This window comes from Panthera leo, chromosome F2, assembly GCF_018350215.1.
Source record: "Panthera leo isolate Ple1 chromosome F2, P.leo_Ple1_pat1.1, whole genome shotgun sequence".
NCBI lineage: Eukaryota > Metazoa > Chordata > Mammalia > Carnivora > Felidae > Panthera > Panthera leo.
Window position 1 is genome coordinate 10,167,261 of NC_056695.1, and position 72,089 is coordinate 10,239,349.

Sequence of the window (72,089 nt, forward strand, 5' to 3'; positions counted from 1 at the left end):
TCTCTGGCTCTTGAAAATAAATAAACATTAAAAAACATTTTTTAAGTTAGATTTAAGAGCAAAGAACCAAAGAACAGGTAAGAAAATGTTGAAGAATAATAGCTGACACAGTAGGGTAGAATGGGGACTGTCCTGGCAGATGGAAAGAGTTCTCACACAGCTGTAGTAACTAAGAGATTGTAATATTGGCAGTAGGATAAAGAACACCAAAGAAGCAGAATAGAAAGTCCCCCCAAAGTGACACAAGAACCAAAGCTAAATGTTACTTAAATCGACAAAAATGGAGCCCACAGCAAAGACAGGGTAACTTGGAGTCCCTATTTACTAGCTAGCATAGTTTTAACATTAATAAAACAGAAAGAAGGCATGAAAAACAGGCAAAAACACATTATTAGTGGGAATTATTCAATTCCATTAATTTTATTTTTATCAGATGTGTAAATCAAAGACACGTAAAACTTAACATAATCATAAATATATTAAATGAAAGAATTCTCTTTTCAGTATATACTACATACTGATAAGAAATATATTTTTATGTATTGAAAAGAGAATTCCCATTTATTTTAAGTACACACAACAATACAATAAAACCAAAGTCAATTACAAAACCAGAAAACTAAACTCTACAACTTGGAAAACATAACTTGCTGGGAAAAGATAATTTACTAAAACTGATCTCAGAATATAGCAAAAATATAAAGTCACTAGTTTTCATAGAAGAATAAAGGAAATTGTCAAAGGATTCTTCCATCAATAAACATCAAGTCCAGATGTGTTCACAGGGGAATTCTACAAACCATATAGATAATTCTAATGTGAGTTTAAACTGTCCCTGTGTATAATGTAAAGGAGATTTTCCCAATTATTTTAAGGAAAGTATTTTTCCTAAATCTTGATACCCAAACCCATGTGTGACAACACTGGAAAAGAAATTTAAAGGCACACCTGGGTGATTCAGTCAGTTGAGCGTCCAAATCTTGATTTCAGCTCAAGTTATGATCCCAGGGTGGTGAGGCTGAGTCCTGTGTTGGGCCCCACACTGAGCGTGGAGCCTGCTTGAAATTCTCTCTCTCTCCCTCTGCCCCTCTTCCCCACTTGTGTGCACTCTCTCTCTCTCTCTCTCTCTCTCTCTATATATATATATATAATAAAATTTTAAAAATAAAAAAAAGAAATTTAGAGATCCTCACTTAAAATGTTTATGAAAAATACTAATAAAATATATTTAACCAACAGAAGCCATGAATACAATAAAAGAACATTGCATCTGATTAAGGGGTTTATGCTAGTAATACAAGGTTGGTTTAACATTAGGAATCACCTCAATAGGTGCTGGCCGTGAAGACGTATTGCAAAAATTAACACCTATTTTTAATATTTCTTCAACTTTAAGGTAAGTATAAGTGTATATTTACTTAAAATGAATAAATGTTATACACTCCCAGAATGCTTAGTGATTCGAAGATACATTTCTGTTACATCAGCAGCCAGATTGGAATGTCTATTCCTACTACTATTACTTAGCAATGCTAGTAGATACCAGCTAATGCAATAAAAAAGAAAACAAAAAAGATCTATAAAAGCTGGAAAAGAATAAACAAAATTATCATTACTTGCAGATAATTTGGATGGAACACTTTTAAGAATAACTTTAAAATAATTAGAAAAAGTAAACCTTAGTAAGATGTCAGGGTACAAAATTAGTACATGGAAATCAACATTTATCATATGTTAAAACAACAACAAGGGGAGCCTGGGTGGCTCAGTCGGTTAAGCGTCCGACTTCAGCTCAGGTCATGATCTCACGGTCTGTGAGTTCAAGCCCTGCATAGGGCTCTGTGCTGGCAGCTCAGAGCCTGGAGCCTGCTTCAGATTCTGTGTCTCCCTCTCTCTCTGACCCTCCCCCGTTCATGCTCTGTCTCTCTCTGTTTCAAAAATAAACAAACATTAAAAAAAATTAAAAAAAAAACAAAACACAACAACGATTAGAAGACCTAATTGAAGGAGGAACCCAGTTAACAATAGCATTATTAGCAACAGCAACAACAAACTCAAGGGACACACGTAGCAAGGGTCTACATAAAAATCTTTTAAAGCACAACAAAAGGACAAAGGAGAAGGCTTGAGCAAATGAAAAGGCCGTGATTTTGACAGGAGAGGGCCAACTAATGACATAAATTCTCCCTAAGGTAATGTGGAATTTTAATGTCATACCAACAAATTACTAATGGATTTCTTTTAACCGTATAAAATCATTCAAGCATTCCCATGGAAATACAAATGGGCAAAAATATCAACAGCCAAAAAAATTATAAAAAAGAAAGGCACTAAGGGGAAACTAGCCTACTAAATACTAAAACATATGACACATAAACAGATGAAGATCATAGAAAAGAGCAAGTTCAGTAATACAACAAAATTCATGTGGGAACTCAGCATATGATAAAGGTTGTATTTCACATTGATGGTAAAAAGATAAATTAGTCAATAAAAAAATAAAATAATGAGATAGACACCTGAAAACTATTATTTGAATTTATACCTCACACTTTATACCCTCTCCATCCAGGTTTTTAAAAATTTAATTGTTAAGACTTTAAAAATACACTAAAATACTAGAAAAATATCATGAAAAGAGATTTTTCGCTTTGTCTGCTTGTTTGTGTGTCTGTTTTGTTCTTAATAACTTTAGAGTTGGGAAAGCCTGTCTAGATGATACAAAAGCCGGAAACCACAAAATCCAAAATGAATAAAGTCTTCAAGGAAATAAAAAAATAAAGAACATGTCTTCAAGGAAAAATACACAAAGTCAAAAGACAACAAACTGACGAAAATATATCTAATGTAACAATTCAATTTTAGGGGCACCTGGGGGATCAGTTGATTGAAGCATCCAAATCTTGATTTCGGCTCAGGTCATGATCTCAGGGTTGAGGAATTGAGCCCCATGTAAGACTCTGCATTGAGCATGGAGCCTGCTTAAGATTCTCTTTCTTCTTCCTCTGCCCCTCCCTGACTCACTCTTTCTCTTTCTCTTTCTCTAAAATTAAAAAAAAATTTTTTTAAACAAAACCAATTCAATTTTATACCAAGAAGCAAGAGCCTAAAAATCCAAAAGAAAAATAAGCTTATAGTGACATTTTTCTCTTAGCAGACCGGCAATAATCAAAATGTTTGCCCACCTAACATGTGGGTAATGGTGGGAGGACCCACATCCTTATGCTCTGATAGTGGGAGTAGAAATTGGTACAACCTCTGTACATAGTACTTTGGTAATAGCTACTAAAATTGAAAATGTCGATGACCTTGGACCCAGAAATTTTCCCTCTGGGGCACCTGGATGGCTCAGTTGGTTATAGCGTCAGACTTCGGGGCAGGTCATGATCCCGCAGTCTGGGGGTTTGAGCCCCACAACAGGCTCTGTGCTGACAGCTCAAAGCCTGGAGCCTGCTTCAGATTCTGTGTCTCCCTCTCTCTCTGCCCCTCCCACATTCATGCTCTGTTTCTCTCTCTCAAAAATAAACATTCATAAAAGAAAGAAGAGAAAGAAAAGGAAAGAAAGTTTACCTCTGGAAATTTGTCCCTCTAGTCCACAAGATATGTATAAGGTTGTTCATTGACAATTTATTTATGATAGCAAGAGCTTGAAAATAACTTAAACATTCAATAATATGCGTTGTTGAAGTAACCTTTGCGTGGCTATAATACATACAACTTTAACTGTTCAAAGGGACAAAATAGCTTTATTTATATATTTTTGGAATGGAACAATCCCCAAGATATATTGTTAAGCGAAAAGGCAAATGCAAACCATTTGTGGAAGGTGAAAAGAATACATTTGTAGATGCTAGTTATAAGCATTGATTACCTCTGAATGACATGAAAGAAGCTGATAACCATGAATGTCTCTAGAGAGGGATCCTGGTGGCTGGGAGTATGAGACTTTCTTTCTATGCTGTGAATTTTTTCATGTTTGTGCTATGAACGTGTTGATACATGTGTTGGTGGAATAAAGGCCCACTTATCTCAGTGGTAATAACCACAGTTGTTATGGCAACTACTCTTGGTTCATCCAATGAGAAAACAGCTTAAAAAAAAAATTCACTTAAGCTGTGGGTGAAAAAATTAAACTTCCCACGGGACTAACCTTATGCAAATTTATACTAATTTTTTGTTTTATGAATGTATTTTTTGAGCTCTCTTACCAAGCATACAAAAGAAAAATATGTTAAGGAAATACAAATCTTAGTATCTAAAATAATTGTTGATGTGATAATGTTACAACTTAATAAAAAAAAGGTTTTTTACAGTAACAATTCAATATTCAATAAAATTAAGTACTGCTAGTAGGTACTAACCTACAGCCTAAGGGCCTTTATTTGCCAATTATACAGAAAAGTAGCACATCTCTCTCAAGTAAGAAACATAATCATGAAGGGGCACGGGGGTAGCTCAGTCGGTTAAGCATCCAACTTCAGCTCAGGTCATGATCTCGCAGCTCATGAGTTCGGGCCCCGCATTGGGCTCTGTGCTGATGGCTCAGAGCCTGGAACCTGCTTCAGATTCTGTGTCTCCCTCTTTCTCTGGCCCTCCCCCGATCACGCTCTGTCTCTCTCCGTCTCTCCTTCTCTCCCTCCCTCTCTCTCTCTCTCTCTCTCTCTCTCAAAAATAAACACTAAAAAAAAAAAGAAAAGAAACATAATCATGAAGAGACCACACCAATGAAGACCTTCAGCTTTAATATATTCAAGTAAATATTCAGTTTGAAATGGATAATCTATCTGTTTCTACGTTCAGATAAACCCAATGAGATGATTGCAATACAGCAGATTTTTACTAAGATGTCACATACTACCATCTTATGCCTAATTTATGAAACTTGCAGGGCCATGTGCTGGGTAAACTAATCCCCCAAACTTGGAGCCTCAGAGTTAGAAAAGTGAGACAGGAAAAAAAAGTGTTAATTTTTTTTGTTTGTTTTATGAACAAAAGGTGGATCACAAATAATAACGTTCAGTTATGAAACTCAAACCTGCACAAACCACTTCTTTCCTCTGAGTCTTTCCTCATTGGTGGTCTAATAGTATATCACTCACAGCTATACCTTGGTGTTTTTCATTTGAACATAAACAACTTCAGAGAACATTGCCATCAGACAAGGTCATTCTGTGACCATAATAAACGATTCAAAAAACAGAACACTTCATAATTTTATCTAAGGACAGACAAAAACAAGGTCACTGTGTGAACCTCAAAACCACCACTCTGTCCTAATATAAGTGACTGCTACTTCTTTCCTAATATAGTTTTGACCTCACTCTATCTTTCTGCTCTGGTGATATTTTATTAAGATAGCCAATCGTAGAAATATCTCATTTCCAGAAAGCTTCCAATCCAGAGCAAAGATCCGGTTACTTAAACCTTTCCCCAAATTACCAAACATCTTGCTGAAATGTCCACTCTTCTCCACAGTGTGTGGTCTCCCTCATTGTAATATAATGAGCGACAAACCCACTTTGCTCAACTACAATATATTCTTGGTGGTTTCTGGCTAGAGAGGCAAAAGAGTTGCCTATACTCAGTGACATGTTCTTCTTCAATTCTCTCTTAAACGCACACCAATCAGGCTTTCAACCATACCAGGCCACTGAAACTCCTAGTCAGTGTCACCAGTAACTTCTAGGTGACTGAATCCAATGGTCAATTCCCAGTGCTCATGTGACATTTACTGCAGATTATTTCCTGCTGTTGATAATAGTTCACTTGGTACCCATGACACTTGGTTTGCCTCCTCCCTGGCCTGCCATTATTCATTAGTCTCCTTTTCCAGATTCTGCCTCATCTCCCTAACTTCTAAACATGGTATCCCCGGGGCGCCTGGGTGGCTCAGTCGGTTAAGCAGCCGACTTCGGCTCAGGTCATGATCACGCGGTCCGTGGGTTCGAGCCCCGCGTCGGGCTCTGTGCTGACAGCTCAGAGCCTGGAGCCTGTTTCAGATTCTGTGTCTCCCTCTCTCTGACCCTCCCCCATTCATGCTCTGTCCCTCTCTGTCTCTAAAATAAATAAATGTTAAAAAAAATTAAAAAAAAAAGAATCTTTAAACATGGTATCCCCAAGGTTGTCAGTCTCTCACTTCTATCGACATTTATTCCCTTTGTGATCTCTAGTCCCCTACTTGTAAATATCATTTATGCTGACGACTTGTGGGTGTGTATTCATTTGTTCCATCCTGAAATATGTCTATCCTGAAATACAGAAGTCTGACTAAACTGGAATAAGTAGGTATTCACTGTATATTCATTCCATTCAACTCCATTCATTCTGATCTCAACATAATGGCAGTCTGTACTCAGCATGTAAAAACATAAGTCAGATAGCTCAGACCCTTGCAAGCTCAGTGGCTTGAATCTCACTCATTGTAAAAGCAAAGTCTATATAAGGATCTACATGATCCACTCCCCTCACACACACACACAAACTTACCTCCAAAACGCTGTTCAAGTTCTTCAAGGCTCATACTTTGAAACAGAATTCAATTAATCAAAAGCATCCAGAATATTAGAACTCAAACACAAAGTTTTAGGACAAAAAAGAATTAATTCAAATTAATTATTATGATGTAGTACTTTTTATTCAGATGTTCTTATAAGAGGTTACGATTAGGGGCACCTGGGTGGCTCACTTGACTAAGCGTCTGACTCTTGATTTCAGCTCAGGTCATGATCTCATGGTTCTTGAGCTCGAGCCCCACATGAGGCTCCATGCTGACAGTGCAGAGAATGCTTGAAAGAAAATTCTCTCTCTCCCCCTCTTTCTCTGCTGTTCCTATACTCATGCTCGCTCTCTCTCTCTCTCTCTCTCTCTCTCTCTCAAAAGAAATACATACATACATAGAGGCTAAGATTAATGAGTGACTGACTGATGTACTGGTAACCCTAAAATGAGTAAGGGTTTGGGGGATTGTGGGTCCTTCCCACCCCAGATGTTTGATGATTCATCTTCTTCCAGGACCCTAAGAGCATCCCACAACCCACCCAGTCTTGTCTTCTTCTGCTGAGCTTCTCGGGGGTTATCCCATACACCTCTGTCACACCTTCCCAGAAACAGCTCGTCAAACCCTCATCAGGTTAGACATACAGGATTAATGTCTAACAGCTGCTTTGCACCAAGGCTTAATCTAGCAATCTTGAAATAAAATTTGCCAAGCAAAGCACTTTCTTTATTCAACAAAAAATGTGTGAGTTAAAGCAACGAGAATAATAAAGAATCACAAAATGTTAGATCTACATGAGCTCTTAAATACGTTCTAGTCCGGGGATTTTATCTGTAAAGGGCCTGATAATGAATATTTTACGCTTTATGGGTCTTGGAGTCTGTGTTGTACTGACTCAGTACTGCCAGTGTAAAGCAAAAGCAGTCACAGAAAACGTGTAAACAAATGGCTGTGACTGTGTTCCAATAAAACTTTATTTACAAAACTATGCATCAGGCTGAATTTGGCCTGTGGGATATAGTTTGCAAACTTCTGATTTAATCCAACTCGGTCATTTCATAAATGTAGACAAAGCAATTTAACACAAAGAATAAGGGTGACCCATGCTCACGTTGACCAAGATAGTCTCTGTATGTGCCTGTTGTCTCGATATAACTATTAACATGCCCCTTATCACTCTCAAAAGCATCCTGGTTTGGATAATAAATTATATGGTCGCCTTTTATAATGCTATGTCCTTCAACTCCTGTAAATCCCCATATTTTTGGTGTATTAACAGCACCCCCAAAATAGTTTAAAACTGAATAAACATATAGCACAGATAGCACTAATGTTTAAAAACTACTAAAGTCAGTTGAAGAGGTCTATAATATTGTTCAAGTTTTTAATAGCCCAACAGTAATCTATTTTCTAAAAATCAATAAGTAATACTGCATAACAGAACAAAAGATTCAATATTTATTATATGTTATTTAAAGAAAATGTGATTATAACTATTCAAGAAAAATATTAAACAGCTATCTTGTGAATGCACAAACCATCTTTCAAAACACTAATAGCATTAAATATTTAGAAAGCTGTAGGGCCAGTGGTGCCTGGGCGACTGAGCCTGTTGAGTGACTGACTCTTGATTTCAGCTCAGGTCATGATTTCATAGTCATGAGATCCGGCCCCGCGTCCGGCTCCATGCTGGGCGTGCAGTCGGCTTAAAATTCTCTCTCTCCCTCTCCCTCTGCCCCTCCCCCCAGTCTCTCTCTTTCCCTCTCAAAAAAAAAAAAAAAAAAAAATAGAAAGCTGTAGGCCCAGTATTTGCCAAGTTATCTTAAGTTATAACTTCAAATTCTATCCTTTGACATATTCCCTGAGTTTACTTCTTCTTCCTGTTGGACGCTCTTCCTTGATGTTCTTAACATGGCCTCAGAGTCAGGCACAGCCACAGATGGAGGCATTTTCTAGCTTTGAATGTTAGAGAGAAACAATCAGCTCTAAGAATTAAACAGAAGCAGGGGTTTCATGGGATTGCATTTCTTTCCTGTGCCCCTGACTCTTTCACCAGCCTGATTTAGGCTTTTAGATTGAGTCCCGAGTCTCAAAGACTCAACACAAGATGTGGTTAAACCACAATTATGGACTGAATATTTGTATGCCCACGCCCCAAATTCGTATGTTGAGTCCCTAGCCCCAAATATGATGGTGTGTAAAGAAAGGGCCATCGGGTAGTAATTAAGTCTAGAGGAGGTCATGGACGTAGGTCCTCATGATGGCATTAGTGCCTTTATTAGCAGGGAACTCTTTCTCTCCCTTGCTCCCTCTCTGTCTCGCCCTACCATGTGTAGATACAGCAAGAAGGAAACCGTCTGTAAGCCAGGAAGAGGGCCCTCACCACTGACTCTTCTGGCACCTTGATCTTGGACTTCTTAGCCTCCCAGACTACAAGAAATAAACATCTATCATTTAAGCCCCCAAGCTCTGGTATTCTGGTATAACAGCCTGAGCTAAGATATCCAGCTTCCCACCAACAGCATCTGCGAATGAACTTACCACAACCCATTCTCTGGCAGAAATAGGATAGATTTGGTCCTTACTGATGAAGTATAAGGTTTCAGTTGGGACATTCAGTGATAACACGCCTGTGGGCACTTTTTCATGTCTGAGAGGAATCACAGTTTTAAATAGCTTTGAAAAGTATGTGAGTATTAGATTTATGTTTTTAGATGAAATTGCATTTTAGAAAGTAATTTTACTCCTAGATAAAATATTGTATTTTCATAACAGAGATATATGGAATAAGCTTGGGGTATCATTCCAAATAAAATGATAAAGGTTTATTTCACAGTTTAAAATATTGTCACTTTTAGCCCATCCTACTAAACTTGGGCCTGAGGCTTACGCATCATTCACTTGTCATCCGCCCAAAATAAAATCTTATCTTTTGAGACATCTGTATAAGTGGCAAAAATGCTGAACGACATGCAGTTAGTCATTACTACTGTCCCAAGTTTGAATAGGAAAATAGAAGCAAAATATCCCCCTTTAAGATCACCAGGTAGGGGCAGATTATGTCCTGTATAATTTATCAAATGGGCTTTTTTTGTGCATTTTCCACAGACCACTTATTTTAGTTTCAATTCTAAGCTACTTGAGAACAAGGATCATACCTTGGTTTAAAAGTTTCTCAGTAACTCCCTACTTATGCCAAGAATCCTGGTTGGCCATGACGGCCCAGCACAACTCTTGGAAAACTCCTAACTACCAAAGGTTTTATCTCAGTTATCTGCCTATCAGAGCATCTGTTGGAGTGCATCAGGAAGTCAACGCACACGTCTCAGGTCCTCCAGGAATTTCCATACCTCACAAATATCCCCCAGCCTAATTGTGAGGAGGCCAACTCAAGACACTGGACATTTCTGGACCACATCTGTGTGGGTTAAGGGTGAGAAAAACATGAAAGGACTAGCAGACCTATGAAATACAACCTCTGTCTTCTAACTCTAGAAGGTGAAAGGAGGCCACAATATAGCAACAGCATCCTCTGGTTTACCTCATCCCCAGCCTGGGAGCAGTATGGAAACTACCTAAGATTCAGAGGGAGAAAAAGCAACTCTTTGTTTCTTCTCCCTACATTTCCACCCTGGTATTTACTAAAGGGAAACAAAGAAGAGTTCATTAGTGTTTAGGAAGAAGGATGGTCTGCAAGTTAGAGTTATGGAGTCAGCTGAGTGTCCACCAAAAATCTGTCTTGTTTTGAGCACAATGCCAGGCTATACTATACAGTTTTCCTCTCTGTTATGTGTGACCATATGACTAGGTTCTCAACGGCTCAACTTGAAAAAGTGAGGTATGCTATTTCTATAGAGTCTGGGCCTTAAGACAATACCCTTGCTTCCTTCACTATTTATTTTTCCTTTGTGGAAACTGGAACCTACCAGAAGGATTAGTGTGAACAGAACACGTAATTAACCCCCATCCTAGCCCATAGACTTAGGACTCCTGTTTCTTCATGGGGTATTATAAAAGAAACATCCATTCTTTCTCTACTTCTCACAAATTTTTCAAATGGAAGGAGAGTGATTTATTTGACTGGTGAAATTGAGCACAAGAGTCAGTCTCCGTGCCTTGACCAGTCTGGTGACTCTTATTCTGAGTATCGTCCCATCCTCAAAGGGTTCATTTTCGGGGCGCCTGGGTGGCTCAGTCGGTTAAGCGGCCGACTTCAGCTCAGGTCACGATCTCGCGTTCCGTGAGTTCGAGCCCCGCGTCCAGCTCTGTGCTGACAGCTGTTTCAGATTCTGTGTCTCCCTCTCTCTCTGCCCCTCCCCTGTTCATGCTCTGTCTCTCTCTCTGTCTCAAAAATAAATAAACGTTAAAAAAAAAAAAATTTTTTTTAAATAAAAGGGTTCATTTTCTTTTTAGTTCCTTCTGTTTGTAGCTAATAAATATATCTGGGTAAGGGGTCAGAATCAACCTCCATGGGAAGACCTGGAAGCCCATCTTTTTTGGCTTCAGCTTTCTTAGACTTGATGAGTACAACATAGGCTACCATTTTCAAGGCAGCCATCTGGGTAAGCGCCCTTATAAACTGCACTCTTCAGACACAACCCTTTCCAGTAGCAATCCTCTAGCCCAGATTGGGAAAGGGGAGAGAGATCATTGAAAACTGCTTTTTTTTTTTTTTTTTTTTACTTCAGACCCAAGTATAGTCTCCGTTCAACCCATGGGACCTACCATATTATGTTCGCCAACTAATTTCTAGGTGTATTTCTCAATTTGCTTCAGAACCTTCAGAGAAAGAAGGATGTAATTGTTTGGCACCTTTATACCCCAAATGAGAGTGCAACACCTCAAAGAAATGTTACAAAGCCCCATCATTATTTATTTCATTACTTTGCCTCTGCTTTGAGAAGTATGAATTTTGACTCATTAGGTACATGGATACAATCATTCTGGAAGACTTTCTAGCATGATCTATCAACAGTTTTAAAAAAGGTGCTATGGCTGATGGGGCACCTGGGTGGCTCGGTCGGTTAAGCACCCGACTCTTGGCTTCAGCTCAGGTAATGATCTCACGATTCATGGGTTCAAGGCCTACATTGGAGCCCACATTGACAGTGCAGAGCCTACTTGGGATTCTCTCTGTCTCCCTCTCCCTGCCCCTCTCCCAGCTCACGCTCACACACTCTCTTTCTCTCAAAACAAATAAATAAATTTTTAAAAATGTACCATTGCAGAGATGGCTACAGGTCCACCACCGATTCATGTGTCACCAATTCATCACCCTCACCTTGGGTGGAATGACTAAGCTATGCGGGGTCATTTCCCATCCCCCTAACACCTAAGTGAGGTCATGTGACTCTCTCTCACCAGTGGAACATAAGCAGATGTGAGGAGCGTCATTTCTGTGCCACATGCCACAAGTCTGGCTGAAGCGGACTTGTGTGATAACCCTGGAGGCCTCATCCAGAAGATGGCGGAACTCAGTGCCACCAGAGGAGAGAGAATCAGCAACAACCACTTTGAAATCTGAGTAAGGGAGAAACTGTTTGTATTTGAGCCATTACCCTTTGTTTTCAGTCTACTCGCTATAGCACATGGCCCCTAATAACAGCACTGAAGCCACAATTCTACCTATAGACAATGGCCCAAGGAAATAATCACAGATACACAGAAAAAGGCATATCCAACGATGTTGTCACAGCATTTTATGATAGCGTAGCCATTTGGAAGCAACCGAAAGGTCAAACAAAAGTCAGTTAGGTGAGTAAATTAATTTATGATAAGGTAGTTTTGAGCATTTAATATAAATTTTAATTTCAAATTAAAGGATATAGTAATAATTTTTAAAAAGCTAATTAATACCTACGAAGTAGTTGCCACATTTCACGCACTGTTGTAACTACTTTAATCTTTATACCAACCCTGTTGTGTGCTTTTTGTGGATAAGAACACTGAGGCCCAGCAGTTAAATATCTTACCTCAGGTCACACGGCCAAAAAATGGGGGAGATAAGAAATGCACATAAAATTACATGGGGAAATATCTATTAGAGATAAATATTAAGAAGCAGAGAACAAAATTCACATACATTCTTATCTCTACTATTTTGTATGAGTGGGTCAGGTCGGCTGGGGATCATTCATGCATTCATTCATTTATTCATTGGTCCATCCATTCAAAAATATTTCCTGAGTGCTTACTACACGTCAGGCATTACTCTGCAACAACACATAACACCAGCTTCATAAACCTTCCATCAGGTTTATGAAGTTTCTCCTACTCAGGTAGGAGAAACATAAGAAACAAACAAGCATGTGATAAAATGTTGACTTGAGAATTGCTGTGAAGTGAAGCCAGGTAAGGAGATAGATGAGCGAGCGGGACACTCACTTGAGGAAGGATCATCAGAAAAGGCCTGAGAGAAAGGAGGACGCAGGTCACATGGGGTCCTGGGGGACAATTCTGTTCTGGGCAGAGGGACATGCAAAAACCATAAGGAAGGAACAAACCTGCAGCGTTGGTGGAAAACCAAGGTGGCCGTAATGGAATGCGTGGAGAGGACAGAGGGAGGAGAGGAGGTGGAACTCAGACAGGTCCAGTCTGCACATGGCTTTGTTGGGAAGGAGTTTGGATCCATTGTGAGTGAAATGGGAAGTGTGGCATGTTGAGCTCCCTGAGACAGAGTTCGAGGTCCCGCAGGGGCAGGATGTTTCTGGGAAGGGATCTCAGGTATCTGTGTCTACAGAAGAGTGAAAGAAGCAGGATTGGCAGAGGGAGAAGTCAAACTATGATGTAGCCTCTTCCCCTGGCAGTTCAGAAGCTAGAACAGCTAATACAATGCAGGCTCAGTATGCCTGCCTCAGCCATCCGTGGATGTGGGCGGCGTGAAGGGGACCTTGGCTGAGGTAACACTCTTCCCCAGATTTCCTAAAGAGACTCGGCTGAGGCCTGTCAGCTGCCTACCATCCCAGCATCTGAGGAAATTAGTGCTTTAGTCCTGGGGAGGGATGTCTAGGCAGAGCACCAGACCATCCACTACAGGAGGCCATTGGAGGGTTTTGAACAAGGGAGTGACAGGACTGGAACCATGTTCCTCAGGGTCACTCAGGCTGCTGTGAGAAATTATGGGGAGAGCAAGAGCAGAAGCAGGGAGACCAGTTAAAAGGTGAGTGGCCGCTTTGGGCTTCTGGTCTTCACATTTTCAAAAATAAATTAGGAAGCTGTATGAAGCCTACTAGGCATCCAAAGCAATTTCTTGATTAGTCGTATCAGAGAATCAGAGCATCCATTGGAGAATTCCACTTAGACTTTTAACATGAGCAACAAAGTGAAGAAAGTTATGTGGATCTCAGGAGGCACCGTCAGTCTGACTTCAGAGACAGGCGATGCCACAATCACTTTCTACAGTTGTGATAATAAATTGGTTCAGAAAAACTGGTGATCTTAAAAAGAACTGTAAGGGTGACTTTGCTATATCTCATTAAGAAAGATGGGAAATGGTGTGGCTGTTAATTGAAACTGACAACATAAACAAAACAGGAAATGCCAATTTTCCTACCCTATGAAGAGGCCGGCTTTTGTCCGGGCTACAGAAAACTTTATTGCAATAAATACAGTGATGGGTATATATGTGCAAAGTTCTAGACCAAAAATTTAATGCTGAATCACCTGGTATATGAACTTAATCAGATCTCAGATTTAATTCGTTAATATTTTTCCAATTTGGATCTTAAACTATCTCTCATCAAGAAAGTGGTTCTGAAACTTTTCTGTGCATGAGGGCCACCTTGGATGCTCATGTCAAATGCAAGTTCCAGGGTGCCTGGGTGGCTCAGTCAGTTAAGGGTCTGACTTTGGCTCAGGTCATGATCTCGTGGTTCATGAGTTCGAGCCCTGCAGCAGACTCTATGCTGCCAGCTCAGCCTGGAACCTGCTTCAGATTCTGGGTCTCCCTCTCTCTCTGCCCTTCCCTGACTTGCACTCTGTCTCTGTCTCTCTCTCAAAAAATGAATAAACATTAAAAATTTTTTTTTTTAATTCAAGTTCCAGGGGCACCTGGGTGGCTCAGTGGGTTAAGCATCTGGCTCTTGATCTTGACACAGTTGGTGAGACCGAGTCCCTATCCCCCGCAACCCCTGCTCCCATCAGGCTCTGAGCTAACAGCACAGGGAATCTCTCTCTCCATCTCTGCCTCTCCCCTGTGCACTCTCTCGCTGTCTCTCAAAAACAAATGAATAAACTTTAAAAATAAAATTAAAATTAAATTAAATTAAATCAAAATTTTAAAAATGATAAAATAAAATAAATAAAACAAAATAAAACAGAATAAGATAAAATATAGTAAAATAAAATAAAGTAAAATAAAATAAAATAAAGTAAAATAAAGTAAAGTAAAATAAAATAAAATTAAGTAAAATAAAATAAAGTAAAATAAAATAAAAATAAAAATAAAATAATAAAATAAAATAAAATAAAATAAAATAAAATAAAATAAAATAAAATAAAATAAAATGCAAGTTGTAGGCTTACACTCCAAAGACTTGATACAGGTCTGGGTGCGACTCAAACTCCCATGATGATTCTGATGGAGGTGGTTAGCGGGCGGTCTTCCAGAAACTGTCTAAGGAAACACTCACCAACAACGGAAGACGACTGACATTCTAGTGTGGCCAAGATATCTTGGTAGGTACAGCAAGGATATATAATTCTGAACGGATTTGTGGTCATCTTCACCGTAAATATCCTCTGCCCAACACAGTTGTATGTCTCCCTTGCACATACCTGGGTTTAAAATCATCCTCAGCCACAAAATCCTCTAAACCCGGGTTCATAACATTAGTGCCAGAAAATAGCTCAGCTGAAAGTCATTAGGCAAAAGAAGTGCCACAGACAAAAATCACAGGAAGACAGGCAATCACTTGTACTTATCACCACATCTGCTGCACTGCAGGAGAAAGTTTTGGTTTCACACCCAAAGTGAAAGAAAAACTTAAAATCCCATAAATAATACATTGAAGGCAGCAGAGTTGTTTTAATGCAGTGTCTAGAGAGGCCCCGCTAAGATAAAAGGCCCTGTTCAGTGTTCATCTTGCCGGCAGAGGACAAGGCAGGCAGTGAGGCAGGCTTGTCATTGACCCAAAAGCGTCTATGGGAAATGAACCAAGGGGAGTGTGGATTTAAAAGCTTCATAACAGAAACAGTGCAATCAGGTAAAGAGTCCAGCAAATCTGCAATTCAAGTGATATGAAAACGCGTTTGATTCAATATACCGATGCACTGAATTTGTACGGAACTCAAGCTTTTGTCCTAGTGTATTTGGCAAGGTCCAGAAATAAATTTGAGGTTCAAGTTTTAGCGTCCCCTTTCTCTGAGACACACCGAAGGATACAATTAACCAAAACAGCTGGTTACAAGCTCTATTGGACCTTCTAGGAAGCCCGTACATTCCACTGCTAAGGCTAGAAGCTGAAATCTACGATAAATATTGAATTTGTAAGCCAAGATGCTTATTAACTCTGATCAACATATAACCTTCTGATGAGACCATACAGTCAGTGCTAGAGCATCTATTTGACGATTCTTATATGAACAGGTGTTTAAAACCGCCTTATGACCAAAGTTCTGTTAACAAGCATAAAAAAAGAGATTTTTATTTGATAAAAAACCTGATATAGAAAATTATATTTAGTATAAAATAGTCAATTCATTATTATCTACCGGAACCAAGAAATAAAACAGAGCAAAAATAGCTAAAACTTGGCTTTAATATTTATCATGTTTCATAAATTTATTTTATCAACTGGGTTTTTTTTTTTTAGAAAAAACACTTCATTTAGATATGTTTTACTTTTACATCCCAAGCACACTCACAACGAATGGGGACTGGCCCAGGCGAGAAGGTGTCAGGATAAATCATGTTGATATTTAAAGCTTAGAGCTTACCCTTGTTAACCTGGAATCAGAAGACGGAAGTTAAATATAGAACTTCCACTTGCATCTCTGATAGAGTAACTAGGAGACCTGCTCTCCCACAAAAACAACCATAAAAGTAGACAAAACATATGAGGCAATTGCTTACAGGCATTGAAACATAGGCAGCACAGAACCATGATCTTTGAGAGAAGGGAAACACACAATATAAGCTTCACAATAACCCAATTTTCTGCCTCGGGGCAAATTCCTTCTGTGGCAGGAAGGTGGGACCCTAGCAAAGCAGCAGTCTCAACGAGATGAGATGAGCAAACAAACTAGACTGCTGAGGCAGCTGGAATTTGCAGGGAAGGTTATTAGAGAAGTGGGAGAAGCCTGCAGGGTCACCCCACACATCTGCACAAACCATGAGTCCTTGGCCAAGGGCTCCACTGTGCACCTGCAGGGTATGCCTGTGAAGCACAACGTTCCCATGCTTTAGGGCTGAGACCTGTTTGGTGACATCAGAGGTTCAAAGTGTTGAGAAACACTGGGGCTCCTGGGGCGCCGGGCGGCTCACTTAGTTAAGCTCCTAACTCTTGATTTCAGCTCACGTCATGATCTCACGGTTCATGAGTTGAAGCCCTCCGTCAGGCTCCGCGCTGAGCATGAAACCTGCTTAAGATCCTCTCTCTCCCTGTCCCTCTGCCCCTCCCTTGTTCATGCTCTCTCTCTCTCTCTCTCAAAATAAATAAATAAACATAAAATAAAAAGGAAACAATGGAGCTATAGTCCAATCAGAGTACAGTTTGCTCACTAAGCAGCCTCTTAAGTAAGAGACATGCCTTAGGATGAAGTTCAAAAAAAGATTCTCCTAATAAAGAATATAAAAAAGACTCATGGGACAATTAGGACTCACCATTAATTCAACTGGCTGCCAAAAGAAAACTCAAGCTCAATATCCTTCAGAGGTAGATAATATAATCTAGACTCTATAGAACATATCATCCACACTACACAATATACAAAAATTACAATAATAAAATAATAACAAATACAATAGACATATAAGTAAGAAGGAATGCATAGCTCATAATTAAAGGGAAAAAGAAATTAATAGAGATAGAGCCAGTCGTGATCCAGATGTAGGGAAAGATGGTCATAATGAATGGTACAGATGGTAAAAATTAGCAGAGAATTGGAAACCATAAAAAACTCAAATGGAAATGATAAAATTGAAAAATATAATATCTGAAATTAAGAACTCACCATGCGGGTTTAACAGCAGATCACAAACAGAAAAATAAGTGCTCAAATTTGAAGATAGATTAATAGAGGGGAACCTGGGTGGCTCAGTCGGTTGAGCACCTGACTCTTGGTTTCAGCTCAGGTCATGATCTCACAGTTTGCGAGATCTCACAGGCCCCACATTGGGCTTTGTGCTGACAGTGCAGAGCCTGCTTGAGATTCTTTCAACCCCTCTGTCTCTGCCCCTCCCCCGCTCACTCTGTCTCTCTCTCTCAAAAATAAATAAATTTAAAAAAAAATTTAAGATAGATCAATAGAACTTTCACAATATGAGGATCAGAGATAAGAAAATCAGGAAAAGTCAACATAGATATATGACCTGTACAGCAACATAAAGCAGTGTAAATGCAATTAGAATTCCAGAAAGACAGGAGTGGGAAAACGGGACAGAGAAATACGTGAAGAAATAAGAAATGAGAGTCAAGACAATAAGAAATAAGAATCAAAAACCTACATTTAGTAAAAACAAACCAAACCAAAAACCCATAAACTCAAATACCTACGAAATCCAAGCAAGATAAAGATAAAGAACCACATACCTACACACATTGTAGTCAAAGCACTGAACACAAAAGACAAAGACAAAATCTTTTTTTTTTTTAACGTTTATTTATTTTTGAGACAGAGAGGGACAGAGCACGAAAGGGGGAGGGTCAGAGAGAGAGGGAGACACAGAATCCGAAGCAGGCTCCAGGCTCTGAGGTGTCAGCCCAGAGCCCGACGTGGGGTCGAACTCACGGACCGTGAGATCATGACCTGAGCTGAAGTTGGACGCTCAACCGACTGAGCCACCCAGGCGCCCCGACAAAATCTTGAAAGTATTCAGAGGGGGAAAAATAGCTCTCACAAGAAAAATAAAAATAATAATGTACAGAGGATTGTCTTTGAAAATCGTAAAAGTTGGAAGACAATAACATCCTATCTTCAAAGTGCTTTGGGGAAAAAATACAACCCTGCCAATCGAACACTCAAGGTTCAACAAAAATACCCCTCAAAAATGAAGACAAAATAAAAACATTTTCAGGAATGACATAGCTGAAAGAGCTCATCACTAGCAGAGCTGTGCTGTAAGAGTGAAATTGCTACCAGAAAGAACTTATGATCTTCACAAAGAATGAAGAACACTGGAAACGGTAAATGTGTGGGTAGATATAAACTAATCTTCTTTTCTTTCAATTTCTCTAAAAGATAATTGATGCAATAAAATAATAAGAATAAGGTAGTGGGATAGTAGCATATGTAGAAGCATAACGTATGACAAAAATAGCAAAAAGCATACGGTGGGTAAAAGTACAGTGCACTGAAAGGCATCACATTCTATGCGACGTAGCAGACAAAGCTAGATGGTAATAAGTTAATGATGCTTATTGTAAGCGTTAGAGCAGCCACTTAAAAAAATAAAACAGACATAGCTAATATACCAAGGGAGGAAATGAAATCCATTACTACAAACACTGAGCTAATCCAAAAGAAGATGGGAATAGAAAAATTCAAAGAACAAATGAGACCGATGGAAAACAAAGTAGCAAGAGGATCGACCTAAGTCTCTCCATATTAATAATTAAAAGGGTTTAACACTCCAGTAACAAGGCAGAGTGTTAGATTTTCCTTGCAGCTCAGAAAAGGAAATTTATCTAGGCAGAAAAATAATATATACATTATATATATTAAAGTAATATAAAATTATATATTATATATAAAATAAATAATAAAAAATTATAATATAAAATAATATAATATAAATATAACATAATTATAGTTATATAATAAAACATAATATAATATGGAATGATATATATATATATGGCTGTAGAAGGTGTTCTACTTTTATATATATATATATATATATATATATATATATATGGCTGTAGAAGGTGTTCTACTTGTGACTAAATTTAATCTTAGACGTGCTGGAATCTTCACCTTCTCTTCAGGCTGCTAGTCTTTCTGATCATCACCAAAAGTGTGCTCTGAGGTAGGTTTAGTCTTCTGACCTTATCACGACTACACTTGTTGATATAGTAATAAGACAGACACTACCAATCCAACATTATGCTGGAACTTAAAAAAATTTATTTGTACATGCCCAGTGCCGGTTGTTAAAGTAGCCGCACCAATTTTTAGAGGCGCCCGGTGGCTCAGTCGGTTAAATATCTGCCTTCAGCTCAGGTCATGATCTCACGGTTCGTGAGTTCAAGCCCCACACCAGGCTCGCTGCTGCTCATGCAGAGCCCACTTCGGAGCCTCTATACCCTCCTCTCTGCCCCTCCCCTGCTTGCGCACATTCTCTCTCTCTTTCTCAAAAATAAATACATAAATGATCAAATGAATAAATAAATAGCTTTAAAAAAAATAATAAAGTAGCCACATCAATTTCTAAAAACATAAACTCAGCACATTAATCAAATTCCCCAAATGTGAGGTGCAGCATCACGTAAGCATATCTTAAATAATCTAAAAAGTTAAGTAGAATGACCAGCTCAACGCTTTAGTACATCATTTCTTTTTCACTGTTCTTCAGACGTTAAACTTTGGTGAAGAAGATATTTGGCCTGAAAAACTTTGTCATCATGAATTTAAAATCTGGAAAAAATTAACTGATACCAACTAACATTTATTGAGCATATACTATCTGCTAAGCCTATGCTAAGCGGTCTACCTATATTATCTTCTTTGTGCTCAATTTTTAAAGATGAGTCTTAGATTAGTTGACCTGCCCATGATCACCTGAGGTGGAGCTTGAGTTTTCAATATAAAATATCTGACATGAGAGCCTGTGTGGTTTATAGCTTTATCATCATTCTTACTTCTCCCCATATGCCTCTTCCACCTTTGGAAAAGATTCCCATCAATATGATCTGCCAAAGTAAGCAGATTGTGAAACAAATCAGAGTTCAGCAAAAAGGGACAGTAGTGTCACTTGGAGATTGAAACCAGGCTAAATATTCAACTATGGGGCACTCTGTGTCATTCTAATGAGGCCTCTTCTACAAATTTAACCACAGGGGACCACTCAAAATACCTTGGGAAGAAATGAGTCCAGGATGCAGAAGTATAATTTGCTATACTACTGAACATCAGTTTTGGCAACCCAATCTCTAATATGAGCTCCGTGAATCAAAGAAGTGAATTCACTGTGACAGAAGTGTTTTCTGTCACTTTGGTGCTGGCCAAGAGTCCATCAACCCTGCTTGCCAAACCGAATGCCTCTGACAAGGTCATCAACAAAGTCACCCTTAAGTGATTGGGCTCAGTTGATTATATAAGCACTCATGGCTGGCTGTGGAAATGTTGAGGGCTGGTGTACACTAAAGAATCTTAAGAGACTGGGATTGCATGCTTATAAATAGAAAGTAATACTACCTTTGTCCTGTTGAGAAATCATTATTGCCAACAGAAGGTAGTTCATCACCAGCAGAGTATAAAATATGTTAGGGGCACCTGGGTGACTCAGTGGGTTAAGCATCTGACCATTGATTTCGGCTCAGATCATGATCTCACGGTTCATGAATCAGAGCCCACTTGGAGTTCTCTCTCTCTCTCTCTCTGCTCCTACCCCACTCATGCTTGCGCGTGCGCTCTCTCTCTCAAAATAAATAAATAAGCTTAAAAAAAAGAATATGAAATATGTTTGAAAAAGACAAGAATCACGTAATTTCTTGCTACTGACTAGACTTTGATGATTCCATCTCAGGGACTCAAACTAATGATCACACAACTGTTCTCGGAATTGATACAGGTACAAAAACAGCACACTTCCTTTAGAATTACATGATCTCTGTGCAGGTAGGTGAAGCATAGATACAGGATGTAATGAATTTGTAAGCAATTGTGATTCAAGTTGAAGAATAGCATTTGCTAATCAGAAGAGAATTTGAGGTCTTTAAGCAAAAGTAAGCACTCACATTATATCATTCACATGTCACAAGTTGGAGAGGTACAATGACATGTGATTCCTCAGTATTTCAGTGGTTGACTGTGAACTACATTTAGGAAATGCTTGGCTGTATAACAAATACCAACTTTGAAAGTTTAGGGAAGAAAAATGATCTTTTGGTATCTATCTGCCTCCTTTATTCCAGCTCACTAACTTGCATTACTCAAGAGAATTCTGTGTTTACTTATTCTTGGAGAGATATAGGAAGAGTCTAGGAATAAATAACTTAGGTTTCATTCCTTCTCTAAGTCAGGCTTTCCTAAAAGCAGAGTGAAACAATAGTGATCACTTATTAAACTGGAGTCTTTTAAAGAACAAAAGCTTTTACTGTTGATGAAGTCTTTCTCGTTTATGGATTGTGCTTTTGATATCAGCGATAAGATATTTTTGCCTAACCCAAGGCCACAAAGATTTCCTTTATATTTTCTCCTGGAATTATAATTTGGGATCTTTCATTTAAGTCTAGGATCCATCTAAGCTAACTTTTGTGTGTGATGTGAGATAAGAGTCTAAGTTCAGATATAATATGTATATCTGAATTGTCATAGATCCATTTGTTGAAAGTACTTCTTTTCCTCATTGAAATATCTTTACATATTTCTCAAAAATCAATTGACTGGAAGTAGAACAACTAAAACAACCTTGGGAAAAAAAATAAAGTGGGAGGAATGTAACTATCCATTATTTAGGTCTTGGATACAGCTGTAATAATTAAGACAGTATGTATTAGCAGAACCAGTGGAAAAATGCAAGTTAAAACCACAAGGAGATATCACTACACTTCTTTCAAATGGCTATAATTTAAAAAATGGTGATAATACCAAATATTGGCAAAGCTGCAGAGAATTTGGATCACTCAGATATTGCTGGTGGGGCTGTAAAATGGTACAGCAAATCTGGAAAGTCATTTGCCGGTTTCTTTAGAAAATAAACATGCAACTACTATAAAACCAGCAATTTCACTTTGGGGCATTTATCCCAGAGAAATAAAAACTTATGTCATTCAAAAACCTATATACATGTTCTGAGCAAACTTTTTTGTAACAGCCAAAAAATGGACACAACTAAAATGTCCTTTAACAGGTGATTGCTTACGCAAATTGTTGGTAGATATGCACAATGAGTACTACTCAGCAATAAAACCAAAAGGAAAAAGTCAGCAATAAAAAAAAGAAAAACTGTTGACGCCCTCAACAACTGGGACGAACCCCTAGAGAATGGTGCTGACTATAAATTCCAGTTTCAAGGCTCCTGGGTGACTCGGTCAGTTAAGCGTCTGATTTCGACTCAGGTCATGGCCTCACGGTCTGTGAGATATGGTCCCAAGTTGGGCTCTGCGCTGACAGTGCAGAACCTGTTTGGGACTCTCTCTCTCTCTCTCTCTCCCTCTGCCCCTCCCCCACTCACATGCACGTGCATGTGCACAAGCTCTCTCTCTCTCTCCCAAATAAATTTAATAAATAAATAAAAATTCCAGTTTCAAAAGGTCACATATATGATTTCACTTCTATAACAGTTTTGAAATGACAAAATTATAGAAACGGAGAATGGACTAGTCATTGCCAGAGGTCAAGAATGAGAGTAGGGAACAGAAGTGGGTGGGACTATAAAGGAAACAAGAGGAATCTTTGTGGTGATGGAAATGTTCTCTATCAATGACAGTATCCTGGCAATGTTATTGCACTATAGTTTTGCAAGATGTTACCATTGGGGAAACTGAGTAAAGAATACGTGCGATCTCTTTGTGTTCTATATCACAACTACATGTGGATCTACAATGATCTCAGAGGAAAAATGTTTAAGTACAAAATATTAATGACTAGTAGTGTAACAATTTTTCCTAGGTTCTGAATTCTGCTTTGTTGAATTGCATATTTATCTTTAGGCAAATTCCACACACTCTTGATTCTGTGACTTTATAGCAAATTTTTGAATTTGGCACTATCAATGCTCTGGCTTTGTTCTTATTTTTCAAAAATGTCTTGGCAATTCTATTTCCTTTGCATTTCCACATAAATTTTGGGACCATATTATCAATTTCTCCAAAAACGCTGCTGGAATTCTGATAAGGATTCTGTTGAATGGAGCGTCTGGGTGGCTCAGTCTGTTAAGTGCCCAACTGTTCATCTCAGCTCAGATCTTAATCTCAGGGTCACGAGCCCAGGCTCTGTGTTGGGTATGAAGCCTATTTTAAAAAAAGATTCTGTTGATTCTATAGATCAACTTGGGGAGAATTGACATCTTAATTATTATTTCCCATCAATAAACATGGGATATTTCTCTACTTATTTATATCTTTTTAAATTTCTCTCAGTAACATTTTATGGTTTTCCATATATAGGTCTTTTTGTTCAATTTATCTCTTAATATTTATTCTTTTTGATACTACTGTGAAGGAAATTATCTTAATTTCATTTTTGTATTGTTTGCTGCTGGTATTTTAAAATTGATTTTGGTATATTGATTTTGTATTCTGTAACCTTGCTAAACTCATTTATTAGTTTTAGTAATTTTTGCTGATTCCTTAAGATTGTCCTTCTACAAGATAATGTCATTTGACAAAAAAAAAAAAAAAAAACAACTGTTTTACTTCTTCCTTTCAAACCTGATGACCTTCCTTCTCTTCCCCTCTTCTCTCTTCCCCTTCCCTTCTCTCTCTTTTTCTGTCTTTCCTTTTTTCTTTCTGCCTCTTTATTATTATACGTCCAATACAATATTGAGTACAATGGTGATAGTTAACATCCTGTTTTCTGGTTCTTAAGACAAAAAACATTCAGTCTTTCATGATAAAATATAATGTTAGCTATATGTTTTTCATAGACACCATCTATCAGGTTAAGGAAGTTCACTTCTGTCTTTATTATCTGTTGAACTCTTGGATATTTGTCATCAAATTTGGGATGTTTTGGCCATATTTCTCCAAATATTCTCTCTGCTTCTTTCTTTTCTCCCTCTGAGACTCCCACTATCCATATGTTGGTAAACTTAATATTGCCCTACTTATCTCTGAGAATCTGTTAATTTTTCCTCTATATTCTCTTTCTCCGTTCTTTAAATTGGATAAATTTGATTGGTATATCTGCAAGAGCAGTGGTCCTTTCTTCTGCCGTACTAAGTTTGCTGTTGAATCTATTTAGTGCATTTTTCATTTCAATTAATATCTTTTAACATTAGTATTTCCATTTGTTTTTTTTAAAACTTTCTATTTTTATTGATGTTTTCTATTTGTTGAGTCATCGTCATATTTTCCTTTAATTTTTTAAACATGGTTCCCTTTAGTTCTTGGAGCATATTTATAATACCACCTTTGACATCTTGGTTCGATAAATACAACATCTAGACTTACTAGAAACATTATAATTTATAACGTTGACTTTCTTCTCTTGGTGTGGGTCACACTTTCCTGCTTCTCTGCATGACTCTGCATAATATTGTGTTGAAAATTGAGCATCTCAGGTAATATATTGCAGATTCGGATTTTTGTGTGTTGTGTAAGAGAGTTGTGTTGCTGGAATTTTTGGTCTGGTTTTGTTTTGTTTGTTGTTAGTAATTTTCTCTGGACTAAATCTGCCATACCTGTATTCCCCATGATGTGCAGCTGCTGATGTGTCTTATTTTCACTTTCTAGCCTGACTTTCTAGAGTTTGCCTATGTGTCTGCAGGCTTAATAGTCAGCTAATGATTGGTTCAAAGCCGCGCTCAAATATCTTATGCCTATCAGGTTCAACCCTATGCAGATGGATCCATGCATGGTTTGGAAACACATTTGAAGTTCAGGGGTTTTCTTTCTTTTTTTTTTAAGTTTATTTATTTATTTTGGGAGAGAGAGAGCACATGCATGCACACACATGAGCGGGGGTGGTGGGGAGGAGGGTGGGGAGGTTCAGAGAGTGAGGGAGAGAGAGAGAATCCCAAGCAGGCTCTGCATGATCAGCACAGAGCCTGATGCGGGGTTCAAACTCATGAACCGTGAGATCATGGCCTGAGCTGAGATCAAGAGTTGGGCACTTAACCAATGGAGCCACCCAGCCACCCCTGAAGTTCAGGCATTTTCAAGCCTGATGGCTTTTACTTTCCCCAGGCCCCCTCACATCTTCCCAAAGCCTACATGCAGTTTGTACTCTCTCTAGTAACTCCTGCACATGAATGCAGCCTCCTGGTCAGCCAGGGGGTAAGAAGAGTTTATCTACTATGTCTATGGCTCTTTGAGTTTTAAGATCTCCCTGTTAAAATTTCTGGAGACTCCATCAGTCTGCCGCTTCCCCCAACCAGGACTGTAACCTTAGTCCTGCCCTGTGCATCTCCTTCCAAGATGGCTACTTTCACTGGCAACGTCCCTGAGTGTGGATTTCTTTCCTTCCACTCTAAATCAAATCAGCCCCCATAGTGGAGCTGCTGGTTTTTGCAGTCAACCCCATCCTTCTAGAATAGACACACCTACCGGGCTGCACTTGTCACTAAACAAGAACGCCATCGACTTTTACTGTTCATACCTGAAGTTCAGGAGGAGTTTTTCTGTCAATAAATGTGTCTAAATTTATTATTTGCTTTTGGCCAATTTTTAGAGCCAGAAATGTGTTTGACAGTTTTGTTCAGTTTCATCATTAGTTTTGTAGAAAGGATTTTGCCAACCTCTTCAGTCGTATCTCTTACACCCAATTTATTCTTAATTCTCTAATTTATTATCTCCTTGCACCTGCCCTTATCAACCCTCCTATATCTCAGCTTTTGTTTTCTTAGTCTTTTCTAGCCTCTCAGTTTTGATTTTCAGCTGTCTTCCACTGGGAAAGCTGGAATGAAGAGAACAGCATCATCTATGGATATCATACTATAATTATAATGATATAAAATGCCTAATAAAATAGAAAGAGAACGTACAAACAATGTTAGTGATAATCTTTAAAGGGTGTGAGGTTGTGGGTGATTTCTTCCTAATTCATTAGTGTCATTATATTACCACTCTTTTTTTTTTTTTTTTTTTTTTTACCACTCTTGATAAACAGTGGCTACTGGGATATTATTTTTCCTCCAAGAACTTGGAAATAAAGAGCATCAGGCCACCATTCAGGAATTAGATGTACAACCAATGTGTAGTGGGTCAGAGCAAAGATGTATGAAAGTAGCATAAATGAGAGGAGGGCTCCCAGGTCACTTAGTTTGATGGTAACTGAATGGATATGTTAATGTCACCAATGGTCGTTCATACGGGATCAGCCATGGAGACACAGAAAGGTGACAATCACAGAGTTAGTGTTAGCAACATCAGTCCAAACACAATCAAGCAAGAGGGTGCTCTGGTGCAAGGACATGACATATCTAGTCTGAGTGATACACTTATCTTCCTTGTGGAGGCCAATGTAGCCAGCTAACTTCTCTTCATAGACATTAGACAGCTCAATTTGGTAATTGACTCCCCTACTCTGATGCCATATACACCAATCATCCTTCTGATTACAATTTGGCTTTCCATATAGCTCACCTTCAAGAAGCAAATTAGCTGGCCCCAGTATGCATATCCCCTTGACAGATAGCTTTCTCCTTTTAAATTAGAATGTTGGCATCCTGGTGAAATGGAGCATTAGGACAGAGTAGGATAAATTTGAATCTCTGGATAAGATCTGAAATCAGGGAGGTGAGGCAGACAGCTATGGCAACAATTGTAATATGAAGTATAAAGGACCTTAACAGAAACAACTGTAGTCAAACAGAAAGAGAGAAATACAAGAGACATTGTGCAGAAAGAATTGACAGGAGAGTGTCTGGTTGGACATGGGATGGAAGAGGTGGAAATCAGGAGTAACTCTGGGATTTGACACCCAGGTGAGTGAGTAAATGATAGGCATGAATAGAAACCAGAAAGCCTAGAGGAGAAGCCAGTCTGAGATGAAGTAATTGATGAATTCATTTGGACATGCTGAATTTGAGCAATGGTGAAGCCTATGGGGAAATATCCACTAGGCTGATGAAAAGGCAGGAGTAAAGTCTGGAAATACAATGACTAACAAGTTTCAGGTTCTGGATATGGACCAGAGATTGGATTATGAAGCAGGGGCTTTAATATCTGCATGGTTTTCAGGTGGTATCTCTGGAAGACAGCAGGAAAGAAGAGGAGAGCAAGACCAGGAGAGTAGAATACAGGGAGTATCCACATTAGGTAGAGGAGAAAGATCGGGTAAATATCAGAATTGCAAGTTGTGTAGTCTGGTGTGACCTAAATTGCCTAGTATTCAGAGTCATGTATGTGGTTTATTAAAATTATAGACTCCCTGGCCCCAGCCTAGACATGTTGTCCCAGAAACCTCCAAAGATGGGCTCATGAATCGACAATGCAACAGGTTCCTTTTTTTGATTTTTTTGAGCAGGCAAGTTTCATCAAGAAATATGTTACACTGGATCAGGCAAGTTTCTGAAAAAAACTGAAGGAGAATGGAGTGAGCAGATAGGAAGGGAAAGAAGAGGAACTAGGGCATCAGAAATAAGTCAAAAAAATCTTTTAATTTAAATGGGAAAACATTTAAAGCAAAAGAGAAGGACCTAAAAAGAAAGTAGAAATGAAAATGCTGGGGGTAAGGGTGGGTGAGTAATGTACCGAGCAAAACTGGGAGCTCCATGAGAGTAGGACCAAGCTGGCTTTGTCACGTGGGTCCCCAGCTCTCTAGCAAATGCGTAGCATACTTGTAGGATCTTTATATGTAACTGAGGCATAAATGAGTCAGGCATGGGAGACAGTTAACAGTTAGAAGGGTTGAACGTATACAGGAAGATGAGTTTGTTACTCTCATGCTATAGGAAAGCATGAAAAAATGTATACACATAGTTTAAGGGACAGGAACAGAACAAAGCTGATCTTTAATGGACAAGATTTTTCGGGTTAACTAAAAAGAAGGTCATGCATTGAGAAAGCCATGGGGGAAACACAATAATACTACTTTTAGAGAAATTTATACACTTGTATTCCTTTGAAATGCTACTCTCTCTTCTGCACTGCTTTTATATATTTTTGATGGTCTAAGTGGGGACTATTTTACAAACAAAAACATTGTCTAATCAGAAAAGGATTTCAAAATCACAAATCAAAGATGAAGAGATTCTGAACTATGGTTTCTCTCAAAAGAGAGAAGAAGTAACAGTAACTCGGCTTAAAGCAATAGCATAGCTGAGCGCCATGGAAACCGAAGCAAATTTCTGGCAGTGATTCGGGGAAAGATATTATAGAGTTAGATCAGATCCTCCACATTTCCTTTTCTGGCTAAAAAGAAAACCTAAGGGAAGTTGTCCTGGGTCTTTGCCAGTTGTGGCGTGAACAGAAGGCAGGACCGATAAGACTGCTACCTAATGGGGGGTTTGAGCTGGCACCTAATTCTAGATGCGATGCCCACAGGGAGCAGGAGCAGTGTGGTGTTTCGTGAAAGATGGAGTCAAGTGCGTTGGCCAGTGGTGCTGAGCAGCTCAGGCTTCTGGGACGCTGACAACAGCCGGATGACACCTGCTGACAAAGCTGCAGATGTGACTGTGGCAGATGTGATACCTCGGTGCGCACGGGAGGGCAGCCATCAGCTCCGACGCTAGGGTACGACCCCAGCCTGACTACATCACAAAAGCGTTTTGACCTGGGAGAAGACAGACGCAAAAAAACTCTAACATGTAGGGATGGAGGTACATCAGAAACTTAGCCTCAAGGGGAGATGGGCTGCAACTTGAGACAGGTGCTTTCTGCACTTGGATTGTGTACTTGTTACCAGTGCAGATAGGTGACCGATCGGCGTTGCATTTTATGTTAGCGTATTTGACTATATTTTACCATCAAATCATTTTATTTGCTTATGACTTCAGAGTACCATCCATGAAAAGAAAAGCAAGTCAGTGTGGACTCATCTCCTGAGGAAAAGAGAACACCCAGGATTCCTGAAAACTGAAACAGCCCAAAAGAAAAACAATTAGGTATATTCTAAATATGCCACTCATAAGCACTTTCAGATAATATTACATTTAGGTACACAGCGATCAAGGATATTGTGGGCGAGTGGACACCCATGGTAACACCAAACAATAATCAACCATCTTGCAAGAGTGTAATAAAAGAAGCATGTTGGATAAAAAAAAAAAAAAAAAAGTAGATAGATCCATGCACACTTCCCCACCCCTGCTCTTTGAAACTCACAGAATATGCCATTTTGATTGGGGATCATCTTTTTATCCTAAAAGTCAGTTCATTCTAATTGATTATCCCCACACTCTCCAAACTACTGGATATACTCTCCCACTTCGTCCCAGAATTTTCCACTTTCAATGAGAGTACAGAAAATTATTTTATTCTACAATTAACATAGCCAAACATTGTATTTAGTGTAGTCCAGATTTAACCAAATGTCATAGCAGCCATCATTCACTACTCAACCTAAATGATGATGATGATGATGATGATGATGATGATGATGGTGGTGGTGGTGATGATTTTTGAAGGATGTAATAATAAAGTGTACGACTCCACACAGTGTATTGCTGAAAAGTTTCATAGAAGTTAAATTCTTGTTAATCAAATTGTTTAAATTGCACGAGAATTCTATGATAAACTCTTTTGTAAGAGAAAAATGCCTTTGAAGAACAATAACTATTCCCTCATCTGTCTTTTATAAATTTGGAAGTTGCATGGATATTGTCTTTAAATCAGGGAAATACATGCTTATGTTTATATTTCCAAATTTGTGTTTATATTACCAAATTCCTAAAGCCTTATCCAGCACTAGTCCCCCCCACCCCCCCAGCCTCGGCCAGAGGAGGGTAGTTTTCCTTGGCAACCAGGAGGTGCTGATAGGAGGGTAAGTGTGAGATACAGTTACATGGGAGGGAGGGACTTCAAGCATCAGGAACAAGAATAAGTCTAAGTACAATGAGGAAAAAGGCAAAGGGTTGGGATGGAAGGAGCCCTGAGATGTTTGGGAACAAAAGCATAGACAAGTGAAGCAAACAGCTTCACATATGGACTATGACCTACACGAGGGTGTGTGTGTGTGTGTGTGTGTGAGAGAGAGAGAGAGAGAGAGAGAGAATGCCTATACAGTGGCCATTGTGAAGAAGATAGTGCATATTTAAGTCATGTGCCAACTCTAGGCCATAGGAGCTGGGTGTTTTATGATACACAGGGCTGAAGCAGAGGCTGAGCATTTTGACATACTTCTGGCAGTTGAAAATGATCACGATAGACACATTAGACAGGTGTCTCATATCAAACACCATGCCGATGCCACGCATTGGAACCTGGTATGGCTAGAGCATGAAAGCCAGGAAGTCTAGCACAACCCGAACATGTTTGACAGAAACACTATGATTGTTTCCAGCCTACAGTTAGGATGGCTTTACCACTAATAAAAGTTATGCCCGTATAAAAATCTTGAAACACGGGGGAAATAAAAGTAACTTCCTAGAGCATGTTCAAAATAAAAACGAGGGCTGGAAAATCCTGAAGTATCTCTGAACAACCATGGGAAAAGGGTCTCGGTGAGAAACGTGCTGTGGGATGCAGGCACAGGAGCCCTAAATGTGGAGGAATGGTGTGGGAGCAAGATCCAGGGCTCCTGTAGGCTTCTTCCCAAGGCAATGAAACAATCTTGGAAGAGCCTCATCATCTCCCAGGAAGGCTGGGGCTGGGCAATGGTATGATTCTAGACTACCCAGGACCAACTCACCCACCAGAAAGGAACCGGTATTTTGGTTATTCCCACCTCAAATAGGAATAACCTCTTCATATTTGGGGAAAATCCACGACAAACATGTTTGGATTTTGAAGTCTGTGTTGACCAACCCAGCTCAAGTTGCCCCCACTCCATTCCCTAGCATATTTCCCTTTTTCATTATCTTTAGTGCCTATAATGCTAACTGAAAATATGGCTTTGTTTTGTAGGTTGCTTACTTATGTCCCCGTAGATGATATTTGTTTTGAAATGTCTTCACTGTCTACACGTTCAGCATTTTCTCATAGTCCTTACTTCAGATGCTGTTTCTGGGGTGCCTCCCCCCATTTAAAGCAAAGACCTGTGAGGACAGAGATTTAGGAATTGTTCACCGCTCGGATGCTCAGCCTGGCATTTACTTGGTGTTCAACAACTATCTGACAAATGAATGAATTCTATCAATGTTTGGGTGGGTTTCTCATAATAGGATTCTATTTTTTTCTAAGCCTTCTTTCAAAAGTTCAAAAGGCCTTTTGTTTGTTGTTATTTTTTCAAATAAAAGAAAAAGATCAAATAGAGTAAGAATAAAAGCACTCTATTCAAGCAGAGTTAGAGGATGACATAATAGGAAATGATCAATAGTCATTTATTTTAGTAGGACCTATTACACTGTTGACTTCATGTTTGAACAAAACACTCAACAGCGGACAGACAAGTTCAGGGTCGGAAGGGATGTTTGAAGTACTATGATACAGCAAACGGTTTGAAGTGTTCTTGTATCTTGATAGAAAATGGGCTGAATTTTGAAACTTTATCTCACAAGTAAAATATCCAAACTTCTTAAGCCATTCCATGCTTTCTAAGGCAGAAAAGGGAGCTCTGGACAAAGCAGGTGGAGGAAACACAATTCAGCCACTGTGCTGAGCTCACTGGCCAGTGAGGTTCAACTTTCAGCGCTCTTTCCCACAAAGTATTGCACATCCATCGACATCTGTCCTTCTCCCAAACCCGCACACGAGTATGAGAAGCTATTAAATGTGTACTATATACAAGATAGCATGATCTATTATATACAAAAGACTTCTCCATTTGATTATTTTATTATGGCCACATGATTACTGAAATTTAAAAAGTGAAACTTATGGGGGGGAGCCAAGATGGCGGAACAGCATGGAAGTTTTTCGTGTGTCTCGCGTCCGTGAAATACAGCCAGACCAACACTAAACCATCCTGCACACCTAGAAAACTGATCTGAGGATTAACACAACACAACCTGCACAACCTGAAGCACAGAATTCAGCAGGTACGTGGCACGGAGAGGTGAACTTGGGGAGTGAGAAGCCGCAGGAAGGGAGGTGCTTTTGCGGGTGAAGAGAGGACGGAAGGGAGGGAGAGTATAGGAAAAGTACCCCTCCCCAAAAGCAGGTGGAGAAAAAGTGGAAAATTGGAAACAGCCTCAGGGACTGAAATAAAAAGGGAGAAAGGAGAAAGGAGAGGGTTTAAGTGCCATTAAGACTGTAAACAAGGGGGGCACAGAGACCGCAACTCCGCAGCTCCCTACCTGGCGGTGCTCGGGTGGGAAGGGCGAATCCCCAGGAGCTGAGTGGGGTCCGGGAGGTGCTCGGGCCACACGGGGAGAAGCGGCTCCACTGCTGGAAGGACATTTGGTGGAGACTGTTGAAGCCACCTGGTCCCGGCAGACCCCGGAAAACGGCCACAGTCGCTGGTGCTGGAACAAGGTCGTCGAGGGTGAAGCCCGCTGCCAGGCGTGTGTTGTGATTTTCCATAATCCCTGAGATGCTGCTGCGACACCATCTCGCGACCTTTTTCTGGGGCGGGCTGGCACCTGGCCGCAGTCTGGGGGCTCCAGCAGCAGCAGGGTCCCACAAGCGGTCCTGGGTTCAGCCGACTTTCGGCTGTTGCTCATTCGGCCAGTGCTTGGCAAGACCCTCCCGCACAGGGGCTGAACGGGCCAAAGCCGCAGTCCTTCAGAAGTAAGGGGTGGGGAAAACAGCCGCATCTGAGACAAAACTTGGGAGAGAGGTACTGCCTGGGGCTTGGTCACGGACAGTGAAAGAGCAGGGAGTGGACAGAAGCTGAAGACAGAGGACAGGTGCACGATTGCTGATGGGGGAGAACAGACAGGGTAGCTGGAGGACGCCATTTTCACGCTTCCGCGCACGCGCATACTTACGAGCACCGCCACCATCCACCCCAGGAGGCTAGCAGCGCCATCTAGTGGAGAACGGAGCCGTCACACCGAGCCCCGCCCGACTGGGCCCACCTTGCTCTCAAGAACACAAGTCTCACCGAGGGCTTAGTTTATGGACTATAAGGCTCTACATAGACTGACTTCTAGGGGAAAACGAAGTAATTTCAGTCTGATTTCAATCTGCTGGCAGGTCCATCTATTCAATTTTCTTTCTTTTTTTTTTTCTCTTTTACACTTCTTTTTCGTGAATATAGAAAGAGAAAAAATTCCTTTTTATTTTCAATTTTTATTAAAAATATTTTCATTTAAGTTTTTACTATACTTTTTACTTTTATGTAAATTTTTTCAAATTCTATTTTATTTCCATCATTTTACCACTACAGTGTATTCACCTTTTCAAATTTTCAAGCGATTTCCTTTTTTTTCAGTTTCATTTCTTTTCTTTTCTTGAGTACAGAAACAGAAAAAATTCATTTTTATTTTTAATTTTCACTAAAAATATTTTTCTTTAATTTTTTCTACTATATTCTTTATTTTGTGTGAACTTTTTCAGATTCTATCTTACTTCCATCATTTCACTTTAGTCTACTTCAGTGTATTCATTTTTTTCAAATTCTCAAATAATTTCCTTATCCCCCACTTTTATCTCTAGTCTATCGAACCACTCTCAACACCCAGACCAAAACACACCTAGGATCTAGCATCATTTATTCCATTGTGTGTGTGTGTGTTTAATTTTTTAATTTTAATATTTTTTTAATTTTAATTATTTTAAATTTTCTACCTCATTAATTCCTTTTCTCCCTTCAAAATGATGAAACAAAGGAATTCAGCCCAAAAGAAAGAGCACGAAGAAAAGACAGCCAGGGATTTAACCAACACAGATACAAGCAAGATGTCTGAACCAGAATTTAAAATCACAATAATAAGGGGGCGCCTGGGTGGCTCAGTTGGTTAAGCGGCCGACTTCGGCTCAGGTCATGATCTCTCGGTCCGTGAGTTCGAGCTCCGCGTCTGGCTCTGTGCTGACAGCTCAGAGCCTGGAGCCTGTTTCAGATTCTGCGTATCCCTCTCTCTGACCCTCCCCTGTTCATGCTCTGTCTCTCCCTGTCTCAAAAATAAATAAAAAAGAATCACAATAATAAGAATACTACCTGAGTTGAAAATAGACTAGAATCCGTTTCTGCGGAGATAAAAGAAATAAAAACTAGTCAGGATGAAATAAAAAAATGTTATACCTGAGCTGCAATCATGGATGGATGCAGTGGTGGCAAGGATGGATGAGGCAGAACAGAGAATCAGCGATATAGAGGACAAACTTATGGAGAATAATGAAGCAGGGGAAAAAAGGGGAGATTAAGGCAAAAGAGCATTTAAGAATTAGAGAAATCAGTGACTCATTAAAAAGGAATAACATCAGAATCATAGGGGTCCCAGAAAAGGAAGAGAGAGACATAGGGGTAGAAGGGTTAAGCAAGCAAATCATAGCAGAAACCTTTCCTAACCTGGGGAAACACACAAAAATCAAAATCCAGGAAGCACAGAGGACCCTCATTAGATTCAACAAAAACCAGCCATCAACAAGGCATATCGTAGTCAAATTCACAAAATACTCAGGCAAGGAGAGAATCATGAAAGCAGAAAGGGGGAAAAAAAGTCCCTAAACTACAAGGGAAGACAGATCAGGTATGCAACAGACCTATCCACAGAAACTTGGCAGGCCAGAAAGGAGTGGCAGGATATATTCAATATGCTGAATCAGAAAAGTATGCAGCCAAAAATTCTTTATCCAGCAAGGCTGTCATTCAAAGTAGGAGACATAAAAAGTTTCCCAGACAAAAAAAGTTAAAGGAGTTTGTGACCACTAAACCAGCCCTGCAAGAAATTTTAAGGGGGAGTCTCTGAAGGGAAAAAAAGATTAAAATATAGATAAATAAATAAATAAATAAATAAATACCAAAAGCAACAAAGATTAGAAAGGACCAGAGAACACCAAAGAAACTCCAACTCTACAAGCATCATAATGGCAATAAATTCCTCTTTCAGTACTCACTCTAAACGTAAATGGACTCAGTGCTCCAATCAAAAGACATAAAGTAACAGAATGGATAAGCAAACAAGATCCATCTATATGCTATTTACAAGAGACCCACTTTAGACCTAAAGACACCTTCAGATTGAAAATAAGGGGATGGAGAACCATCTATTATGCTAATAGTCAACAAAATAAAGCAGGAGTAGCCACACTTATATCAATCTAGACTTTAAAGTAAAGACTGTATCAAGAGATGCAGAAGGGCATTATATCATAATCAAGGGGTCTATCCACCAAAAAGACCTAACAATTGTAAACATTTATGTGCCAAATGTGGGAAAACCCAAATATATAAATCAGTTAATCACAAACATAAAGAAACTCATCGATAGTAATACCATAATAGTAGGAGACTTCAACACCCCACTCACAGCAATGGACAGATCATCTGATCAAAAAATCAACAAGGAAACAATGGCTTTGAATGACACACTGGACCAGATGGACTTAACAGATATATTCAGAACATTTCATCCTAAAGCAGCAGAATATACATTCTGCTCCAGTGCACATGGAACATTCTCCAGAATAGACCATACACTGGGACACAAATAAGCACTCAACAAGTACAAAAAGATCAAGATCATACTGTGCATATTTTCATACCACAACACTATGAAACTCGAAATCAACCACAAGAAAAAATTTGGAAAGGTAACAAATACTTGGAGAGTGAAGAACATCCTACTAAAGAATGAATGGGCTAACCAAGCAGTTAAAGAGGAAATTAAAAAGTATATGGAAGCCAATAAAAATGATAACACCACAACCCAAAACCTCTAGGACACAGCAAAGGTGGTCATAAGAGGAAAGTATATAGCAATCCAGGCCTTCCTAAAGAAGGAAGAAAGATCTCAGATATACAACCTAACCTTATGCCTTAAAGAGCTGGGAAAAGAACAGCAAATAAAACCCCAAACCAGCAGAAGACAGGAAACAATAAAGATTAGAGCAGAAATCAATCCTATCAAAACCAAAAAAACAACAGATCAATGAAACCAGAAGCTGGTTCTTTGAAAGAATTAACAAAATTGATAAACCACTAGCCAGTTTGCATCAAAAAGAAAAAGGAAAAGACCCAAATAAATAAAATCAAGAATGAAAGAGGAGAGATCACAACCAACACGGCAGAAATAAAAACGATAGTAAGAGAATATTATGAGCAATTATATGCCAATAAATTGGGCAATCTGGGAGAAATGGACAAATTCCTAGAAACATATACACTACAAAAACTGAAACAGGAAGAAATAGAAAATTTGAACAGACCCATAAGCAGTAAGGAAATCGAATTAGAATCAAAAATCTCCCAAAACACAAGAGCCCAAGGGCCAGATGGCTCTCCAGGGAATTCTACCAAACATTTAAGGAAGAGTTAACACCTATTCTCTTGAAGCTGTTCCAAAAAATAGAAATGGAGGAAAACTTCCAAACTTTTTCTATGAAGCCAACATTACCTTGATTCCAAAACCAGACAGAGATCTCACTAAAAAGGAGAACTATAGACCTATTTCCCTGATGAACATGGGTGCAAAAATCCTCAACAAGATATTAGCCAACCGGATCCAACAATACATTAAAAAAATTATTCACCACAACCAAGTGGGATTTATACCTGGGATGCAGGGCTGGTTCAATATCCACAAAAAAATTAACTTGATTCATCACATCAGTAAAAGAAAGGACAAGAACCATATGATCCTCTCAATAGATCCAGAGAAAGCATTTGACAAAATACAGCATCCTTTCTTGATAAAAACCCTCAAGAAAGTAGGGATAGAAGGATCATACCTCAAGATCATAAAAGCCGTATATGAACGACCCAACGCTAATATCATCCTCAATGGGGAAACACTGAGAGCTTTCCCCCTAAGGTCAGCAATGAGACAGGGATGTTCACTCTCACCACTGTTATTCAACATGGTATCAGAAGTCTTAGCCTCTGCAATCAGACAACACAAAGAAATAAAAGGCATCCAAATCAGCCAGGAGGAGGCCAAACTTTGACTCTTCGCAGATGACATGGTACTCTATATGGAAAACCCTAAAGATTCCACCAAAAAACTTCTAGAACTGATTCATGAATTCATCAAAGTTGCAGGATATAAAATCAACACACAGAAATCAGTTGCACTCCTATACACCAACAATGAAGCAACAGAAAGAGAAATCAAGGAATTGATCCCATTTACAATTGCACCATAAAATACCTAGGAATAAATCTGACCAAAGAAGTGAAAAATCTATACCCTGAAAACCATAGAAAGCTTATGAAAGAAATTGAAGACACAAAAAATGGCAAAAGATTCCTTGCTCCTGGATAGGAAGAACAAATATTGTTAAAATGTTGATGCTACCCAAAGCAATCTACATATTCAATGCAGTCCCTATCAAAATAACACCAGCATTCTTCACAGAGCTAGAACAAATAATCCTAAAATTTGTATGGAACCAGAAAAGACCCCAAATAGCCAAAGCAATCCTGAAAAAGAAAACCAAAACTGGAGGCATCACTTCAAGCTATACTAGAAAGTTGTAATCATCAAGACAGTAAGGTACTGGCACAAGAACAGCCACTCAGATCAATGGAACAAAATAGAGAGCCCAGAAATGGACCCACAAACATGTGGCCAACTAATCTTTGACAAAGCAGGAAAGCCTATCCAATGGAATAAAGACAGTCTCTTCAGCAAGTGGTGCTGGGAATACTGGACAGCGACATGCAGAAGAATGAACCTGGACCACTTTCTTACACCATACACAAAAATTAACTCAAAATGGATGAAAGACCTCAATGTAAGACAGGAAGGCATCAAAATCCTCAAGGAGAAAGCAGGCAAAAACCTCTTTGATCTTGCCTGCAGCAACTTCTTACTCAACACATCTCCGGAGGCAAAGGAAACAAAAACAAAAATGAACTACTGGGACCTCATCAAAATAAAAAGCTTCTGCACAGTGAAGGAAACCATCAGCAAAACTAAAAGGCAACCAACAGTATGGGAGAAGATATTTGCAAATGACATATCAGATAAAGGGTTAGTGTCCAAAATCTATAAAGAACTTATCAAACTCAACACCCAAAAATCAAATAATCCAGTGAAGAAATGGGCAAAAGACATGAATAGACACTTCTCCAAAGAAGACATCCAGATGGCCGACTGACACATGAAAAAATGCTCAACTTCACTCATCATCAAGGAAATACAAATCAAAACCACAATGAGATACCACCTTACACCTGTCAGAATGGCTAACATGAACAACTCAGGCAACAACAGATGTTGGCGAGGATGCAGAGAAAGAGGATCTCTTTTGCACTGTTGGTCGGAATGCAAACTGGTGTAGCCACTCTGGAAAACAGTATGGAGGTTCCTGAAAAAACTAAAAATAGAACTACCCTACAACCCAGCCATTGCACTACTAGGCATTTATCCACGGGATACAGGTGTGCTGTTTTGAAGGGACACATGCACCCCATGTTTATAGCAGCACTATCGGCAATAGCCAAAGTATGGAAAGAGCTCAAATGTCCATCGATGGATGAATGGATAAAGAAGATGTGGTGTATATATACAATGGAGTATTACTGGGCAATCAAAAAGAATGAAATCTGGCCATTTGCAACTACGTGGATGGAACTGGAGGGTAATATGCCAAGCGAAATTTGTCAGTCAGAAAAAGACAAATATCATATGATTTCACTCATATGAGGACTTTAAGAGACAAAACAGATAAACATAAGGGAAGGGAAACAAAAATAATATAAAAACAGGGAGGGGGACAAAACAGAAGAGACTCATAAACATGGAGACCAAACTGAGGGTTACGGGAGGGGTTGTGGGAGGGGGGATGGGCTAAATGGGGAAGGGGCACTAAGGAATCTACTCCTGAAATCATTGTTGCACTATATGCTAACTAATTTGGGTGTACATTTAAAAAAAAGAAAAGAAAAGAAAAAAAAGATTAATAATAAACTACCAAAAAAATGAAACTTATAGTTTACCTATTTGTGTTTCAATGCTGCCTGCAAATTAAAATCAATCAAGTCTTTTATTCATTCAAGTATAGTTGGCATACAATATTATTAGTTTAAGGTGTACAACATAGTGATTCATTAATTATATACATTACACAAATAATTGGATTTTTTTTTAATTGCACATACCGTGCCTCCATTCCAGGAAGTCTGTCTAATTGTTCTGGGGTTGGGCTCAGCAACTGTGTCATCAAGGCTGAGACCCACTGCCCTCTACTGTTACTAATTCTGTCTAGGACATATAGAAATTCTTTTGTCTCTGCTTGAACATCACTAATAACAGCAAATTTACATGTAGCATTTATCCTATTTTTCAGACAACTCATCCTTCAGAAGCTCTGTCTTCCACATAACCACAATTTTCCTGCCTATGCGTACATTGGTTGGTCTGGTCCCACCTTTTGTTGTACACTCATATTCTCCTCCATATCAGGGAAGGATTCATGCTTTGCTGATTCTGCAGAGTCTCTGTCCTTCCCTGATATTTTTGCAAAGATGGAATTAATCAGGCCACTCTCTGCTTCAGTACATCTGTTCCGTTCCTTGGAGCTCTCAGGCTTCAACTCACCCTGCTTTCCAGCCTCATGGCCTGCATTCTTCTTCCCTCTTCCTAAATTCTCTTCCCCCTCCAGCCTACTCAAGGATCACTGTGTTTTGTTCTGAAATGGTCTTCCTCCCTGGGCTTATTCCTACTTATCCTTAGATCCCAGGAAGGACAGCTTCTCCTTCTCCCCACTTCTCACTCAGGAGCTGGCCTCCCTGGTCTGAGCACCACAGTACCTTCTTCATATCTTTCAGAAGCAGTTACCAAGTTCATGGTCTCCAGTGTATGTGTCACTGCCTTCCCACTAGACTTTGATATCCTCACTGTAAAACATGTATCTTACTCACCATTCAATCTTGAGCTCATAGTGAAGTGCCTGACTTAAGTTAGAAGCTTAAGTAAAGTGAATGAATGAATTAATGAATGAATGAACACTGTATATTGTCCAAAACAATCCCATAGAAGGTTTCCATTTTCTAACCTAAAATGGTGTTTGTTCTTCAACTCTTCCCAGAGTGGCCTGGTTCAGACCTTTAACCAGTCTTGGTTGCTTTTCTCTTAAATATAAAATTACAGTTAAAAACTAAAAAAATCTTCCCATTGCTGAGATCCTTCTTAAAGTGTAATATTCCACTGAACACAACAGACGAGACGTGATTTCATGATGTAGGACACAGCAGAAACAGTCCCTCTACTGCTGTCCAGAATTAGCTTACAAAGGAAACTTTATGTACAGTTGCCTTGTTTCTAGCGATCTCACCGCCATCATGGTGAACTTGCTGTCACCTAAACCCCCAGACTAAATCTCCCATGTGCTGACGTCTAATTAACCTCTGTTATGAATTTAGTTTGTTTTAAGAGTCAAAGGAATTCTTTTATTATGGTAAAATATATATAACATAAAATTTACCGTCTTAGCTATTTTTCAGTGTTTAATTTAGTGGCATTAAGCACATTCATATTGTACTACCGTTACCACCATCTTTCTCCAGAACCTGTTCATCTTTCCCAACTGAAACTCTGTGCCCTTTAACAACTCCCACTACCTGCTCCCACCAGCCCCTTAAAACCACCATTCTGCTTTCTGTGTATGAATCTGATGACTCTAGGTACATACCACATATAAGCAGAATCATACAACATTTGTCCTTTTGTCACTGGTTTATTTCTCTTAACATAATGTCCTCAGCAATGACCCATGCTGTAACAAATTTTAGAGTTTTCTTCATTTTTAAGGCTGAGTAATAGTTCATTATACATGTATGCCACATTTTGCCTATCTATTCATCCATTGATGGACACTTGGGTTGCTTCCTATAATAACATTTATTGTATCAGGCTATTCTACCCCCAGAAGTACATCTAGATCCTGACTCTATAACCCCCCCACGTGTGGTATGCTTGCAGCTTCTATTCACCTGGGAGGTGTCCTCAACCCCTTTATCAAGTGGCAGTGTTGCTTCTAAAGGACTCTGCAGGCCCTCAGCATACCCACGTTCCTTCCCAACCTTGAATTTTGACCAGGGCTTTGGTCACAGCAAAGTCTTTCTCACATTTAAGGACCCTATTCAAACATCAGGTTTTCTCCGACACCCTCTCTCTTCCTAACACTACAGTTGAGGTTCCAGAAGACCTTTCTGCTCTGCAACAGGCCCACTTGTGATAAATTGCAAGTATTTTAATTACGTGTGCTTCCTCCTCTCTACTATGGGCTCACGCTAAATATATCTTTAAACCCCCAGGGCTTAGTTCAGTAGATGGTACATACTTGGTACCCGGGAAATGTTTTGTTTTGTTTTTAATGAATGAATAAAAACACGAATCCTCACTGCCTTCCAAAATTGAAGAAGTAAATTGAAAACCATATATTCTGTGAGTAATTTTCATCCTCTGTCCTCTAAAATGGCCTAGTGTTGTTGTTTTTGTTTTCCTGCATTCCAATATAAAGCTGTCCGTTAAACATGATACACTGATCCCAAGTAAAGATCAGATCATTTAACACAAGAAAGATTTGAAAGAGACCTAACAGGGAAAGAACAATGATAGATCGGCAGAGCAACATTGTCTTCTCGTAACGTTGTCTGCTTTCTTCTGTCCCTTTATGGGGCACCTGGGTACAGGGCTTCAACGCAGAGAACTGTAATGATTAGATCTTTATGCCTAGCTGGCCCACCCTGCGGGTGCGTAACTCACTTTGCGGACTTCCAGCTCCCAAAGGCTTCAGATACAAGTAAGATGGAGTTGACTTTGATAACACAGAGGAGCAGCCTATCAAGAAATGGCTCTGTCGAGCAGCAAGCGGATGCTGCGCTTTCAACTGCATAAAAACGGTACCATTTATTTTGTGGAGCGGGCACGGTAGCAACATATAATGAAGATTAAACAAACCTTCCAGCCTGTTGGTTACTGCAGCCACTCCTTCAAAGTTTCGGTTGCTGTTTGAAAGTATTGCTAACGGGGACCGAATTTGCCACAACTAGCAGGAATCCAACATTAGAAAGGACGCATTTAAGTTACAAAAGAGACGCGCTAACATAAATGTATGGAGAAAACACAACGCCGGATTCTCTGTGTCTAGTTTCCAGTCAGTAATTTTCATTTGCCTAAGTGACCAAATTCACCCAGATATTGAAAAAAAATGTACCTTTATCCGTTAACCCTAACCTTCAAATATGTCCTTAGGTAGATGCATTTACACCTGCTACCATTCAAAGAAAGACCGCAACCTTTTTCGTGGTTACGTGCGTTACGTGGGTTATGTGGTTACGTGGCTTATGTGACTACGTGGGTCACGTGTGTCATGCGGAAGTGTCTCGGATGCCGCTAGAAGCTGGAGAAGAGGGAATGAGATGTTCTAACCCCTCAAACCTTTCCCAGTGCAGCAAGTTATAGGTGCTCCCCACGTGGATCATCTCCAAAACAGAGTCTATGATTTCAAAAAGCCTGATAATCACGATACTAAAAAAATAGAAATCTAAGGCAGCAGAATCTTATGAAAAGGACCCAGGACTCAGATCTAGGAGAGCTGAGATCCAGGCTAAGCTGAGCACTGATCAGATCAATGCTAATTGGACGGACCACAGAATTGAGACCTCTCTGGGTCTCAATGTCCTCGTCTGAGAACCGATGCAATGAATAAGAGTCCATAGTGCGTTTCAGCTCAAAGATTCTGAAATGCAAATGAAAAACTTTGAATGATATTAATGATCACTTGTGGGTATGTAAACACAATTTCTGTTTCAGACATTCTAAAAGAAATTTTATTTCTTAATGCAGTGACATTCTGTATAATAACTGTAATGTGTGGGAGTCATCGATCTTTAGACGTTGTTTCTCATCAGTGGTGCTTAATCTCAGTGCTTCCTTAAAATTCTGTCCCTGTTATTTTTGGTTGCCTGATTGAAAACTGCAAACATCTGAACCAGACCTCCTATTCAATTTGCTCAACTTATTATTTAAATTACGTGGTTCAATTAAACTGAAATGGAGATCCCTAGCACCCCAAGGTGATTAAGAGAATATGAGATCTAATCCATAATTCAAAAATTATGAAGATATGATTGAGCCCAGGAGCTCAAGGCTGTTCCATATGTCACAGCAAGTGTTTCTGTATGTTGCTAATAAAATCTTGAATGTACTGCTAAGTAATAATACATTTGACTTTCTTGGGTATATCACACCTAAGATAAGCAAGCATTGAAAACCGCATACATACACATATATTTCCACACATATATACATATACACACACATGGATGTATATGTGTATACACACAGGATTTTCAGGGAGCTTATCTTATTTAATTTGCACAACAGCCCTATGAAATATGTGTATATATGTGTGTGTGCGTAATTAAAAAATTATCAAAGAAGTTAATGACCCTGCCCAAATTCACATCTAGTAGGGATCAGAGATCCAGAATTATGAGATCTTATTCACTGTTCTATCCACTACATCTTGTACGTGCAATGCAAGGACCTTGAGGGAGACGTCCTTACCTATGGCATTCTCGCCATCTAGTTGACAAAGCGTGGAGGAAGCACCATATGACAAAGGCAGCATTATTGAGATGCCTGATGAGCAGTATGACCCACGGGGGCTGTGAGAACTCAGAGAAAGGGAAATGATTGGCTGGGTAAAGAAAAGCTTCAGGCAGGAGGTAGGATCTGACCAAAGGTTTGAAGAATGAAGTTTTGAGTCCATGGGGAAGCACAGGAGGCATTCCAGGGTAGGAACAGAGGGCACGAGCAAAAGCTTGAGAGGCAAGAATGAAAAAGCATCATGCAGTTAGAGGAAGTGGTAACGCCCAGGCCCAAAGTTGAGGGAGAGGAGGAGGACCATAGGGTTCATTTCATTACTATGCTTCAAAACACACACACATGTGGTATACACATTCTTTTGCATACAACTGTTACACAATAAAAGTTGAGCAGATTTAGCAAAGTATATTCAGGGAATAATTAATAGAGCCTCCTGGAGATACAGGGCCTATAATTTGAAGAGAGGAAAAGAAGATTTGGCAGATGGGTTGGAGTCAAAATGAGAACTGACTTGAACACAAGAAAGAAACAATTAACAGTTAAGGACAATGGATACCACTGGGGAAAAAATTTAAGGTCCGTGTAATGACGTTATTATAATATCTTTGCAAATATGAAAACACTCTTCTGTTCACTGATTGCAGCAAATTATATATTTAATGAACAACCCTGGATAATCCTGCATATTGCCCTGGTTCTTGTCCACACAGTGGTTGCTGGCAGTGACCAATAAATGGGGCTTAAAACATGGACATTCTATTCGCGTGCTAGGAAATATTTATGTTTCATCAATCTTCTTATCTTCAGCATGCCAGTCACCTAAATCTTGTCGATACATAACCATCTAATAAACAAAGCGATTTAAGGGGCGCCTGGGTGGCTCAGTCGGTTAAGTGGCCGACTTCGGCTCAGGTCATGATCTCGCCGTCCGTGAGTTCGAGCCCCGCGTCGGGCTCTGTGCTGACAGCTCAGAGCCTGGAGCCTGTTTCAGATTCTGTGTCTCCCTCTCTCTCTGACCCTCCCCCGTTCATGCTTTGTCTCTCTCTGTCTCAAAAATAAATAAACGTTAAAAAAAAAAAACTAAAAAAAAAAAAGCACGATTTAAGCTCGTTGGTGTTCTAGAAGCCAGAGATGATGTCTGTCTGCCTCACTGTCACATCTCTAGAGCCAAGGATTTGAACTCCTATAGCCATTCAGTTAGTACTTGTCAAATACACAGATGAAAAAGAGAGAAAGGGAGGGAAGAAAGGAAAGAGCACTTACCCTCCGTTTCCTTTTCCCAAGTACATCTGTTCGTTTATCACCTACGAAATCATTCTACACATAGTTATTGAGTGCCTTTTATGTGCTAGTCAATGTCCTACATGCTGGGGATACAGCAGTGATCAAAATGGATAAAAACTGCCTGCCCTCATGGAATAATTTCTAAATGAATGCCTCAGAAATAAATTCTTTATCATCCCTGCAGAATGTGACTTCCGGTTTGATAAACTCTGTGTGTGTGTGTGTGTGTGTGTGTGTGTGTGTGTGTGTGTATGTGTGTGTGTGTGATTTTGTATCAAAGGATTTTACTAGTTTTCAGTTAAGAGATGCTGAAACATTTTTTTTTCAAGTTAATCGGATCTTCCTAAACTTATGCAGTTAAAGCCTGACACACATTAGATACTATTGCTCTGGTATTGGAATGGCGTATTTAGGGAAAGGAATAAAGAAATCCATTTTGTTATAATGGTATTTTCCCATTTTGTAAGGTTCTAGTACAGAAATGATAACATAACTCTTTATAATAACTGGAAAGGACCTACGATACTTTCAGCCTAACAAGGTCATGTGAAGACTAAGCCACGGTCTTCATTTCACATTTCTGGATGTGGGGCATTTGGCAGACCTCTGGTTCCTTTTCAGCAGAGATCAGTGGGGAGGGAGCTATTGGAGGCATAAATGTGGCTCAATCTTTCAGCGATCACAGGCAGACTCTTGTTTTATTGATTAAAAGAAAAAGGATTCATCCTTGGATAGAATGATCCAAAGTTATCCATGCTAATGTGAGCTGAACTCCCAACAAATTGCTTGGGAACATACCAAACGCTATGCAGAACTCTGGTTACAGATATATTTTACTTAACTATAGGGCCAACGTACCATTTCATTAATCTTCCTTCTCTCTCCACTCTAAGGAATCAGTGTTGTGACGAAGGGATAGCCCCACGCAAGACCAAGCCTACGACGCGGTATAAATAACGTTAACATCCTACAATTTTTAGGCATCTCTTTATCTCACAACAGCACACATGCTCGCATCTGCTTCACCGTTGGAGCCCCATAGCTTAACTAGGCCTTTTTAATTAAATTGCTTTCTTCAAAATCTTAACTGGATTTTCATTCCTGGCTTTGTTTTCCTTCAGCTAAATTACGAAGAAGAAAGTAATGTGCTATCATTATTTGTCTTAATTCCTAAAATAATTTTATAGGTAATCTAATAGGTGATTTTCAGTTCAAACAAAAGCATCCAGAGAAGGTCCCTGTATGACTGTAAGATACCGACTTGTCCTTTAAATTCCCACCGTCCTGTATTAGGGAATTCTTCCTGGAGGCACGAAGGATGAATGTTTAAAAGCTCATTAACTGCTAGTCAAAATAAATCCTTAAAAAATGTATTTTAATCATACGGAAGGTCCAAATGGCTTTCCAACCAGAAACAACTTGTACTCTCCCATCATATTATTAACCACACATTAAAGTTTGTGAGGGGCTCCTGGGTGGCTCAGTCAGTTAAGCGTCCGACTTCGGCTCAGGTCATGATCTCACGGTCCGTGAGTTCAAGCCCCGCGTTGGGCTCTGTGCTGACAGCTCAGAGCCTGGAGCCCACTTCGGATTCTGTGTCTCCCTCTCTCTCTGCCCCTCCCCCGTTCATGCTTTGTCTCTCTCTGTCTCAAAAATAAATAAACGTTAAAAAAAAAATTTTTTTTAAGTTTGTGAATTGCCTGACCCCACTCCAGTAAAATTCTATGATGGCAGGGAATGGGCCTATGTTATCTCCATGCCCCAAAACCTCACCAATGTTGGCCATACAGTAGCTGCTGAGTGAATTTATGCCCTGAGATTAACATTTTCCTAATTAAAGAAAAAATTTAATGTTTATTTCCTTTTGAGCGAGAGAGAAAGAGACAGTGCATGAGTGGGGGAGGAACAGAAAGAGGGAGACACAGACTCTGAAGCAGGCCCCAGGCTCCAAGTTGTCAGCACAGAGCCCGATGTGGGACTCAGATTCATAAACTGTGAGATCATGACCCGAGCCAAAGTCGGAGGTTTAACTGACTGAGCCACCCAGGCGCCCCAACATTTTCCTAATTGGTATTGATAGCATAATTCTGAACAAAGGATATATGAATACGTAAATATAAATATATATACCACTCTTTATATATGCAAATGTATGCATATATTACGGAAGACAGAATGGCTGTTTTTGTTCTGCTAAGAAAAGCAAATGACTATCTCACACTTTTTGACACCTTTCACTGTTTGACAAGGCTGTGGAAGTTTCTCCGGGAATCCAAACAGGACAAATTATTTTGTTAAAGGTAGAATGATTAGCAGAGAGAAATTCTGACATATCAGGGCAGGGAAGGACCATGGAGCAAGCAAAAGGCAATGTTTTCTAGAACTTAGCATCAGAACTTTCTACATCAAAGGATGAAGAAGAAGACAACAGATGGTTTTCTCCTTCCTACCATCTTTCCTCAGGGAACAACAGCGATTTCTCTCACGGGCCTCTCTATTTTGCCAATTTTGCGGGCTAGTGTTATCATTGATGCCGGGAGAGGGGTGAGTCCCTACTTGAATATTGCCAGATTTAACAAATAACAGGAGGCTATGCCTCGGTAAATTTGAATTTTAGATAAGTAAGGAATAATTTCCAAATATATGTCCCAACTGTTCTATTTGAGAGTCCTGTATTTTCTCTGGCAATCCTACCCCCATAGCAGATAAATTTGAATTTTAGACAAACAAGAAATAATTTTGAAATATATGTCCCAACTGTTCCATTTAGGAGCCCTTTATTTTCTTTAGCAACTTTATCCCAACCCTACCGTGCTTCCCTAGAAGGATATTTCAAATTGATTGCAGGCTTCCTAGAGTTCCATTTCTTTGTTTTTATGCTACGCCTGTGCCATTTGGCCTCTCTCGGGGCTGAATGATTAACTACACTGGAGATGTTTAAAAAATTTTCTCAGGATAGGGGCACCTGGGTGGCTCAGTCCGTTAAGCGTCCAACTTCTGCTCAGGTTACCATCTCACGGTTCACGGGTTTGGACCCTGCATCAGGCTCTGTGCTGACAGCTCAGAGCCTGGAGCCTGCTTCAGATGCTGTGTCTCCCTCTCTCTCTCTCTTTCTGCCCTCCCCACTTGTGCTGTCTCTCTCTCTCTCTCTCAAAAATAAATAAACATTCAATTTTTTTTTAATTTTTCCCTGGATATTGTATTTGTATGTCATGATGACTTCCCAGTTTTTGCAGAGTCCACTCACCCACCCACATCGTCTTCCAGCAAGTTCTCCATAGTAGCTACAACGTCCCAAATATTGGCATAAAGGGGAACCCCGCTGACATATTTTTCAGACTAGATCAAACAGACCTCCTCACCTAAAACAAGTCCGCATAGCCTTGTTGCCTTCTGACATAGGGTGGAGAAAGAATGAAAGGCCATGTGGGCTTCACCTCTGGCTCTCGAGGTGACTTTCTCTACAGATGCCAGGCAACTCATTTCGAGATTTTTGTGTCCCTCCCCCTAGCATGTCAAGGTTGCGGGGGAAGGGGGGTGATCATCGCAGCGTCTCCTAACCAAGAAGAATATTACAAGACCAGGATGAAACGTCTTTCGGAAAGGTGACATTTTGTGGGAAAATGTACCATCACTTGTTTAGAAAATGCCTACTCCTCGGAAGGCCTTAGGATGGCATAAAATCAGTTTACACGTGAACTCTCTTTTAAAATAAAATGATGTCTCATCTCCCCGGCTTTCTGGGAGAGTGTTCCATATTAAGCCAAGGTTTTAGAAAAATATTTCTAAATCTTGCCTCTCTGAGCATACTGGAAAAAAAAAAAATTTGCATTTTCTTGATGATTCTAGGGCAACGTTAAAAACATTGGTTCTTGTGGGCGCCTGGGTGGCTTGGTTAAGCACCCAGCTTCGCCTCAGGTCATGAGCTCACGGTTCATGGGTTTGAGCCCCACCTCAGGCTCTGCGCTGACAGCTGGGAGCTTGGAGCCTGCTTTGGATTCTGTGTCTCCCTCTCTCTCTGCCCCTTCCCCACTCGGGCTCTCTCTCTCTCTCTCTCTCTCTCTCTCAAAAATAAATACACATTAAAAAAATTTTAATAATAAATAAATCAATAAACATTGAAAAAAATAGTTACTGGGCTGCACTACATGAAACAAGTAAACAAGAAACAGACACATAAAAAGATTTTGTACTTTTGAGAGTTTCCAGGGCCACTGCCACATGGAGGGCGGTTTGCCCTTGTGCTAAATGGCCCTGGCTGCTGGCTCTTGCAGTGCTGTCTCTCAGCCGCCGTCATTCCTCACGGCTGTCACGGGCCATCATTCCTCCCTGCCGCTTTCCATCTCCTGTAACATATCCTATAACAAAGCGCACAGAATTTGCCACTCAGAGGCTTTTTTGCTCACTTCTGTTTTGCTCCCTGTGGTCCAAGTGCTTGAGATGCGACGTTTCTGGAGGACTCTGGTCTATATCTTCATATCACCCGCAGGTCCTGTGGACCCACGACACATTTAACAATCACTGATCTTTACCTGAAATGTTGAGTGGTTAATACGCCTCCAGATACATTACCACCTAGCACCAGCCGGCTGGAGTGCCGCGTTCCTTCATTCTGAGCACGCCTGAATGAACGTTTTACTATTTCTTAAGTTGAGCTGTCTTACAACTGATATGTGTACTTAATCGGATAATGTTCCTTGGATTCCAGAAACGCTGCTCTTAAGAATGACACATCTGGGGCGCCTGGGTGGCTCAGTCGGTTGAGCGCCGGACTTCGGCTCAGGTCGTGATCTCACAGCTGGTGAGTTCGAGCCCCGCGTCGGGCTCTGGGCTGACAGTTCAGAGCCTGGAGCCTGCTTCGCCTCTGTGTCTCCCTCTCTCTCTGCCCCTAACCCACTCGCATTCTGTCTCTGTCTCTCTCAAAAACAAAACATTGAACAAAAATTTAAAAAAAAAAAAAAATGATACATCTTCAACTAATGAAGTTGCGGATGAAAAAATTAGGAACCTTTTTAGGACTTTTCCACCCAAGAAATTTAGAGATTTTTTTTTTTATTTTGTTAAAAAAAAATTTTTTTTAATGTTTCTGTATTATTGAGAGACAGAGTGCGAGTGGGGGAGGGGCAGAGAGACACGGTACCATGAGAAAAGAAGTAATATTACAGGTATTACTAGTACAGCTTTTAATCACCATCACATCTATACCGTTATTTCCCCCCCACACTCCAAAGGCAAATATATTGAAATATGGGCTTCAATTCCATTTTTCTATTTTGGTATGTAGCCTTTCATTCCATAGATAATTTACAATACCTACTCTTATTTTATTTCACGTTGCAGAATGATCTCACAACACTGTTGTGTAATTTGTTTGTCTCCTTCCGTGTTATGTTTTGAAAACTAGCCAATATGTTTGCAGTTCTCCCGTCATATAGGAAGCCATTGCTCCTCTCTTTGAACTGAACTATAACCTTCCTGGAAGTGATGGCAGTTTATGAACTCGTTCGTCTGTTGATGGATATGTAGTTTGCTTGACATCTTTGATGCCTACCAACAGGCCTCAGGGCACATGCTTGCTCATGTCTCTTGTGCTCATGTGCCACGTCTCACGGTGGGAAGATGGACCAAGCTCAGGCGACCCGTGAGAGTCAACGACAGTGCACCTCCCTTCCCTGCTCTGCCAACCGTCGTGTTACATTGGTAGCTTAAATGTGACCATAGCGGGAGCATTTACACCATGAAAAATGGCAAACCTACACATCCAACTCTCCATCTTCCAACCAGAAAGCCAATCGTTAAACATTTACCAATAAACCACTGACACTTTCCAGCCCAGCACTGGATGTATATTCCCTGAAGCAGAATTGCTAAATATTAGACTAAGCTTGTTTGCATTTTTTCTGGATGCAACCAAAGTTGCTTCTCCACCATGTACTCCCGCCAGACAGTGTATGAAAGCACTGCCTTTGAAATATCTTCACAAAGGCCTGATGTTGCCAGGCATGTTAACTTATGCCTGCACGATACGTAGAAATTGGCATCCCATCACTGGTTGCGTTTACAGTTCCGCACTGGCCAGTGAAGTTGAGCATTTTTTTGCATGCATAGTAGATATTTGGATTTCCTTGCCTTTAGATTGCTTTGCCCATTTTGAAATCGGCCAATCTTTTTTTTTTTTTTTTTTTTTTTTTAATGAAGTACAGGAGTTCTTTATGTATTCTGGAAAATAAATCTTTTCCTGTTACACAACATACAATATTTTTTTTCTCAATTCATTGGTTGTCTTTTAACCTCATTTATGAAGTCTGTCATGTACTAGCTATGTGACCTTGAGAAAATTACTTAACATCTATAAATCTCGCATTTCTCACCAATGAAATTAGAACAGTCATTGAACCCTCCTTGTTGGTTGGGTCAGTACATGTATTTATACGTATCAGGGGCCAGCAATTCTTGTTATTGTTGTTGCTGTTGTTATTATTACATTGCTCTGTGGAAGTTCCTGGTTTTCATATAAGGTTGTTTTTTTGTTTCGTTTTGTTTTTATGGTTGTTTGTTGAAGACGTAGTTCCCAAATCCAAAAGGAGAGGAGGCGGGCTACTCTTTGTTTTTCCACCCCAAAGTTTTAGAATTTTTCACGTCAAGGCCGCTTATACCTTTGACTTTGCATTTTCTTCCCTTTATTCTGAGTACCTAGCCAGAAGGCCTACAACCACTAGGTACTCAGTATGTGTTTACAGAAGAAAGAAAGGAGGGCGGGGGAGAGGAATTAAGCTTTAATTTTTATAAGTGGTCCTTCTTAGAAACCCAAAGTGGGGACAGATGATGGAAGAGCTAGAAGCATGAGTTAATATTAACCATACTTACAACCTCTTAAGATGGAAATCCCTTATTCCCTTGTCATATTTATGTCAAACCTTCTAGAAGCTTCTAAGACAAGCAAAGGCACTTGGTATTCGTGCCTTCAGATATTTTACCCTGCACATAATAATGAGTTCTTCCTTTATTCTCTCCTTAGATAATATCTAAATCTTGCACCCTAAATTATCTCTCCCTGAATCATGGTTTTCTCTATGTATCCTTGGGCTTTGGGGTGAATCTAATTTAAATTAACAGTCAGGGCGCCTGGGTGGCTCAGTAGGCTACACGTCCAACTCTTGATTTCTGCTCAGGTGGTGATCTCATGGTCTCAAGATCAAACCCTGAGTCAGGCTCATCGAGAAGTGCAGAGCCTGTTTGGGATTCTCCCTCTCTCTCCTCTCTCTCTCTCTCTCTCTCTCTCTCAATAAATAAATAAACTTTAGGAGCGCCTGGGTGTCTCATTCGGTTACGTGTCTGACTTTGGCTCAGGTCATGATCTCACGGCTCCTGGGTCTCAGGTCCGTGTTGGGCTCTGTGCTGACAGCTCCGAGCCTGGAGCCTGTTTCAGATTCTCTGTCTTCATCTCTCTCTGCCCCTCCCCTGATCGTGCTCCCTCTCTCTCTCTCTCTCTCTCAAAAATAAATAAATAAGTAAATAAATAAAACATTAAAAATAAACTTTAGGGCGCCTGGGTGGCTCAGTCGGTTTAGCATCCAGCTTGACCTCAGGTCATGGTCTCGCAGCTCCAGGGTTCAAGCCCCGTGTCAGGCTCTGTGCTGACAGCTCAGAGCCTGGAGCCTGCTTCAAATTCTGTGCCTCCCTGTCTTTCTGCCCCTCCCCTGCTCATACTCTGTCTGTCTGTCTCTCTCTCTCAAAAATAAATAAATGTTTTTTAAAAAATTTTCTAAAGACTCAGATGAGTCTTTTTTTTAATTTTTTTTTTAATTTATTTTTGAGAGAGAGAGAGGGAGAGACAGAGCATGAGAAGGGGAGGGGCAGAGAGAGAGAGAGAGAGAGAAAGAGAGACAGAATCTGAAGCAGGCTCCAGGCTCCGAGCTGTCAGCACAGAGCCCGACGTGGGGTTCGAACTCACAATCCGCGAGATCATTACCTGAGCTGAAGTCGGATGCTTAACCGACTGAGCCACCCAGGCACCCCTAAAATTTTTTTAATAAAATAAAAAGATAAACTTTAAAAAATTTAAAAAAAAAAGTTTACAGTCAAAAAAGAGGATGGGAGAATATACTGACTGTCAGGCCTCTCGTTTCCTCCCAAGGCCCTACTCAGGGATCCATAATCTGTGTGGATGAGCCATGGGACCAGTACACAAACCCCTCAAATTTATAAATACCGAGTAGTATCTATAAGACTGAAAAGTTAATGGTACCATCACTGGCAACTGGGCAGTCCTCATACTCGAAAGCTTGGGAGCCACCAAAGTAAATGGTAAGAACTCGGAAAGATAGATTTTCAAGTGCTTACCTAGATTTGAAAATTTCAAATTCAAGCCAAGCTGGAAAGTCACGAAGTTCACCATCAGGTGATTTTTACCTTATTGACACGTTCTCTTTGCTTTTATTCCATCAACCAATTAAGTTCCTCAAGTGTTAAATTCTTTGGGATTAGGGGTTTTATCACTTTTCTAATGTCTCCCTCCATTCCCATGATTTAGATACATTTCTAATGTCCTGCTTACCACGTAGTAGCAAACGGAAATGCTCTGGTTTACAGGTGGCTCTTGAGTTCAAATTATTAGCCTTTCTTACAACCAGAACTTTTCGTGATCAAACATCATTGTGTCCGGTGCACTTTTTTGACACTAATGGGAGTTTTCATCCATCAGCTACTAAATGCATCCACAGTTCGTGGTGCGGTGCTCTGTCTCAGGCAACATGTGCACTTTTGCACAGTTACCAACTTGAGCGCTCAGAAGCCTCAGATGCAATTGCTAGAATCTTGCATTAAAAAGTTTGTAAAAACAGGGCCACATGGGTGGCTCGGTGGGTTGTCTGTCTGACTCTTGATTTCAGTTCAGATCATGATCCCAGGGTTGTGGGATCGAGCCCCGAATTGGACTTCGTGCTGAGCACGGAGCCTGGCTAAGATTCTCTCTCTCCCCCTCTGCCCTTCTCCCTTGCTTGCTCTCTCTCTACTTTACTCAAATAGATGGATAGATAGACCAAGTTTACAAAAATAAGTGAAAGTGAAGAAAATAAGAGTGCTGATACTAAGGAAAAGATCATTGTGACAAGAGTGAAATTGCCGTCACGCTAAAATTAAAATATATAAAACTTCAATCAGATACGCCTTGTCTTCAAGTGATCATTTACACATTCAGTCTTGGATAGAAAGACTAACATAAATGTGTAGAAAATGCTAGAAATACATATAGGGAAGTATGTCTAAGGAAGGATATGGAATTATGGATTTGAAGAGAGTATCGTGTATACAGCTGGAAGACGGTATTGTGACAGCGTTTGTCCTCTGCTCCTTGGGAGAGGAAGTCGGTTCAATTGGTCTTAAACCCCAGCACCAAGCACAGCGTCGTCTCCTGATGGGCACTCAAGGGACCTGTGTTGAACCAACTTGCTTAATTGTGTACAAGCCTCTACTTCTATTCGCCCCAGATATCCATGACCACTCTCACCATATAAGAATTTAAAGTACTTCTTAGTGGCTACAGTTTGCCTTTGTTTCCGTTCACCCGCAAAAAAGCATTTCCGTCTCTGCTCTACGGCTAACCCTCACCAAGATTAAGCTACTCACATCGTCTAAACAGATGCTGACTCCTATGTTAAGTGCCAAACTTCAGCTTCACACTCTTCCTACTTCCTCCATGTCTACGATTTCACTCACCAGCCATCTTGGGGACAAAACAAATGGATGCAATTTTTACGTATGTGCAAAACGACTCCATTTGAATGAATCCCAGTCCTTCTGCTTCTGATGTGCAAGCTTTTCACTGGTGCCAGTGAGAGCTTGGCTGGAGAAAGCCTGAAGGGATTGGTCTGTTATTGGAGAATGGAGAGGAAGGAGCATTTTATGAAAAGTGGGATCATTATAATGCTTCCCATTAAAACATTTTTGGTGCTCACATTTCAAGCTTAACACAGTCGACCCTGCAAATTGGCAATATCCCAGATCCAAGAACCAGTAATCTCCTCCGTGCTTCCTGAGGCTTCTTAAGCAGTGAGGCAGGCAGCTCCTTCTCTTTTCTGATCACCATCAAAAGAATAAATTACTAAACAATAGACAATCCCGCTTCATTTAAAACATATGAAGGACTTCGCGATGCTATTGCCATCCTTTTTTGGTCAAATGGAGCAGTTGTTTTAAAGGCATAGCATTAGACCTTAAAAATTATTAATCTAATTTAGAATGATTTAATCCATTACAGTACACACGTCACACTAAGTGCAGGCTGTCGATTTCAATGAAGTTACAAAATTGCCTTACAAACGTGGTCTCGGAAAAATCTATTTCTTCGAGACGTTGTGACAAGATCTTTCTTTCAGAATGTCAAAGCTCTTGCTAAATAATTAGGCTTTTTTTAAAGCAAACAGATCTTTGTTTTTTTAAATAACGAATAGAGACGCCCTATAAACATAACCCTGATCTGCATGCTTTTGGTCTACGGTCTGACCCATGAAGTTTTTCTCTGCTGTGAAGCAATGCATTCAGTCATAGCCTTGGCTGACCGTCTTTACTACCTGTGTATTTTGCTGATATCCCCGGGTTGAGCAATTTCTGTCAGTCAGGGCGACAGGAGCCAAATTGATCTTTTGTTTCTGAAGTTTCATTTATCCTGCAACCTCCAAAAACAAATGACGAATTTAGCTCTACTCTTGTGACTAAGAGAGTGGTTAGCAATTTCTAACAACTTAAAAAGAGCTTGGAACCAATGGTTTCAAATTCAGATTGATGTACGACTGTTTAAGCCACAAAGGAAATAACGACATCTAATCATGATATTCTTGAAGTCAGTAGGGCCGCCTGCTTCCAATCAGTAATCCTCTACGCCAAAATGTTTTCTGAAAAGTATGTGTATAGATGTATTTTTGAACTTCCTGTGGGTCCTGCTATAAGAAGAAAAACATCCCTGAAAGTATAATCCTGCCAAACAGGAAAAAGGAAAGAGAGATGTGAGCTGACGCGTGCTCTCCATGACCCTTTGAGACGTCCTTTTAGGTGGCAGTTAGTGATATTGTGTCACATAGGATCTGGCAAAGTAGGGAGTCACAAAATCAAATGTGTCCGGGAGGACACCTGACAAGAAAACAAAAACGATTGTGTGTGTGTGTGTGTGTGTGTGTGTGTGTGTGTGTGTCTGAGAACATAACAAAATAAACTACAGTTTATTGATGAAATTTTACATTAGGAAATTCTATCGTCGAAAGCTATTGACTAAGTTTCAATCAATCAGTGTTTCTGAGTACCCGCTTCATGTGAAGAATCGATCTAAGCACCGTAAGACATAGAGGAGAAGACATTTACGAGAGACGCACTTTCAAGGAGCTTATCACCTAGTTGGGCCAAACAGACCAACATACAGAAGGACGACAGCCCTAAGAAGCAGAATATAAATGACCAAGAAGTGGCAGAAACAATCAGTGTTGTGCCTCGAGGGGTCACTTTGAGCCAGGGAGGTCAGTAAATATTACCCAGAATAGAAAAGAGAGAAGTGAACCCAACCATGTCAGTCAGAAGCTAATCCTTGCTGAATTCTTTGATCATAAATATGATTCTTTTTTTTTTTTTTTAATTTTTTTCAACGTTTTTTATTTATTTTTGGGACAGAGAGAGACAGAGCATGAACGGGGGAGGGGCAGAGAGAGAGGGAGACACAGAATCGGAAACAGGCTCCAGGCTCGGAGCCATCAACCCAGAGCCTGACGCGGGGCTCGAACTCACGGACCGCGAGATCGTGACCTGGCTGAAGTCGGACGCTTAACCGACTGCGCCACCCAGGCGCCCCCATAAATATGATTCTTTAAAACTCAATTAATACAGTGCTCCATTCACATGGCTTTAGGGTCTCCCCTCCCCTTCTTTGGCAAGGGCCAAGAGAAAACCTCACTCAATAAAATACAGTGTTGACACTTCTCAACAGATGTTGAAATAATAATCGCCATGCCAATTCTAGGCTAGATCTAACAAAAAAATATGATAAAAGTAACAAAATTTGAATTGAACAAAGTTAAATTAAAGAACAAATCTCATTAAAATGTTTGCCTTCCTGAGGTAAAGAGCAAAAGATCAAGAATGAGTAAAAATGTTCTTGTTAGTAGAGGTCGTGCTTAAGATACACTAGCCAAGTCAAGTCTCAGCTAAATGACATAAGCCAGTGATGCCACATCCCGGTGGCAATGAGAGAGAGGGATTGAGAGAGGGAAAGGGGCAATCAACCACCAAATAATAGAAATACTAGAGAATGAATCTGGCAATACTAAAATAATACTCAAAGAAATAGAGTTCACCTGGGGGTGCCTGGGTGTGGCTCAGTCGGTTGAACGTCCGACTTCGGCTCAGGTCATGATCTCATAGTTTGTGTGTTTGAGCCCCGTGTTGGGCTCTGGGCTGACGGCTCAGAGCCTGGAGCCTGCTTCCGATTCTGTGTCTCCCTCTCTCTCTGCCCCTCCCCCCTCCCTCTCTCTCTCAAAAATAAATAATCATTAGAAAAAAAGAAATAGAGTTCTTCTGGATAGAGAGAGGATCCCAGTATAACAACTAAAGAAGAAACACCAATTTCTACAAGAATAGTTGACGCCTTCAGAAAACAGGTGACATCAACAATTAAGGGCACACAATTCTAAAAACAAAACAAGGCCAATGAGGGAAAAAAAAAATAACTGGCAATGAAATGGCTAGAGTATTAGATGCAAATGTAACATCGTACATAAGTTCTAAATGAGTTAAAGTGTAGAACACACACTAAAAACTACATATAAGTCAGTAAAAAATTTAAAAACACGTTTGGTGTTTTTTTTTTTAATTTTTAATGTTTACTTATTTTTGAGAGAGACAGAGCGTGAGCAGGGGAGGGAGAAAGAGAGGGAGACACAGAATCCGGAGCTGACTCCAGGCTCTGAGCTGTCAGCACAGAGCCTGACTCAGGGCTCAAACCCATAACCGGTGAGATCATGACCTGAGCGGAAGCTGGACGCCTAAACGGCTGAGCCACCGAGGTGCCCCTTAAAAACCCACTTGTAAAATGGCATGAATAAATGTTTTAAAAAGAAAGCAATGAAATTCCCAAACTGACAGCAACATAACTCCTAAAAGTTTCATATTCTGACTTATAAAAACTGATCCCAATAACGTCCATGCTCCCATTTCACTGGAGAGACGGAAAAAATGTAAATCAAAAAAATTTCAGTTACCATTACACATCTGTGAAACCAACCATAATAAATACAAATGGTAGTCAACGTGAAGGACCAAAGCTGCAGGAAACGAAAGGTATTCCCAGTAAACTATCTGACACTGTCAAACAATATTTACAAAAATCTGTAACAACGTGGAGTGTCTACCCACATAGCCATGGGAGAAGGTGGGGGGCAGGTGGGAGGGGGGTCCGAAGCGAAGTGGATGCCGTGGTTCATTTCTAAAATTTACAACTGAAGAAATAGCAATTTACGGGTTGTTGTTGTTGTTGTTTTTAATAATATGGACCTAATTACCTTAAGAAACAGACAAGACAAGCCGTGGCCGGAATCGTGAGGAAACGGTGAGGCAGAAGACTGCTGTTTGTAATAAGCCTTGGGATATTAATCGGTGTTGTGATCATGCTTTGTTTTGAAATTTTTTTCTAGCATAATTAATTAATTGATTTGAGAACCGTGTGGGCATTATGCAAATTTTCCACTTCCTTATGTGCAAATTTGGCTGCAAGAAACACGAGCAATATTGCACCCAGCTGACCTGGCGGGAATACACAAAACACACACACACACACACACACACACACACACACCCCTCAGATATCTACCAGCTGTCTCCATGCACCATGTGTATGAACCACACCCTCCACAGCCCCTATTATGCATCAGTATCACTCTTGAAGATGAATAGTAATAAGTATGGCTGTTTCTTCCTAGTCACGCCAGCATTGACAATTTTAGCTATTTTTTTTTATTTTGCTCTTAACGGAAGTATTTTTAAAATGTTATGTCCATTCTGTTCACTGTGTGTCAAGTCAATTTATGTCACTGACGACATTTTTGTCATGCCCCTAACTCCATTTTTTGCCCTGCGGTCTTTGTTTGTTGTCGGGTTTGTTTGGCATGCGTAATTAATAGACTTGATTTTTTAGAGCAGTTTTAGGCTTACAGAAAAATTGAATGGGAAGCATAGAATTCCCCCAAACTAAGTTTCCTCTGTTATTAACATCTTGTACCAGTGTGGTACCTTTGTTACAAGTGAGGAGCCAATATTGATGAATTATTATTAACTAAAGTCCGCAGTTCAGTCTTTGTGTTGTACATTGTACGGGTTCTGACAGATGTGTAACATGTATTACCACCTCTTACACAATAGTTTCACTGCTCTAAACATCCTCTGTGCTCCCCCTACTCATTCCCCCCACCCCACTAACACTTGGTAGATGCTAATCTTTTTACTCCCCATAATCTTTTTACTGCCCTACGGGGAGTAAAATATCATGTAATTGGAACCGTAGGGTATTTAGCTTTTGCAGACTGACTTCTGTCCCTTAGTAATAGGTATTTAAGATTCTACCACGTGTTTTTGTGACTTGATAGCTCATTTCATTTTATTGCTGAGTAATACTCCATTGTATGGATGTGCCATAGTTTATTTTCCCATTCACCTACCGAAAGGACATTTTGGTGACTTCCAAGTTTGGGCAATGACGAATAAAGCTGCTATAAATATTTGTGTGCAGGCTTTTGTGTGGACATAAGCTTTCAACTCATTTAAGGGCAATTAAGTTTTGTTTTATTTGTTTTAGAGAGAGAGAGAAAGCACCAGCTGGGGAAAGAGACAGAGGGACAGAGAGAGAGAGAGAGAGAGAGAGAGAGAGAACCACAATGAGGCTCCATGTCGAGCACGGAGCCCAATGTGGGGTTCAGTCCCCCAGGACTGCGAGATCATGACCTGAGTTGAAATCTGGAGTCCAACACTCAACCCACTGAGCCACCCAGACGCTGGGAGGGGCAGTTAAGCTTTTTAACTCAAGGAACGCAATTGTGCGGTAAAAGTAGGTTTAATTTTGCAAAAAAAAAAAAAAACAACTATGAAACTGTCTTCCAAAGTGGCTATAACATTTTGCATTCTCACCAGCAATACAGGAGAGCTCCGTTTACTCCAGATCCTTGCCATCACTAGATGTTGCCAACGTTTTGGATCCTGGGCATTGTAACAGGGTGTGTAGGTGTACCTCATTTTTTTTATTGCAACTCCTTCATGACTTGATGTTGAGCATCTTTTCACATGCTTATTTTCCATCTGCGTATCTTCTTTGGTAAGGTGTCTTTTCAGACTTTCGCCCATTTTTTAACTGGGTTGTTTCTTTCCTCGCTGTTGAGTTTTAAGAATTCCTTGTGTATTTTGGATACCGCTTCTTTATCAAATATGTATTTTGCAAAGATTTTCTCAAAAACCTGGCTTGTCGTTTGCTTTTCTAAACAGTGTCTGTCACAAAGCAGAAGTTTTTAATTTCAGTGAAGTCCAACTTGCCATTTTTTCTTTCGTGGGTCATGTTTTTTATTGCACAATTTTGCACAAGTCAACGATTTTTAGGAATTCATAGACTGTGATAGCCACTGACCACATTGAACCTTTTCAACCATCCATTTATTTGACCAGATAATTCCATTTTGAATAAAGTCCCTAAAACAATTGGTGCCGATGTACTGAGCAGCACAATTTACAGTGAAAAATAGGAAACCTACCGCCAAACAGAGGAGACTGGAGACATAAGAATAGAGAATATTAACGTTATAAAATACACTGTTGAAGATTGTTAACACGTCAACATACTTGGCACACAAATAGAAGTTCATGGAAATGTTAAGTGCAGAAAGTGGCACAGAAAGTATTATTTATCCATTAATTTCAACTGAGAAAAAATATGACCTGACAAATAGAAATGAAAATCCAGAAACATGTTTTAGTTAGAATAAGTAGCACTAGTTGCTGTAAAACAAATTCCAAAGTTTCGTAGTAAAAGTTGAATTTTTCATTCATGCAAAACCTTATTTCAGGTTAAGTAACCACTAAGGGACCCAGGATCCTTCTACCTGGGGCTGTGCCCCCCCCACCCCCCGCCCCGGGCTGTGGCACTCTTGGCCCTTCCTTCCTCTGCGTTTGGCTGGCGGATGAAAGAAGAATTTGGGGGATCACACAGCAGGTTTTCACGGCCAGGTTTAGAAGGCTGAACTTGACCTGCACACACCTGGCTACATCTACCTTGAAGACAGGCTGGGAGAAGTGACCTAGCTGTGTGCCCTAGACATGAAGGGATGCTTCTGTGCCTACATAACACTGCACCTAACAAAATTAGACTGGGGTTCTTAGGTTTCTTTCCTTTTCAATTTTGCTGGACTCCGTAGTAATACGTAACTATTCTTTATTGTCTTAATCTATTTAGTTCCAGAGTCCAGATTATGAGAGTTTAGACACCACTTATACCACTTATCCAAGTCTATCAGGTTCCTGTGTTCAGATAGGAAGAGTTTTGATAGCTATGGTTTACTCCTTCTTTCCTTAAAAAAAGAAAATTGAAATTTGCAGCCTCTCTGGATGCATCCCCTATCCTTCATGTCAGACAATACCTCCTAAACCGACTTGAGTATTGCTGGTCTTATTTAAAAATTTTACAGCAAGATGACATGTCTTGCCAAAGAACAACCCCGAAAAATCATTTCTGTGATTCTTTATTCATTTCTGTGATTCTTTATTCCTAACCTAAATTTGTGTGTGTGTGTGTGTCTGTGTGTGTGTGTGTGTGTGTGTGTGTGTGTGTGTGTGTGTGTGTTGTGGTCGTTGCTTTGTTTTTTAGAGAGAGAGAACACGAAGGGGAGAGAGGGGCAGAGGGGGAGAGAGGGAAGCTTAAGCAGGCTCCACACTCAGCACGGAGCCCAACCCAGGGCTCGAGCCCACGACTCTGGGATCATGAGCTGAGCCGAAATCAAGAGGTGGACGCTCCACTGACTGAGCCACTCAAGCGCCCCTAAATTTTTTTGTTTGTTTGTTTTCTAAGAGAAAGCAAAATTCCTAAGATTTTCTTCCCTGCGTATTAAGAACTAGTGTTTGGTTATGCATCGAGAACATTCATCAGGGTCAATTCTTGTAGAAATGTTTCATATTAACACAGATTGTTTATATAAGGGCCTGTAAACATGTTGTATTTGAAGCGTAGAACATCTTTATATGATAATCCATTTCTAAAAATGTTTTTTTTTTCCTGTGGCAGCTCTTCCTGCCCATGGGTTCTCTCCCCGTGTTTTAATAAAGTGCTTTAGAAAAAAAAAAAAAAATCTGTTTCCATGATCACCTTAACATTGTTCTCCAGTCACCTTTTTTTCTTTTAAGATTTTATTTTTAAGTAACCTCTACACCCAATGTGGGGCTCAAACTTAGAACCCCAAGATCAAGAGTCACAGGCTTTACCCACTGAGCCAGCCAGGTGTCCTTCCAGGTACCTTTTAAATTTAACAAAAGTTTTGAAAAACGTTTGAAGGTTTTCTAAAGTAAGTTGATTGTTAGTATCTTTGTGGTTTTTCCAGATTTTTTACTATTAATTTGCCAATTTGTATAAAATGTCTCCTACAGGCTCTTAATATACATTTACACTTTATCTATGTTTACCTTAAATAATATTTGCATGTTTAATGTATTTAATTCTGTAGTTATGAGGGTCTTACTTTATTTTTCCTACGAAAGTTTTATTATATTCTGTTAATATATATTATATGTTCCAAGATAAATCACTATCCATCTATGCAAGGCTTTGTTGCTAAGTTATTACATTTATTTTTTTATTTTATCTTCTAACTACATGTCATTAATGTAAGTGTGCAATTGATTTTTTGAAGACCACATTAAAATCTTGCCATTTTGTGAACTTCTAATTTTTTGGTTGATATCCTTGATTTTCTGTATGATTATACAATTAGTAGATGTTGACTTCCTAACAAACTATCCAGGAACCTTATTTGAGACTTTCCTTTAACTAGCTTCTTATACAGTAGTTTCAAGGTTTCATTAAGATATACAAAGTTCAATCTGTATGCACTCTTAGTTTTGTGATTAAGTAAACCTATTAAAACCAAAATATTTATAAAATTAACTGAATTAAGGAAACTGTGACAGATGGAAATTATATCATTTGACGTAATTGGATTTGGAATTCTATTTCTATAGACGTTAAAAGAACAAATTACCAATCCATTGCTATCCTAAGTGAATAAGTGTAACGTAAAAAATTTTACAAATGCACTTTTTGTATAACCATAAGTATACTATAACACATTTTGTAAATGCATTTTTTTGTGAAAAATAAAATTTTACTACAATGGCAAAGGCTATTTCTGAAATGAATTCTGAGAATTACAGTCAGTTATCAGATCAGGAACTGTTTAGAGTGTTACAGTATCACCACCTACTGGAGAATTAGAATTGCAACATTTTCATTGTGGAAATCCTCATCAAATGGCAATATTTACTGAATTTAGACATTCCTAGACTCATAACATTTCTTAAGATGTTGGGGTCCTAACCCCTTACTTCACACACATGTAAAAATAGACACAGAAGGGCTAAACAGTTCAATGATTTGCCTAAAATCATTAATTATGCATAAGATGAGTATATATGCTAAATTGTAGATAAGACTATGCCGCATTTCTACTAGCCCTCAGTCCCATGATCTGTGGTCTCTATCCTGTGTCTCCTACTGCAACACTCGTCATGCTCATTGTCAGTGACCTTTATAATAAAGGCGAAAAACACTCATGTTTTCCTACCAAATTATTTAGCATAATTTCCCATTTTTCCTTAACTGCCTCAGAATAATGAAGAGCTAAGTGTTCACTGCATCCTTAGGTTTTATCCTACAAATGAATGCTGATCAAATTACTTATATTAGCAGCCAATTTCTCAATATCTCTCTTGCATTTTCCCACCCACAATCTAAAAAGGAAGACAGCACTTTCCAACCCTCTGCCTACAAATTAAAAGGCTGCTGGAAACTGTATGAGAAAGCAGGCTCCCTCTCAAACTGGGAGAGAATAAATTAGTGTTAAAGTTTTGTTAGTAATTTCACAGCACTGTATCTACCAGAAGCTTACCTAATGTCACTTTGACACCACAATTCTACTTCTGGGTATTCATTCTCCTGATAGTTTTGCCCAAATATTCATTGCAGTATTATTGGTGATAGCAAAAACAAAACAAATCTGGAAACAACCTAAATGTTATATAAAAAGATACTGATAAATTATGGAACACTGACACAGCCAATACTGTATGGAGTACTGTTCAGCTATTTTTTTTTAATCACATGGTTCTGTGCACACTTATAAGAAACAAAGCCTAACCTTTATGCTTAAAAAAAAAAGAGCCAGTTTTTATTTTATTTATTTTTGAGAGAGAGAGAGAGACAGAGACAGAGTGTGAGCAGGGGAAGGGCAGAGAGAGAGAGACAGACAGACAGACAAACAGAATCTGATGCAGGCTCCAGGCTCTGAGCTGTCAGCGCAGAGCCTCACGCGGGGCTCAAACTTAAAAACCGCAAGATCATGACCTGAGCTGAAGTTGGATGCTTAACCGACTGAACCACCCAGGAACCCCTGTACTTGTTTTTTTTTTCTTTTTTTTTCTTTTTTTTTTAATATTCAACACGTGAGATTGAGAGTTTATAGGAGTATAAGTTTCCTTGTGGGTTTATTTCCTTGTTGACTAAACTTGAGTTTTCTGTATTTATTTTGTAGTGGATTCTTTATAAAAACTAGAGTGTATTGAATGTACCTACCTTTTAGGCTGTTAAATAAACCCTATTCTTAATATTTAATTATCTGTAATTTAGCAAATGGGTTAAGGAGTCCTTCAACTCTAAAAGAGAGTTATGACCTTACACTGCCATTTAAAAAAAATTTTTTTTAATGTTTATTTTTGAGAGGGGCAGAGAGAGAGAGAGAGACAGAGAGATAGACTCTGAAGCAGTCTCCAGGCTCTGAACTGTCAGCACAGAGCCCACTGCAGGACTTGAACTCACGAACCACAAGGTCATGAACTGAGCTAAGTCGGATGTTTAACCCACTGAGCCACCCAGGCACTCTTAGTCTAACTCTTGATGGCCACCTTTGATGAAAATCTTTATTTGCACAAGAATACAATTTGAAAAAATTGTAATTACTTTACAACCATGCAAAAACTTTAATATACCTGAGAGTCTTTGTCTTTTCACTTAATGTCTTATCTTTTTCCTTCATCAATAAATGTAATGTTAAAAGTTCTTTGGTGAGGTGACTGGATTTCCAAGTTAACCGGATGCTTTCCTACCAAGTATTTCTCAGTCTAAATAATCTCTAATTTGCAAAAAGACATGGGCCTTGTTAGAGCAGTCACCCTCAAAGTGGTTTGGATGGCCCTAAAAGGGCACGTCTGCCCCAAGTAGGCAGAATTATACAATATCTGTGGTGCACAGGGTTGAATAGTGTCCTCTACAAAATTCATGTCCATCCAGAACCTCAGAATATGACTTGATTTGAAACAGGGGCCTTTGCAGATGTGATCTAGGTCATGTTTAAGATAAGATCATCTTGGATCAGGGTGAGCCCAAAATCCAGTGGAACTTTTCTTAAAAGAGACAGAAAAGGAAAAGACCCAGGGATACTGAGAAGAATGTGATGTGAATATACAGACAGGAGTTGAAGTGATGCATCCTCAAACCAAGGGAGGCCAAGGATTGAGGGCCACCAGCAGAAGCTGGGAGAGTGGAAGGGACTGAGTTCTCCCTCAGAGCCTCCAGAAGAAACCAACCCCGGTGACGCATTGACTTCAGACTGGTGGCCTCCGGAACTGGGAGAGAAGGTATTTGTGTTATTTTAAAGCCTAGTTTGTTTATGATGTCCAGTCAACTTTGCCATGGCAAAGGACACTAGTATACATGGGACGCCTTCTCGAGGATGGGATGCCTGGGGTCGGGTGGGGAGTCCAGTAGAGCTCTCTTTCCATGAGGTAAACCAAGATTTCAGTTTCAAGATAGAACACCCATGAGGCTCAGCTGTGACTTTACTCAGCACTCCACAGCCTGGGCCAATCCACCTCCCCCATGCCCCCCATACAAACGCTTCAAGGAAACAACCTGTGAGGGCAACCCTGAGAGAACAGCTCAGGAAAACAAGATCTTTATTTAATTCCCGTTACAGTGCAGTAAAATGTCGTAGAGAATGAAGAAAATGATCAGGCTTTTTCAGAGAAAGCAGCATCTTCCACAAAAGAAAACTGTTGGAGGGGCGCCTGGGTGGCTCAGTCGGTTAAGTGTCCGACTCTCGATTTTGGCTCAGGTCATGATCTCAAGGTTTGTGAGATCAAGCCCTGTGTCAGGTTCTATGCCGAGCGGGGAGTCTGCTTGGGATTCTCTCTCCCCCTCGCTGTCTGTCCCTCCCCCGCTCACTCACGCGTTTTCTCTCTCTCTCTCAAAATAAATAAATAAAACCTTTAAAAAACTGTTGGAATGTCAAGAAAATTTTAAGCACATAGACAGTGAGTTTGATGAAAGGCCATATTTGAAAAACATCTTCGAAAATATCAACACATGTGAACCTCAGCCACCTGATACTAGGTCATGCCGTGGTCTCCAAAATGATTCTGGGAAAGAGAATCTTCTCAGACAAGGGTTAAATGGAGTCTTCCTCTGAGACCACCAAACTGAAGGACATTTGGTTAATGATCCTAAGTATCTTGGACATAGAATGTGGGCAGAGAGATATTCTCCAGGTTTTCAGTGTATTAATGGCTGGGGCTTAGTGTCAATCACCCTAATATCCACGCAGGCTTAGAACAGAGCAAGACATAGTTGGTTCAAAAGAAATACAATAGTTATAATATAAAATATTTATGGGCGCCTGGTGGCTCAGTTGGTTAGGCATCCAACTCTTGATTCCTGCTCAGGTCATGATCTCGTAGTTTGTGAATTCAAGCCCCACCTCGGGCTCTGTGCTGATGACAGGTCCCGGTTGGGATTCTGCTTCTCCTTCTCTCTGCCCCTCCCCTGCTCATGTTTGCTCGCTCTCTCTCTCTCTCTCTCTCTCAAAATAAATAAACTTAAAAATATAAAAATATTTACACAGTATCACTGTTTTCACAGCATTTAAATCTGTGAAAAGAGTGCACAAATCAAATTTTACAAATATAATCATATCTAAACATTCTATAGAATGTTTTTATTTGTAAGAACCACAGAAAATACCCTTCTGGACACTGAAAAAAACCTCCTGCGGCAAAAATACTTATTTTGTTATTAATCTCTTTTGTTTATAAGGTACTTAAGTATCTTTAAAGTGAAGAGCCCTCAGAATTTGTTTTCTGACATGAATTTTTGTTTGTTTTTAGAGCTTTAGTGCAACATGATTGCCAAAAAAATTGTGAGATATTTAAAGTGTATGTGATTTTGTATATATAGTATATATTTAAACATATTAAATATGATAATATTAATATGTGATATATTTAAATATGTAAATACTTAATACATTACATATTACAATATATACTATTGTATATTTAAGTATATTAAATATGATGATCATATTAATATGTGAAATATAGTTAAATATCATTTAACATTAAATGATATACATTTAAATATTGTATATATATACATATATAGTGAAAAGATTCCCCACAATCAAATGAACCCACCCATCTCCTCCCATATTTACCTTTTTTGGGAACCAGGGAGACACTTGAGATCTATTCTCTTAGCAGATTTCAGTTATGCAATGTAGTATTATCAACCATAGTCACCATGCAATTCGTTAGCGCCTCAGACCTTATTCACCTTGCAACTCAAGGTTTGCACCCTTCCACAGTCTCTCCCTGCCATTTCCTTACCCCAACACTTGGCAACCACAATCTCCTCTCTGTTTTATGAGTTTGGCTTTTTTTTTTTTTTTTAAGCTTCCATGTATCAATGGTACCATGCGGTGTGTGTGTGTCCTTCTCTGAATGATTTCACTTAGCACAATGGCAAGACACAACCCTTGAGTTCCTACATGTCGAAGAATGCAGGACGACCTATGGGGGTTCTCTGAGATGCATACTTAGCCGTCAGGCTTCCTTCTCTAGGCGGGACGGTACCTGGTATTGTCTAGGAATTTAGGGTGAAATTTCCTTCATTGCATTTTTGTCATTCACATTGCCTGCCCTAATTCTGGTCCTTTCTGCAGATACTGGGTGTGTTTGTCTTGTCGTGGCTGTGTTTGCGTTGGGGCCCAGGAAGAGGGGTGAAGGTCAGGTGCTGGGAAGGGCCTGGGGTAATGAAGAAGAAAACCACTGGATCTGTGCTCTCCACAAAAAGCTGAGGGCTTAAGGAATAGCTTGGTAAAATGTGCGATCAAATCAATCAATACAATTTGATTACACTAGACTCTTTAAATGGCTTTTTAAATGCGAGTATAATTGACACAGTAGTTTCGAATATACAACATAGGGATTCAACCTCTCTACATTATGCTGTGCTCAAAAGTGTAGGTCCCATCTGTCACCATGTAACACCATGACAACATCATTGACTATATTCCCTAAGCTCTGCCTTTTATTCCCATGGCTTTATTCATGACATAACTGGAAGCCTGTATCTCCCACTCCCCTTCACCCATTTTGCCTTTCCCCCCACCCCCTCTGACAACCACCAGTTTGCCCTTTGTATTTATGGATCTTATTCTACTTTTTATGTGGTTATTCATTTGGTTTGTTTTTTAAATTCCACACATGAGTGAAATCGCATGGTACTTGTGTTTCTCTGTCTGACTAAATTCACTTAGGATAATACCCTCTAGGTCCATCCCTGTTTTCACAGGTGTCAAGATCTCATCCTTTTTTATTGGTTGTATCATACATATCTATATATGTATATGTATATGTATATGTATATCTATATCTATATCTATATCTATATCTATATCTGTATCTATAATCTATATATCTATATATCTTATCCCCATATCTTGGCTGTTGTAAACAAAGCTGCAGTAAACATAGTGGTACATATAGCTTTTAAAATTAGTGTTTTCAGGGGCGCCTGGGTGGCGCAGTCGGTTAAGCGTCCGACTTCAGCCAGGTCACGATCTCGCGGTCCGTGAGTTCAAGCCCCGCATCAGGCTCTGGGCTGATGGCTCGGAGCCTGGAGCCTGTTTCCGATTCTGTGTCTCCCTCTCTCTCTGCCCCTCCCCCATTCATGCTCTGTCTCTCTCTGTCCCAAAAATAAATAAAAAACGTTGAAAAAAAAATTAAAAAAAAAAAAAAATTAGTGTTTTCATTTCCTTTGGGTAAACACCCAGTAGTGGAATTATAAATATTGGGTCATATGGTATTTCTATATTTAATTTTTTGAAGAACCTGCTAAATATTTTTTTCAACTTTCTTTCCCAGGTTATTTGGCAAAGAATGGGAACAACCCCTGCAAATTTCACCTCACCAATTCAACTCTCCCTCTCCCTCCCATTCTCTCTCTGTTTCCTAAATTCAGCTTTACAGGGGCACCTGGGTGGCTCAGTGTGTTAAACATTTGACTACAGCTCAGGTCATGATCTCGTGGTTTGTGAGTTCGAGCCCCACGTCAGGCTCCGGGCAGGGGAGCCTGCTTCGGATTCTGTGTCTCCTCTCTCTCTCTCTCTCTGCCCCTTCCCTGCTCTCTCTCTCTCTCTCTCAGAAAACGAATAAAACTTTAAAAAAAATTTTTTTAATAAATTCAGCTTTACATTTCTATATAATAGCTATCAAAGTAATATACTTAATCCTCTTTTAATGTATATTTTATACATTTATACATTTATAACACCGTATGTCTGAGAACTTCAGTCAAGATTAGGAGGAATCTGAACCTCAAGTTGGGAATCGCAAATTACAGGCAAGTCTGTGGGCTGGTGCCCCCTCTGGTGGACAGTTTTTACATTGCGCATGCTTTTTTTTTTTTTTTTTTTTAGGGCTTTTTGTTTGTTTGTTTGTTTGTTTTTTAATGTTTATGTATTTGGAAGAGAGTGCACACAGGAGTGAAGCCTGAGAGTCAGAGAGAGAGGGAAAGAGAATCCCAAGCAGGCCCCGCGCTGTCAGCACAGCCCAAGTCAGGGCTTGACCTCACGAACCAGGCGATCATGACCTGAGCCGACACCAAGAGTCAGACACTCGACCCACTGAGCCCCCCAGGCACCCCTGTCGCTTGGCTTTGTGCAGGTCCTACAGCAGAAAATGGTGCAGAAGCTGATTCTATGTGCCGGGTGATTTGGGGTTCTGGGGGTGGCTGCCTGAGACACAGCTCAGAGTCCGAAGGGGCTGCTGAATGTTGGAGGCCAACCTTAATTACCACTATGGTCCTTTGTTGGGAAGATGCATAAGCCCATGATGCTGCAGTGTCTCTGACTCAACACGACTGGAGCGCTTGTAAGAGTCAGAACCAACGCCGTTTGCCAGCGCGGGAAATGGCGGCCTACGTGTAGCTTCCTGACCGAGGCGCCGGTCCAGAGCCCGTGCAGGGTAACCTCCCACCCGGTGTTGCTTTCCAAGACCCAGGAGCACGAGTACCTCCGCACCACTGTAGCCCACCGAAGGCACCACTGTGGCAGGTCGACGGCACGTGGGTGGCTGAAATGGCAGGGACTTGGTCAACAGGACTGAGCGTCGCCCTCTGGACAGGGCTGAGGCCTTGGGCCTGCCCCGGGTCTTCCGCGGCTCTAGCTGCGTCATCCTGTTCTGTGTCGTCTTGTCGTCGTGGAACGGCCTCTTTTACTGAATGCTACCTGGCTAGCTTCAACCGGGTGTTTAGTTCCTCTGTGAATGTACTCAATGGCTCTATTTTCAGTCACAGGCGGATAGAAATGCAATGCTACAAGTTTGGTGGCCGCCTTTCTTCCTTTGTTTTTACCCTTCCTCTGCATGGTCATTTTGCTCCGGCTAAATGCTTCACTAACAAAGATGATAACACATTACACAACTGAGAACAGGGAAGTTGCGGGGGGGGGGGGGGGGGGGGGGGGGGGGGGGGGGGGATGCCTCTGAACAGCCAAAACAGATATTGCAAAGCCCATGTGTGAGATTGATGTAATGTTTGCATAATCCTGAAACCACTATCTGAGGACAATGCTAACATCTTTTACTGCTATAAGGGAATATCTCAGTGCTTTTAGAGGTAAAAGAGAGCAGCTTTCTGGGAAATTTGCAGTGATGATTGTCCCGATTTACTAAGTATCTTTTCCATAGCTACATTTCCTAGTCAGCTATTATTGGGGAAGGTCATCAAAAGGACATGACCTCTAGAAGATACTTGCAAATGATACACCCCATAAAGGGTTAGTATCCAGAATATGTAACGAACTGATACAGCTCAACACACACACACACACACACACACACACACACACACACACACACATAATCCAAATACATAATGAGTAGAAGTCATGACCAGACATTTCTGTTTTCTTCCTGAATAGACATTTCTGTTTCTTCCTAAAGAAG